General features: G+C 38.9%; 1 non-coding gene across 1 annotated transcript; it reads left to right on the top strand.

Annotated features, from left to right (window-relative positions):
- Nucleotides 1-71,146: 71,146 nt before the first annotated feature.
- On the top strand, nucleotides 71,147-71,254 carry LOC130964409 (small nucleolar RNA R71). The gene has a single exon (XR_009080505.1). It is a non-coding gene; the product is annotated as a small nucleolar RNA R71 (small nucleolar RNA).
- Nucleotides 71,255-72,089: the final 835 nt, after the last annotated feature.

Below are 72,089 nucleotides of genomic sequence, written 5' to 3'. Positions count from 1 at the left end.
CGCTTGGCGGAGTTTTTGAGGATAAGGCATTTTGGCTTTGTATTCCTCAACCTTAGTTGCTGCAGGTTTATTACCTACAGAAGTGGGTTGGGAAGCCTTTTTAGAAAGGTCAGCACTTGTATGTGACTGATCACCCACTGGCATTTGAATGCTAGGAGTGGAAGCTGGAGTGGCGTTAGACGCCATCTCCTTGTTTGTTACTGGCGTTTGAACGCCAGAACCATGTCCCTTTTGGGCGTTCAACGCCAGATCCATGCTTGTTTCTGGCGTTGAACGCCAGGAATGAGCATGGGCTGGGCGTTCAGCGCCAGCATTATTCCTCTCTGGGCTCTGATTGTCCTCAGAGGGATTTTTAGTATCCTCTTGTTCATTTCTTGGTTTCCTGCTGCTTTGAAGTGAGGTATTTAATGTTTTTCCATTTCTTAATTGAACTGCTTGGCATTCTTCTGTTATTTGTTTTGACAGTTGCTTTTCTGTCTGCTTTAATTGCACTTCCATGTTCCTGTTAGCCATTCTTGTTTCCTGTAATATTTTCTTGAATTCGGCTAGTTGCTGAGTTAGAAAATCTAATTGCTGATTGAATTCATTAGCCTGATCCACTGGACTGAGTTCTACAGTTACTTTTTTAGCTTCTTCTTTCATAGAGGATTCACTGCTTAGGTACAGATGCTGATTTCTGGCAACTGTATCAATAAGCTCTTGAGCTTCTTCAATTGTTTTTCTCATGTGTATAGATCCACCAGCTGAGTGGTCTAGAGAAATCTGAGCTTTTTCTGTAAGCCCATAGTAGAAGATGTCTAATTGCACCCATTCTGAAAACATTTCAGAGGGGCATTTTCTTAGCATCTCTCTGTATCTCTCCCAAGCATCATAAAGGGATTCATGATCTCCTTGTTTGAAGCCTTGGATGTTTAGCCTTAGCTATGTCATCCGTTTGGGAGGGAAATAGTGATTCAGGAATTTTTCTGACAGCTGTTTCCATGTTTTTATGCTGTTCTTAGGCTGGTTATTTAACCACCTCTTAGCTTGATCTTTTACAGCAAATGGAAACAGTAATAGTCTATAGACACCCTGATCTACTTCCTTATCATGTACTGTATCAGCAATTTGCAGAAATTGTGCCAGAAACTCTGTAGGTTCTTCATGTGGAAGACCGGAATACTGGCAGTTTTGCTGCACCATGATAATGAGCTGAGGATTCAGCTCAAAGCTACTAACTCCAATGGAGGGTATACAGATACTACTCCCATATGAAGCAGTAGTGGGGTTAGCATATGACCCCAGAGTCCTCTTGGATTGTTCATTCATAGGTGCTTCCATGTTGGATTGAACAATAGAGTTATTTGTTTATAAAGGATTGTGGAATAAATAAAATGGAATATATATATATAAAAAAAATATTTTGAAAATACTTTGTGAAAATTTTTCGAAAAAATTTGAAATTGAAATTTGGATTTTATATTAAAAATTTCGAAAAAGTAGTTTTTAAAATTGGTTAGAAAATAAATTTTTTTTTTGAATTTTGAATTTTATGATGAAAGAGAAAAACACACAAAAGACACAAGACTTAAAATTTTTAGATCCAATGTTCCTTATTTTCGAAAATTTTTGGAGGGAAAAACACCAAGGAACACCAAACTTAAAAATTTTAAGATCAAGACACAAGAAAAACTTCAAGAACACCTTGAAGATTCACAAGAACACCGAGAACAAAAGAAAGAACACCAAACTTAAAATTTTTAGAGAATCAAAATAAATTTTCGAAAATTAAAGAAAACTTAACAAGAAAACACCAAACTTAGAGTTTGGTACAAGATTCAATCCAAGAAAAATTATTTTTGAAAAAGGTTCCAAAGGGTATAACCAATTACCAAGAACAACTTGAAAATCAAGGAAGAACCAAGAAAACTCAACACGAGAATTTTTAGAGAAAATATAAAATATGCAATTAACACCAAACTTAGAACAAGACACTAAACTCACGAAAATTAGCAATCAATTAAAAGAAAAATAATAAATTTTAAAAAGAAAAATTTTGAAAAGAAACTATCCTATCAAGATTTAATGACTCTATAACAATAAAAATAAAAATAAATTATTCCTCATCTAAGAAATAAAATAAGCCTTCAATTGTCCAAACTCAATAATCCCCGGCAACGACGCCAAAAACTTGGTGGACGAAATTGTATCTCTTTATAGAATATGATAATAGAACCTGGTCCAAGATCAACTTCGTTCAACTAACCAGCAAGTGCACTGGGTCGTCCAAGTAATACCTTACGTGAGCAAGGGTCGATCCCACGGAGATTATTGGCTTGAAGCAATCAATGTTTATTTTATTAATCTTAGTCAGGAGGTCAATAGGATTAATTGGATTTTACTTGTAAAAAGCCAAACTACTTAAAATTGTAAGTTGGAATAATAAAGAGTATTAGCGTTACTTGTGTGCAGTAATGGAGAATGTGTTGGAGTTTTGGAGATGCTTTGTCCTTTGACTTCAACTTTTCCTTGAAATCCTCTTCTCACACGCAGATTCCTTCCATGGCAAGCTCTATGTAGGGTGTCACCGTTGTCAGTGGCTACTTCCCATCCTCTCAGTGAAAATGTTCCTATGCTCTGTCACAGCACGGCTAATCATCTGTCGGTTCTCAATCAGGTTGGAATAGAATCCATTGATTCTTTTGCGTCTGTCACTAACGCCCAACCCTCAGGAGTTTGAAGCACGTCACAGTCATTCAATCCCAGAATCCTACTCGGAATACCACAGACAAGGTTTAGACTTTCCGGATTCTCATGAATGCCGCCATCAATCCGGCTTATACCACGAAGATTCTGTTGGGGAATCTAAGAGATATTCATTCAATCTGATGTAGAACGGAGGTGGTTGTCAAGCACACGTTCATGGGTTGAGGAAGGTGATGAGTGTCACGGATCATCACCTTCTTCACAATTAAGCGCGAATAAACATCTTGGATAAGAACAAGTGTGTTTGAATGGAAAACAAAGGAATTGTATTAAATCATCGAGACGCTGCAGAGCTCCTCACCCCCAACAATGGAGTTTAGAGACTCATGCCGTCAAAAAGTATGTAATTCAGATCTGAAAATGTCATGAGGTACAAGAAATGTCTGTAAAAGTTGTTTAAATAGTAAACTAGTAACCTAGGTTTACAAAATATGAGTAAACTAAGATAATTGGTGCAGAAATCCACTTCTGGGGCCCACTTGGTGTGTGCTGGGGCTGAGACTAAAGCTATCCACGAGTGGAGGCCTTTCTTGGCGTTAAAATCCAGGTTATGACGTGTTTTGGGTGTTCAACTCCGGATCATGACGTTTTTCTGGCGTTTAACTCCAGACAGCAGCATGAACTTGGCGTTCAACGCCATGTTACGTTCCTTGCGCAAAGTATGGACTATTATATATTGCTGGAAAGCCCTGGATGTCTACTTTCCAACGCCGTTGAGAGCGCGCCAATTGGACTCCTGTAGCTCCAGAAAATCTATTTCGAGTGCAGGGAGGTCAGGATCCAACAGCATCAGCAGTCCTTTTTCAGCCTAAGTCAGATTTTTGCTCAGCTCCCTCAATTTCAGTCAGAAAATACCTGAAATCACAGAAAAATACACACACTCATAGTAAAGTCCAGAAATATGATTTTTGCCTAAAAACTAATATTATTTTACTAAAAACTAACTGAAACATGCTAAAATCTACATGAAATTACTCCCAAAAAGCGTACAAAATATCCGCTCATCAGGAATCAAATTGATTTATCCGCTTGACATACGTTCATAGTTAGAGGTTGACGAAGTGGGAGCAACGAACATTTCTTATCACAATTGATAAGGATAACTAGGATAGGACATCTAGTTCTCATACCTTGCCAAGAGCTTTTCTAGTTATTAGTCTACTTCTTTTACCATTTAAATTCCTTGTTCAACCCTTTCAAAAACCCAAAAATATACTTTTCTCATAACCAATAATAACCTTTTCAGTTCTTATATTACTTATCTCCTATTTGCTAGTGCTTATTAGTGTTTTTTTTGCATGATCCTATTTAGAAGAAATAGTTCTACTAAATTATCTTTAAAAATGTTATGCTTGTTTTGAAAAGAGGTCTCATGTATTATGAATTGAATAGTGTATAATTGATATTAAAGTTAAGAGTGTTGATTCTTGAGGTACAGGAATTTAGATAAGTATTATGGATTCTCTAAAATAAACAAGAAGTTAATCCTTGAAGCAAAACAAACAAACAAAAAAAGAAAAAGAAAATAATAAAAAGGCAAGGCCCAAGGCTCTGAGCATCAATGTTTAGGAAGGTCAAATATGATCAAAAGCTCAAAGAGTTATTTTCCTAGCCATATGCTTGTGGTGTGAATGTGTCAAGGAATTCTTGAGACAGAGCACTAAGAGTCGAGACCAAGTGCAATTATAGAGTATGCCAAAGTTTCTGAGCACCACTGACTAGGAGAAATTAAAAGAAAAATTAGAACTCAACGAGTTCTCCAGTTAAGTGCTTGTGGTATTTTTGTATCAAGTTAGGCTTGAGACAAAACATTTAGAGTCACAGCTAGGCTCAAGGTGAAAATCACCAAAGAAAAGATAAGAAAAAGTTGTGTTCAAGGATTAATCAAAGGTTAAAAAAGAAGAGAATTCATAATATTATCTAAGTTCTAGTTCTAAAGGACATTGATATTTTCTGAGCTTCAAAGGATCATGAGATGCCGAAACTATTTAGGATCACAGTCTCATCAATCCTACTCGGTGAATGAACAGGAGTTTAAATGAATAGTCAAGTCTTAAGAAATTTCTCTTCTCAGTCCTATATTGTTTTTAATTGCTTGAGGACAAGCAACAATTCAAGTTTAGTGTTGTGATGCGTGAACATCTTTTCCTTATTTTCTTATTATTTTAGATTTTAGTGTTTGAAGCCTATTTGGATGGTACTTTGATGCGCATTATGGTTTTATTAATTTTAGAAAAAATCTGGGCGAGTTTGGTAGAGTTCATGCAGAAGAAAAAGGAAGAAAGTAGATGCTGTCAACCCTGACCTCCTCGCACTCCAATGTTCATAACTTGAGCTAAAGAGGTCCAATTGATGCAGTTTTAGCAGCATTAAAAATCCAACTTCCAGAGCTTTCCAACGATGTATAATAGTCTATACTTTTCTTCTGGCGTCACTGCCTTGTGGGGCGCTAAATGCTGAGCCTGACGTTTAGCGCCGGGAAGACAACAACGAATGAAGGCTTTTTGCCTTCAGCAGTGCTAAATGCCAGTTCTGGCATTTAAAGCCAGTAGCACGGATCCAAATTTAAGGGAAGGGCTTCATTAGTTAGATTTGGGCCATATTTATTATATTTTATTTTGTTTTGCGTATTTTTATTTACAAACACAATCTTTTAGGTTTAAAATTTATTATTTTATTTTAGTTTCAAATCAAATTAAGGTAGATATAAAAGAGAAAAGATTCAGCCTTTAGGGGGGAGCTCTTCTCTCATCATCTTCTCGCTTTGACACTTTCACATTTTCTAAACCCTAGTTTTCTCTCTGAAGCATGAGCCAGTAAACCTCTCAGTTAAGGTTAGGAGCTTTGTTTATTTCTATGGATTAAGACTATTGTTTTTTTATTTAATTAATGTATTGATTCAGTTTCAAGGATTAATTTTATTCTTCATCTTATGAATCTGAGTAGATTGGAAGAATAATCCTTATTCTATATGCGTTCTTGTGATTCTTGGAAGACTTATCTCACTTGAACAATTGCTTGAAAGTAAATTCCGCCTAAAGTTTTTAATTATTTGGGGTTAACGGGATACATGACATATAATCCTTTTATATCTGCGTAATTAGGGTTTTTGTGGCTATAAACTAAAATTGAACTTAACCCTCTAAACGAAATTAAGTGACCAAGACATTGGCGGTTAACTAGGTTAGAGGAGAATAAACCCAGTAAGACATTAGAGTTTAGTCACAGACAGTTTGCCATGAAATGAATCTTGCATGATTAAAATAGTTGGTAAGAAAACTTAATCTGGAAGAATAAACATCTCCGATACCTTAACTGCCTTCTCCCATATATTTCACACCAATCATACTGTTTGCTTTCTTACTCTCTGAATAACTGTTCAATGCTTTTGAACCCCAAAACATCACATTTTACTTGCATGACTAAGAAATCATTCGACTATTATTGCTCAGTCCATCACTCCTCGTGGGATCGACCCTCGCTCACCTGAGGTATTACTTGGTACGACCCAGTGCACTTGCCAGTTAGTTTGTGGATTTAGAAATTCCGCACCAAGTTTTTTGATTCAGTTTCAAGGATTACTTTCGTTCTTCATTCTATGAATCTGAGTAGATCGGAAGAATAACCCTCATTCTATATATGTTCATATGGTTCTTGGAAGGGTTATCTCACTTGGACAACATCTTGAAAGTAAATTCCTCCTAAATTGCTGATTACTTGGACTTAATGGGATACGTGACATGTAATCCTTTTATATCTGGGTAATTAGGGTTTTTATGGCTATAAACTAGAATTGAACTTAACCCTCTAATCAAAATTAAGTGACCAAGACATTGGCGGTTAACTAGGTTAGAGGAGACTAAATCAATAAGACATTAGGGTTTAGTCACTAACAGTTTGCCACGAAATGAATCTTGCATGATTAAATTAGTTGGTAAGAAAACTTAATCTGGAAGAATAAACATCTCTGATACCTTAACTATTTTCTCATATATATTTCACATCAATTCTACTGTTGCGTTCTCTACTCACTGACTTACTATTTAATGCAATTTACAACCCCCAAAACATCACTTTCTGCCTGCCTGACTAAGAAATCATTTGACTATTGTTGCTCAGTCCATCAATCCTCGTGGGATCGACTCTCACTCACCTCAGGTATTACTTGGTACGACCCGGTGCACTTGTAAGTTTAGTTGTGGATTGTGAAATCCGCTACCAAATTTTTGGCGCTGTTGCCGGAGATTGACTGTGATTGACAACTACTGGTTGTTTGACTTCTTAGATTAGGCACTTTTTGCTTTAATTTCATTTTATTTCTTTCTTTAATTTTCGAAACTTTGGTTCTATCTTATTTAAAATTCTTCCTTAATTTCTGAAATTAAGTTTGGTGTCCCTTTAGTTGTTTTATTTTTCCTAATTATTTTACTTTTTGAGTTCAAATTTTATACTCCTTTTTGCTTATTAGTTATTTTATTTTCTTAATTATTCAGTTTATTTTCTTTATTTTATCTTTCTTTTATTTTTGTTTTCCTTTATATTTTATTTTATTTTCGTTTTTTATTATTTTTCTTTTTTTATTTTATTTTTTTTGAAAAAAATATGTATAGATCTTTTAAAAAAATAATAAAAATAAAACTCATCCTATTCTTTCTTCTTTGCCTTTCTGTTTACCACATGGTGTGGTTAATTTTGTTTGATGTTTTGTGCTAAGAAAAAATAATGGAGAGAGTTATGCGCGAAATTAGAACTCGCACAACTGAACCGACAAGTGCACCGGGTCGTCCAAGTAATACCTCAGGTGAGTGAGGGTCGATCCCGCGAGGATTGTCAGATTGAGCAAGATGTAGTTATCATGCAAATATTAGTCAGGTGAATAGGAAATTGATTGTTATTGTTGTAGGCGCATAAACAGAACAAAAACGGAAGCAATAAAGAAAATTGACGTAAAAACAATAGTAAGAAATCAGTTAAGGCATCGGAGATGCTGGTTCTTCTGGATTAATACTTCTTACTGACTACTTTAACAATGAGTAATTCATCCAATGGCAAGGTTGTAAGTAATTAAGCCAGGGGTAGTGGTCATTAATCTCCTTTGATCCAAACCAAACACCAGTCATGGTAGTTCAATCTGGAAGAGGGTGAAGCTCATGCAATTCAATCTCTAGTGATCCTACTCAAAATGTCACAAATAAGGCCGGATCTTCTAGATCAGAGAATGATGCTCAGTATTCTAGCCTTAATGCCACAGGGACCTCAATTACCCATGACTAACAAGATTTTATGTCACGTATCCCAATTAGCCCAAATAACTTGTTGGAACCTGCGATGTACTCTCAAGCTGTAGCTCAATACTATCCGGGTCAGGACTCGTAAGGAACTCATGTAGAATAAGGGGTCATACTCTCATTCCACCGCAGATTCATAATGATGAAGAACGACAATAATCATAGAATGGAATCAAACATATATGAGAGTAGAAAAGTAATAATATTAATCCATAGGAATGAGTAGAGCTCATATCCTTAACCTAGGAGGTTTAGCCGCTCATACTGTACAAAAATAATATGTGATAAGTTTTTGGAGGCTGAAGATCGTAAACATGGGTAATCTTCTCCTATATATACTAATCTAATAATTAAAAATTACAAAAATGAGATAAACTAAGCAGAAAGTTGCGAAAATCTACTTCTGGGCCCACTTGGTGAGTATTTGGGCTGAGTTGGTGTCTAACTTGGATGAGTAGACATTGTGTAACAGCCCAGACCACCCGCTAGCATAATATTGTCAGCTTTGAGACACAATGCCTCACGGTTTTGGCTTTGACGATAGGGATGAAGGCCGAAGATCCCCACACTCACTCATCAAAACGCGTCATGCTAGGGAGAGGTATCCACACCCTTATAAAGCATGCTTCCTTTCCCTCTCCAACCGATGTGAGACCTTACAATCCACCCCCCTAAGGGAGCCCAGCGCCCTCGCTGGCACATCGATCCGGGCTCCGACTTTGATACCATCTGTAACAAGCCAAACCACCCGCTAGCACGATATTGTCTGCTTTGACACACAAGGCCTCACGGTTTTGCCTTTGACGATAGGGATGATAGCCGAAGCCCCCCACACTCACTCGTCAAAACGCGTCATGTTAGAGAGAGGTATCTACAACCTTATAAGGCATGCTTTGTTTCCCTCCCCAACTGATGTGGGACCTTACAATGCACTTCCTTAAGGCAGTCCAGCGCCCTCGCTGGCACATCGATCCGGGCTCCGGCTCTGATACCATCTGTAATAGCTCAGACCACTTGCTAGCATGATATTGTCCGCTTTGGCACACAAGGCCTCACGATTTTGCCTTTAACGATAGGGATGATAGCCGAAGCCCTCCATACTCATCAAAATGCATCATGCTAGGGAGAGGTATCCACAGCCTTATAAGGCATGCTTCGTTCCACTCCTTAACCAATGTGGGACCTTACAAACAACCCCCCTAAGGGAGCCTAGTGCCCTCGCTGCCACATCGATCTAGGCTCTGGTTCTGATACCATCTGTAACAGTCCAGACCAACCGCTAGTACGATATTGTCCGCTTTGGCACACAAGGCCTCATGGTTTTGCCTTTGACGAGAGGGATGAAAGCCAAAGCCCCCCACACTCACACATCAAAATGCGTCATGCCAGGAAGAGGTATCCACACCCTTATAAGGCATGCTTCGTCTCCCTCACCAACCGATGTGGGACCTTACAATCCACCCCTTAAGGGAGCCCAGTGCCCTCGCTGGCACATCGATCCGGGCTCCGGCTCTGATACTATCTATAACAGCCCATACCACCTGCTAGCACGATATTGTCCCCTTTGGCACACAAAGCCTCACAGTTTTTCCTTTGACGATTGGTGCACGAAATTGCAATCACACTTTTGCAATCCCACACAACTAACCAGCAAGTGCACTGGGTCGTCCAAGTAATACCTTGCGTGAGCAAGGGTCGATCCCACGGAGATTGTCGGCTTGAAGCAAGCTATGGTTATCTTGTAAATCTTAGTCAGGATATCAGAAATTATCAGGATTGATTGTAAAAAGCAAAAGAATATGAAATGGTTACTTGTATTGCAGTAATGGAGAATAGGTTGGGGTTTTGGAGATGCTCCATCTTCTGAATCTCTGCTTTCCTACTGTCTTCTTCATCAAACACGCAAGGCTCCTTCCATGGCAAGCTGTATGTAGGGTTTCACCGTTGTCAGTGGCTACCTCCCATCCTCTCAGTGAAAATGTTCCTATGCTCTGTCACAGCATGGCTAATCAGCTGTCGGTTCTCGGTCAGGCCGGAATAGAATCCATCGATTCTTTTGCGTCTGTCACTAATGCCCCGCCTGCTAGGAGTTTAAAGCACGTCACAGTCATTCAGTCATTGAATCCTACTCAGAATACCACAGACAAGGTTTAGACCTTCCGGATTCTCTTGAATGCCGCCATCAGTTCTAGCTTATACCACGAAGATCCCGATTAAAGAATCCAAGAGATATCTACTTAATCTAAGATAGAACGGAGGTGGTTGTCAGGCACACGTTCATAGTTGAGAATGATGATGAGTGTCACGGATCATCACATTCATCCGGGGTAAGAGCAAGTGATATCTTAGAATGGAAGCAAGCATGATTGAATAAGAAACAGTAGTAATTGCATTAATCCATCAAGACACAGCAGATCTCCTCACCCCCAACCATGGGGTTTAGAGACTCATGCCATGGAAGGTACACAAAGAAACGTGTAAAGTGTCATGAGGTACAGATACAATGTCAAAAGATCCTATTAATAGTGAACTAGTAATCCTAAGGTTTACAGAAACGAGTAAATGACGTAAAAATCCACTTCCGGGCCCACTTGGTGTGTGCTTGGGCTGAGCAATGAAGCATTTTCGTGTAGAGACCTTTTCTGGAGTTAAATGCTAGCTTTCATGCCAGTTTGGGCGTTTAACTCCAAGTTTTATGCCAGTTCCAGCGTTAAACGCTGGGATTTCTGAGGCTGATTTGCCACGCCGGTTTGGGCCATCAAATCTTGGGCAAAGTATGGACTATCATATATTGCTGGAAAGCCCAGGATGTCTACTTTCCAACGCCGTTTAGAGCGCGCCAATTGGGCTTCTGTATCTCCAGAAAATCCACTTCGAGTGCAGGGAGGTCAGAATCCAACAGCATCTGCAGTCCTTTTTGGTCTCTGGATCAGATTTTTGCTCAGGACCCTCAATTTCAGCCAGAAAATACCTGAAATCACAGAAAAACACACAAACTCATAGTAAAGTCCAGAAAAGTGAATTTTAGCTAGAAACTAATAAAAATATACTAAAAACTAACTAAATCATACTAAAAACATACTAAAAACAATGCCAAAAAGTGTATAAATTATCCGCTCATCACAACACCAAACTTAAATTGTTGCTTGTCCCCAAGCAACTGAAAATCAAAATAGGATAAAAAGAAGAGAATATACTATAGACTCCAAAATATCAAGGAAACATAGCTCCAATTAGATGAGCGGGACTAGTAGCTTTTTGCCTCCGAACAGTTTTGGCATCTCACTCTATCCCTTGAAGTTCAGAATGATTGGCATCTATAAGAACTCAGAACTCAGATAGTGTTATTGATTCTCCTAGTTAAGTATAATGATTCTTGAACATAGCTAGTGTATGAGTCTTGGCTGTGGCCCAAAGCACTCTGTCTTCCAGTATTACCACCGGATACATACATGCCACAGACACATAATTGGGTGAACCTTTTTAGATTGTGACTCAGCTTTGCTAGAGTCCCCAATTAGAGGTGTCCAGGGTTCTTAAGCACACTCTTTTGGCCTTGGTTCATAACTTTATTTTTTTCTTTTCTTCTTTTTTTTCGAATTTTTTTTTCACTGCTTTTTTTCTTGCTTCAAGAATCACTTTGATGATTTTTCAGATCCTCAATAACAGTTTTCCTTTTCCATCATTCTTTCAAGAGCCAACAATTTTAACATTCTTAAAACAACAAATTCAAAAGACATATGCACTGTTCAAGCATTCATTCAGAAAACAAAAAGTATTGTCACCACATCAAACTAATTCAACTAGTTTCAAGGATAATTTTCGAAATCCTGTACTTCTTGTTCTTTTGTGATTAAAGCATTTTTCATTTAAGAGAGGTGATGGATTCATAGGACATTCATAACTTTAAGGCATAAATTTTATTAATTATGAATTAAGAACAAGACTCAAATATAGATATAAGATGAGACTAAAAAAAATAAAAATAGGAATAGAGAAAAACGCAAAAATAGGCTCCTAATGATAGAGGTTTTCACAGAGTTAGGACTCAACAACCTTGATTTTGAGAAGTGAATGCTCCCTCAACTTGAGAGGAGAGCTTTTGGCGTTTCATCTCTTGGAGTTCACGCCCCTGCTTCTCTTGTTCCTTCAGCAGTTTGCAGAGCATGCAGTTCTGATTCTGCTGTTCTTCCTTCAGTTGCTCCATAGTTTCTTGCAACTTGGTGATAGATACTTCTAGGCTGGCCCAGTAGCCAATTTCAGGGAATTCAGGGAGGAACTCCTGCGCCCTCCTTTTGATAGAGTTGTCTTGCATTTGTCCTTCCATTGACTTCTTGGTGATTGGGTGTTCAATGGGTATGAACTCATCTACTCCCATCTTCACCCCAGCCTCTTTACAGAGCAAGGAGATCAAGCTTGGGTAAGCCAGTTTGGCTTCAGTGGAATTCTTATTTGCAATTGTGTAGATCTCACAAGCAATCACATGATGGACCTCCACTTCTTTTCCATGCATAATGCAATGAATCATCACTGCTCTCTTGATGGTGACTTCAGAACGGTTGCTAGTGGGCAATATGGAACGCCCAATAAAGTCTAGCCAACCTCTTGCAATTGGCTTGAGGTCTCCCCTCTTGAGTTGGTTTGGGACACCCTTTGAATTGGTTATCCACTTAATCCCAGGGAGGCATATGTCCTCTAGAACTTGATCCAACTCTTTATCTGCTCTCACCATCCTCCTATTGAAGGATTCAGGATCATCTTGCAGTTGAGGTAGTTTGAAGATTTCTCTTATTTTGTCTAGATGGAAGTACATAACTTTCCCTCTGACCATGGTTCTGTAGGTATGGTAAGCAGTTCCAGTCATTCTCTGCTTATCTGTTAGCCACAGATTTGAGTAGAATTCCTGAACCATGTTCCTTCCAACCTTTATTTCAGGATTGGTTAGAACTTCCCATCCTCTGTTTCGAATTTGCTCTTGGATCCCCGGATATTCATCTTCTTTCAGATCAAATTTCACTTCCGGGATCACTGACCTCAGACCCATTATCTTGTGATAATGATCTTCATGTTCTTTGGTTAAGAACTTCTCTTGGTTCCAAAGATTCTTTGGATTATTCTCTTTTCTTCCTCTTAAATTGGTTTGTTTTCCCTTAGGAGCCATGATCTTGATGAGTCTTGGCTTAATGATCACGGAAAAGCACACCAAACTTAGAGGTTTGTTTGTCCTCAAGCAAAAGAAAGAAGAGAAGAGAGAGAGAGAGAGAGGAAATTCGAATGGTGTGGTGGAATGAGGGGGAACAAACGTGTATTTATAAGGTGGGGAGGGGAGATTTCGAAAAGAAAAGAAAAATTTGAAAGGAGATTTGAGAAGATATGGAAAGAATTTGAGAGAAAGGTGAGTTTTTTGAACAATATTTGGAATTGATTTGAAATAGATTTGAAGAATGGTTTTGATTTTTGAAGATTTGAAAGTGAATGATGAATGGTTGAAGTGTGATTTTGTAGAAAAGTATGGGTGAGAAAAGGAAAGTTTGAAAAAATTTGAGTTGAAAACAAAATTGTGGTCCCCCCACCTTTCTGGCGTTAAACGCCCAGAATGGCACCCATTCTGGCGTTTAACGCCCATTTGTTGCCCCTTTTGGGCGTTTAACGCTCAGCCAGGTGCCCTGGCTGGCGTTAAACGCCAGAATTCCTTTGTCACTGGGCGTTTTTCCAAAACGCCCAGGATGCTGCACACCTGGCGTTAAACGCCCAGAATGGTGCCCATTCTGGCGTTTAACGCCCAAAATGGCACCATTCCTGGCGTTAAACGCCCAGAATGGTACCCATTCTGGCGTTTAACGCCCAAAATGCCCCTTACTGGCGTTTTTTCGCCAGTAAGCTCATTTTCTCTGCTTTTTGAGCTGAATCCTTCTGTAACTCTGTGAATTCCTTCATTTTTGATACTTGCCTCTGTAATAACAAATCATATAACCCCCTAATGACTGGGTTGCCTCCCAGCAAGCGCTTCTTTACTGTCTTTAGCTGGACCTTCACTGAGAATCACTCAAGTATCAGTTTTGAGCATTCCTGCTCAAAATTGCCTTCAAGATAATGCTTGATTCTCTGTCCATTAACAATGAACTTTTTGTCAGAATCAATATCCTGAAGCTCAACATATCCATATGGTGAAACTCCTGTAATCACATACGGGCCCCTCCACCGGGATTTGAGTTTTCCTGGAAACAATTTGAGCCTAGAGTTGAAGAGCAGAACTTTTTGTCCTGGCTCAAAGACTCTGGTTGACAACTTCTTGTCATGCCATTTCTTTGCCTTTTCCTTATAAATTTTTGCATTTTCAAAGGCATTGAGTCTGAACTCCTCTAGCTCATTTAGCTGGAGCAGTCTCTTTTCACCAGCTAACTGTGCATCCATGTTTAGGAACCTGGTTGCCCAGTAGGCTTTATGTTCCAGTTCCACGGGCAGATGACAGGCCTTCCCATACACCAATTGGTATGGAGAGGTTCCTATAGGAGTCTTGAATGCTGTTCTGTATGCCCACAGAGCATCATCCAAGCTCTTTGCCCAATCCTTTCTTCGGGCTATTACAGTCCGTTCTAGGATTCTTTTTAGCTCTCTGTTAGAGACTTCAGCTTGCCCATTTGTCTGTGGATGATACGGAGTTGCCACTTTGTGGCTAATTCCATATCTAACCATAGCAGAGTATAGCTGTCTATTGCAGAAATGAGTGCCCCCATCACTGATTAGTACTCTGGGAACACCAAACCTGCTGAAGATGTATTTCTGGAGGAATTTTAGCACGGTCTTGGTATCATTAGTGGGTGTAGCAATTGCTTCTACCCACTTAGATACGTAGTCCACTGCCACCAGAATGTAAGTGTTTGAGTATGATGGTGGGAATGGACCCATGAAGTCAATTCCCCATACATCAAACAATTCTATCTCTAATATCCCTTGTTGAGGCATGGCATATCCATGAGGCAGGTTACCAGCTCTTTGGCAACTGTCACAGTTACGCACAAACTCTCGGGAATCTTTATAGAGAGTAGGCCAGTAGAAGCCACATTGGAGGACTTTAGTGGCTGTTCGCTCACTTCCAAAATGTCCTCCATACTGTGATCCATGGCAGTGCCATAGGATCCTTTGTGCTTCTTCTCTGGGTACACATCTTCGGATCACTCCGTCAGCACATCTCTTAAAGAGATATGGTTCATCCCAGAGGTAGTACTTGGCATCTGAAATTAATTTCTTTCTCTGCACGTAGCTGTACTCTTTGGGTATGAACCTCACGGCTTTATAATTTGCAATATCTGCAAACCATGGAGCTTCCTGAATGGCAAAGAGTTGCTCATCTGGGAAAGTCTCAGAAATTTCAGTAGAAGGGAGGGACGCCCCAGCTACTGGTTCTATTCGGGACAGATGATCAGCTACTTGGTTTTCTGTCCCTTTTCTGTCTCTTATTTCTATGTCAAACTCTTGCAGAAGCAACACCCATCTTATAAGCCTGGGTTTTGAATCCTGCTTTGTGAGTAAGTATTTAAGAGCAGCATGGTCAGTGTACACAACTACTTTGGATCCCACTAGATAGGATCTAAACTTGTCAATGGCATAGACTACTGCAAGTAACTCTTTTTCTGTGGTTGTGTAGTTCTTCTGTGCGTCATTTAGAACACGGATGGCATAGTAAATGACGTGCAGAAGCTTGTTATGCCTCTGTCCCAACACTGCACCAATGGCATGGTCACTGGCATCACACATTAGTTCAAATGGCAATGTCCAATCTGGTGCAGAGATAACTGGTGCTGTGACCAACTTAGCTTTCAGGGTCTCAAATGCCTGCAGACACTGTGTGTCAAACACAAATGGTGTGTCAGCAGCTAACAGGTTACTCAAAGGTTTTGCAATTTTCGAAAAATCCTTTATAAACCTTCTGTAGAATCCTGCATGCCCCAGAAAGCTTCTGATTGCCTTAACATTGGCAGGTGGTGGTAATTTTTCAATTACCTCTACCTTTGCCTTATCCACCTCTATTCCCTTGCTTGAAATTTTGTGCCCAAGGACAATTCCTTCAGTCACCATAAAGTGACATTTCTCCCAGTTTAAAACCAGGTTAGTCTCTTGGCATCTTTTCAGGACAAGTGCTAGGTGATTAAGACAGGAGCTGAATGAGTCTCCATATACTGAAAAGTCATCCATGAAGACTTCCAGAAATTTCTCTACCATATCTGAGAAGATAGAGAGCATACACCTTTGAAAGGTTGCTGGTGCATTGCACAGACCAAAAGGCATCCTCCTGTAGGCAAACACGCCAGAAGGGCAAGTGAATGCTGTTTTCTCTTGATCCTGAGGATCTACTGCAATTTGGTTGTAGCCTGAATAGCCATCCAAAAAGCAGTAATAATCATGGCCAGCTAGTCTTTCTAGCATTTGGTCTATGAATGGTAAAGGAAAATGATCCTTTCTGGTGGCTGTGTTGAGCCTTCTGTAATCAATACACATGCGCCACCCTGTGACTGTCCTTGTAGGAACCAGTTCATTTTTTTCATTATGAACCACTGTCATGCCTCCCTTTTTGGGGACAACTTGGACAGGGCTCACCCAGGGGCTATCAGAAATAGGATAAATAATCCCAGCCTCTAGTAATTTAGTGACCTCTTTCTGCACCACCTCCTTCATGGCTGGATTTAGCCTCCTCTGTGGTTGGACCACTGGTTTGGCATTATCTTCCAATAGGATCTTGTGCATGCATCTAGCTGGGCTAATGCCCTTAAGATCACTTATGGACCACCCAAGAGCTGTCTTGTGTGTCCTTAGCACTTGAATCAGTGCTTCCTCTTCTTGTGAATTTAAAGCAGAGCTTATAATCACTGGAAAAGTGTCACCCTCTCCCAGAAATGCATATTTCAGGGTTGGTGGTAGTGGTTTGAGTTCAGGCTTAGGAGGCTTATCCTCTTCCTGAGGAATTTTCGAAAATTCCTTTGCCTCCTCTAGTTCTTCTTGATCAGGTTGAGCATCCTTGAAGATGTCTTCAAGCTCTGATTCTATGCTGTCAGCCATATTGATCTCTTCTACCAGAGAGTCAATGATGTCAGTGCCCATGCAGTCATTTGGTGTGTCTGGATGCTGCATAGCTTTTACAGCATTTAACTTGAACTCATCCTCATTGACTCTCAAGGTTACTTCCCCTTTTTGTACATCAATGAGAGTTCGTCCAGTTGCTAGGAATGGTCTTCCTAGAATGAGAGTTGCACTCTTGTGCTCCTCCATTTCCAGTACCACAAAGTCAGTTGGAAAGGCAAATGGCCCAACCTTGACAATCATATCTTCTATTATGCCTGATGGATGTTTAATGGAGCCATCAGCAAGTTGGAGGCATATCCTGGTTGGTTTGACTTCTCCAGTCAACCCAAGCTTTCTGATAGTGGATGCAGGCATTAGATTGATGCTTGCTCCAAGATCACATAGAGCTGTCTTGGTACAAGTGCCTTCTAATGTGCATGGTATCAGAAAGCTTCCAGGATCTTGAAGCTTTTCTGGTAAGCTTTTCAGAATGACTGCACTGCATTCTTCAGTGAGGAACACTTTTTCAGTTTCTCTCCAATCCTTCTTATGCCTTAAGATTTCCTTCATGAATTTAGCATAAGAAGGTATTTGCTCAAGTGCCTCTGCAAACGGAATCTTTATTTCAAGAGTCCTTAAATAGTCTGCAAAGCGGGCAAATTGCTTATCCTGTTCCGCTTTGCGGAGTTTCTGAGGATAAGGCATCTTGGCTTGATATTCTTCAACCTTAGATGCTGCAGGTTTATTCCTTACAGAAGTGGTTGAAGAAGCCTTTTTAGAGGGATTACTGTCAGCACTCTCAGGTGTCTGATCTTCCCTTGGCGTTTGAACGCCAGGAATGGGTGAAGTTTGGGCGTTAAACGCCAACTTCTCTCCCTTTTCTGGCGTTTGAACGCCAGAACTGGGCAAGGAATGGGCGTTTAACGCCAACTTTCCTTCCCTTTCTGGCGTTTGAACGCCAATAACATTCCTCTCTGGGCTCTTACTGTCCTCAGAGGGATTTTGAATAGTGGTTTGGTTGTCCTCTGTCAATTGTTCCCTGTTTGGCTTTTTGTTTTTTTGAGCAGTGGTATTCAGTGTCTTCCCACTCCTTAGTTGAACTGCTTGACACTCCTCTGTTATCTGTTTAGATATTTGCTGTTTTGCCTGATTCAACTGTAGTTCTATGCTCTTGTTAGCAACTTTAGTTTCATAGAGCATCTCTTTAAATTCTGCTAACTGTTCTGTCATCAGGAGTAATTGTTGACTAAGCTCAATTATCTGTTCTTGAGGATTAGAGTCAGTGACTACTGTCATGACTTCCTCTTCTGGAGAGAACTCATTGCTAGAATACAAATATTGGTTTCTAGCAACAGTGTCTATAAGCTCTTGAGCTTCTTCAATTGTCTTCCTCATGTGTATAGATCCACCAGCTGAGTGGTCTAAAGACATCTGAGCTTTTTCTGTAAGCCCATAGTAGAAAATGTCTAATTGTACCCACTCTGAAAACATTTCAGAGGGACATTTCCTTAGCATACCTCTATACCTCTCCCAGGCATTGTAAAGGGATTCATTATCCTCTTGTTTAAAGCCTTGGATGTCCAGCCTTAGCTGTGTCATCCTCTTTGGAGGGTAAAAATGATTCAGGAATTTGTCTGATAACTGTTTTCATGTCTTTATGCTTGCTGTAGGTTGGTTATTCAACCACCTTTTAACTTGATCTTTTACAGCAAATGGAAACAGTAATAGTCTATAGACATCCTGATCCACCTCTTTATCATGCACTGTGTCAGCAATTTGTAAGAACTGTGCCAGAAACTCAGTAGGTTCTTCCTGTGGAAGACCGGAATATTGGCAATTTTGCTGCACTATGATAATGAGTTGAGGATTTAGCTCAAAGCTGCTTGCTTTGATGGGAGGTGTACAGATGCTGCTCCCATATGCAGCTGTAATGGGGTTAGCATATGACCCCAGAGTCCTTTTGGACTGATCAATCCCACTTAGGTCCATAATGGACAAAAGGGAAATGATAATGATTGCAAATAGATAAATTTTGTTTTTTTTTTTCTTTTTTTTTTTGAATTAACTGAAAATAAAATAAAATAAAATAAAACAAAAGAAAACTAAAATAAAAATTAGAAAATTAAAAATAAAATAAGATCAAAGCAAATTGAGAACTGAATCAATTAGTTAATTAAAAAGATTTTGAAAACAGCAATTAAAAAGATATGATTGAAAAATTTTTTTGAAAAAGATTTGATTTTTGAAAAGAGGAAAGAGAAAAACAACAAAAAGACACCAAACTTAAAATTTTTAGAAAATCAAACACTAATTTTCGAAAATTTTAAAAGAAAAACACAAAGAGGACACCAAACTTAGAATTTTTATGAATCAAAAAGGGACTAAGAACATGCAAAATTCGAAAATCAAAAGAAAAACAAAAGCATGCAATTGACACCAAACTTAAAATATGAAACTAGACTCAACTAAAAGACTCTAAACCAACAAAAATAAAACAGTCCTAATCTAAGCAACAAGATAAGCCGTCAGTTGTCCAAACTCGAACAATCCCCGGCAACGGCGCCAAAAACTTGGTGCACGAAATTGCAATCACACTTTTGCAATCCCACACAACTAACCAGCAAGTGCACTGGGTCGTCCAAGTAATACCTTGCGTGAGCAAGGGTCGATCCCACGGAGATTGTCGGCTTGAAGCAAGCTATGGTTATCTTGTAAATCTTAGTCAGGATATCAGAAATTATCAGGATTGATTGTAAAAAGCAAAAGAACATGAAATGGTTACTTGTATTGCAGTAATGGAGAATAGGTTGGGGTTTTGGAGATGCTCCATCTTCTGAATCTCTGCTTTCCTACTGTCTTCTTCATCAAACACGCAAGGCTCCTTCCATGGCAAGCTGTATGTAGGGTTTCACCGTTGTCAGTGGCTACCTCCCATCCTCTCAGTGAAAATGTTCCTATGCTCTGTCACAGCATGGCTAATCAGCTGTCGGTTCTGGGTCAGGCCGGAATAGAATCCATCGATTCTTTTGCGTCTGTCACTAATGCCCCGCCTGCTAGGAGTTTGAAGCACGTCATAGTCATTCAGTCATTGAATCCTACTCAGAATACCACAGACAAGGTTTAGACCTTCCGGATTCTCTTGAATGCCGCCATCAGTTCTAGCTTATACCACGAAGATCCCGATTAAAGAATCCAAGAGATATCTACTTAATCTAAGATAGAACGGAGGTGGTTGTCAGGCACACGTTCATAGTTGAGAATGATGATGAGTGTCACGGATCATCACATTCATCCGGGGTAAGAGCAAGTGATATCTTAGAATGGAAGCAAGCATGATTGAATAAGAAACAGTAGTAATTGCATTAATCCATCAAGACACAGCAGAGCTCCTCACCCCCAACCATGGGGTTTAGAGACTCATGCCGTGGAAGGTACACAAAGAAACGTGTAAAGTGTCATGAGGTACAGATACAATGTCAAAAGATCCTATTAATAGTGAACTAGTAATCCTAAGGTTTACAGAAACGAGTAAATGACGTAAAAATCCACTTCCGGGCCCACTTGGTGTGTGCTTGGGCTGAGCAATGAAGCATTTTCGTGTAGAGACCTTTTCTGGAGTTAAACGCCAGCTTTCATGCCAGTTTGGGCGTTTAACTCCAAGTTTTATGCCAGTTCCAGCGTTAAACGCTGGGATTTCTGAGGCTGATTTGCCACGCCGGTTTGGGCCATCAAATCTTGGGCAAAGTATGGACTATCATATATTGCTGGAAAGCCCAGGATGTCTACTTTCCAACGCTGTTGAGAGCGCGCCAATTGGGCTTCGGTAGCTCCAGAAAATCCACTTCGAGTGCAGGGAGGTCAGAATCCAACAGCATCTGCAGTCCTTTTTGGTCTCTGGATCAGATTTTTGCTCAGGACCCTCAATTTCAGCCAGAAAATACCTGAAATCACAGAAAAACACACAAACTCATAGTAAAGTCCAGAAAAGTGAATTTTAGCTAGAAACTAATAAAAATATACTAAAAACTAACTAAATCATACTAAAAACAATGCCAAAAAGTGTATAAATTATCCGCTCATCAACGATAGAGATGATAGTCGAAGCCTCCCACAATCACTCATCAAAACGCATCATGCTAAAGAGAGGTATCCACACCCTTAGCAGGCATGCTTCATTCCCCTCATAACCGATGTGGGACCCTACAATCCACCCCCCTGAGGGAGCCCAGCGCCTTCGCAGGCACATCGAACCGGGCTCCGACTCCGATACCATCTGTGACAGCCCAGACCACCCGCTAGCACGATATTATCCGCTTTAGCAGACAAAGCCTTACAGTTTAAGCTTTGACGATAGGGATGATAGCCGAAGCCCCCCACAATCACTTGTTGGTGCACGAAATTGCAATCACACTTTTGCAATTCCGCACAACTAACCAGCAAGTGCACTGGGTCGTCCAAGTAATACCTTACGTGAGTAAGGGTCGATTTCACGGAGATTATCGGCTAGAAGCAAGCTATGGTTATCTTATAACTCTTTGTCAGGATATCAATAATTATCAGGATTGATTGTAAAAAGTAAAAGAACATGAAATAAGTACTTGTTTTGCAGTAATGGAGAACAGGTTGAGGTTTTGGAGATGCTCCATCTTCTGAATCTCTACTTTCCTACTGTCTTCTTCTTCAAGTACGCAAGAATCCTTCCATGGCAAGCTGTTTGTAGGGTTTCACCGTTGTCAATGGCTACCTCCCATCCTCTCAGTGAAAATGTTCAACACGCTCTGTCACAGCACGGCTAATCATCTGTCGGTTCTCAATCAGGTTGGAATAGAATTCAGTGATTCTTTTGCGTCTGTCACTAACGCCCAGCCTTCAGGAGTTTGAAGCTCGTCACAGTCATTCAATCCCTGAATCCTACTCAGAATACCACAGACAATGTTTAGACCTTCCGGATTCTCTTGAATGCCGCCATCAATTCTAGCTTATACCACGAAGATTCTGATTAAGAAATCCAAAAGATATCTACTCAATCTAAGGTAGAACAAAGGTGGTTGTCAGGCACACGTTCATAGGTGAGAATGATGATGAGTGTCACAGATCATCACATTCGTCAGGTTTAGGAACAAGTGATATCTTAGAATAGAAGCAAGCGTGATTGAATGAAAACAGTAGTAATTGCATTAATCCATCAAGACACAGCAGAGCTCCTCACCCCCAACCATGGGGTTTAGAGACTCATGCTGTAGAAAATACAATGAGAAACGTGTAAAGTGTCATGAGGTACTGATACAATATCAAAAGGTCTTATTAATAGTGAACTAGTAACCTAGGGTATACAGAAATGAGTAAATGACGTAAAAATCCACTTCCGGGGTCCACTTGGTGTGTGCTTGGGCTGAGCATTGAAGCTTTCATGTGTAGAAACTTTTTCTGGAGTTAAACGCCAGCTTTTATGCCAGTTTGGGCGTTTAACTCCAATTTTTGTGCCAGTTCCGGCGTTAAACGCCGGGAATTTTGAAGCTGATTTGCAACGCCGGTTTGAGCCATCAAATGTCGAGCAAAGTATAGACTATTATACATTGATGGAAAGCCCAGGATGTCTACTTTCCAACGCAATTAAGAGCGTGCCAATTGGATATCTGTAGCTCCAGAAAATATACTTCGAGTGCAGGGAGGTCAGAATCCAACAGCATCTGCAGTCCTTTTCAGCCTTTGAATCAGATTTTTGCTCAAGTCCCTCAATTTCAGCCAGAAAATACCTGAAATCACAGAAAAACACACAAACTCATAGTAAAGCCCAGAAAAGTGAATTTTAACTATAAACTAATAAAAACATACTAAAAACTAACTAAAATATACTAAAAACAAACTAAAAACAATGCCAAAAAGCGTATAAATTATCCGCTCATCACAACACCAAACTTAAATTGTTGCTTGTCCCCAAGCAACTGAAAATCAAATAGGATAAAAAGAAGAGAACGTACTATAGACTCCAAAATATCAATGAAACTTAGCTCTAATTTGATGAGCGGGACTAGTAGCTTTTTGCCTCTGAACAGTTTTGGCATCTCACTTTATCCTTTGAAGTTTAGAATGATTGGCATCTATATAAACTCAGAATTCAGATAGTGTTATTGATTCTCCTAGTTAAGTATGATGATTCTTGAACATAGCTACTTTATGAGTCTTGGCTGTGGCCCAAAGCACTCTGTCTTCCAGTATTACCACTGGATACATACATGCCACAGACACATAACTAGGTGAACCTTTTTAGATTGTGACTCAGCTTTGCTAGAGTCCCCAATTAGAGGTGTCCAGGGTTCTTAAGCACACTCTTTTTGCCTTGGATCACTTTTTATATTTACTTTTTTTATTATTATATATATATATATATATATATATATATATATATATATATATTTTTGAATTCACTGCTTTTTCTTACTTCAAGAATCAATTTGATGATTTTTCAGATCCTCAATAACATTTCTCCTTTTCCATCATTCTTTCAAGAGCCAACAAGTTTAACATTCTTTAATCAACAAATTCAAAAGACATATGCACTGTTCAGGCATTCATTCAGAAAATAAAAAGTATTGTCACCACATCAAACTGATTCAGCTAGTTTCAGAGATAAATTCGAAATCCTGTACTTCTTGTTCTTTTGTAATAAAAACATTTTTCATTTAAGAAAGGTGATGGATTCATAGGACATTCACAGCTTTAAGGCATAGACACTAAGATACTAATGATCATGTAATAAGACAGAAACATGGATAAACATAAGCATAAAAATTTGAAAAACAGAAAATAACGAACAAGGAGATTAAAGAACGGGTCCACCTTAGTGATGGTGGCTTGTTCTTCCTCTTGAAGATCTTATGGAGTGCTTGAGCTCCTCAATGCCTCTTCCTTGCCTTTGTTGCTCCTCTCTCATGATTCTTTGATCTTCTTTAATTTCATGGAGGAGAATGGAATGTTCTTGGTGCTCCACCCTTTTCTTAGTGATGAGCTTTTGAGATGAATCTTTCTATCTCCCATGACTCGGAGGTGGAAGCTTTTGCCTTCCCTTTCCTCTTTCTAGAGGTTTCTCCGGCCATAGATGCCATAAATGGTTATAGAAATCCAAAAAGCAATGCTTTTACCACACCAAACTTATAAGGTTTGCTCGTCCTCGAGCAAAAGAAGAAAGAAAGGAGTAGAAGAAGAAGAAAATGGAGGAGATGGAGAAGTAGTGTGTATGATGTGTGAAAATGAGGGGGTGTGGTTTTATGAAGGATAGATGTGAGTGGTGAAGAGAATGGTGGGATTTGATAGGTGAGGGGTTTTTGGGGAAGAGGTATTGAGGTGATTGGTGAATGGGTGAAGAAGAGAGAGAGTGGTGGGGTAGGTGGGGATCCTGTGGGGTCCAGAGATCCTGAGGTGTCAAGGAAAATTCATCCCTGCACCAAGTGGCGAGCAAAAATGCTCTCTATGCCAATTTTGGCATTAAACGCCGGGCTGGTGCCCATTTCTGGCGTTTAATGCCAGCTTCTTGCCCTTTCCTGGCGTTTAACGCCAGTCTGGTGCCCCTTTCTGGCGTTAAACGCCCAGAATGGTGCCAGACTGGGCGTTAAATGCCCATTTACTGCCCTTACTGGCATTTAAACTCCAGCAAGGTTTTCCTCCAGGGTGTGCTATTTTTCTTTCTTATTTTCATTCTATTTCTGCTTTTTCAATTGATTTTGTGACTTTCCATGATCATCAACCTACAGAAAACATAAAATAACAAAGGAAAATAATAAATATAACATTGGGTTGCCTCCCAACAAGCGCTTCTTTAATGTCAGTAGCTTGACAGTGGGCTCTCATGGAGCCTCACAGATGTTCAGAGCAATGTTGGAACCTCCCAACACCAACTTAGAGTTTGAATGTGGGGGTTCAACACCAAACATAGAAGTTGGTTGTGGCCTCCCAACACCAAACTTAGAGTTTGACTGTGGGGGCTCTGTTTGACTCTGTTTTGAGAGAAGCTCTTCATGCTTCCTCTCCATGGTTACAGAAGGAGAACCTTGAGTCTTATAGTTTACACTGTCTGCAAGCCACGAAGCCTCCTGAATAGCAAACAATTGCTCATCCGGAAAGGTGTCAGAGATCTCAGTAGGAGGGAGGGATGCTCCTGCTACTGGTTCTATCCGGGACAGGTGATTAGCTACTTGATTCTCTGTCCCTTTTCTATCTCTTATTTCTATATCAAACTCTTGCAGAAGCAACACCCATCTTATGAGCCTGGGTTTTGAATCCTGCTTTGTGAGTAGATATTTAAGAGCAGCATGGTCAGTGTACACAATCACTTTTGATCCTACTAAATAAGATCTGAACTTGTCAATGGCATAAACCACTGCAAGTAACTCCTTTTCTGTGGTTGTGTAGTTCTTCTGTGCATCATTTAGACTACGGCTGCCATAATAAATGACGTGCAGAAGCTTACCATGCCTTTGTCCAAATACTGCACCAATGGCATGGTCACTGGCATCACACATTAGTTCAAATGGTAATGTCCAGTCTGGTGCAGAGATGACTGGTGCTGTGACCAGTTTAACTTTCAGAGTCTCAAACGCCTGCAGACACTCATTATCAAAAATAAATGGAGTGTCAGCAGCTAGCAGATTACTTAGAGGTTTGGCAATTTTTGAAAAATCCCTTATAAACCTTCTGTAGAATCCTGCATGCCCCAGAGAGCTTCTGATTGCCTTAGCATTTGTAGGTGGTGGTAATTTTTCAATTACTTCAACTTTAGCTTGATCCACCTCTATTCCCTTGTTTGAAATTTTATGCCCAAGGACAATTCCTTCAGTCACCATAAAGTGACATTTTTCCCAGTTTAAAACTAGGTTGGTCTCTTGGCATCTTTTCAGAACAAGTGCTAGATGGTTAAGGCAGGAGCTGAATGAGTCTCCAAATACTGAAAAGTCATCCATGAAGACTTCTAGAAATTTCTCTACCATATCTGAGAAGATAGAGAGCATGCACCTCTGAAAGGTTGCAGGTGCATTGCACAGACCAAAAGGCATCCCTCTGTAGGCAAATACTCCAGAAGGACATGTAAATGCTGTTTTCTCTTGGTCTTGAGGATCTACTGCAATTTGGTTGTAACCTGAGTAGCCATCCAAAAAGCAGTAGTATTTATGACCTGCTAGTCTCTCTAGCATCTGGTCTATGAATGGTAAAGGAAAATGATCCTTTCTGGTGACTGTATTGAGCCTTCTGTAGTCAATACACATGCGCCACCCTGTAACTGTTCTTGTAGGAACTAGTTCATTCTTTTCATTATGAACCACTGTCATGCCTCCCTTTTTGGGGACAACGTGGACAGGGCTCACCCAGGGGCTATCTGAAATAGGATAAATAATCCCAGCCTCTAGTAACTTAGTGACCTCTTTCTGCACCACCTCCTTCATGGTTGGATTTAGCCGCCTCTGTGGTTGAACCACTGGCTTAGCATCATCCTCCAATAGGATCTTGTGCATGCATCTTGCTGGGCTAATGCCCTTAAGATCACTTATGGACCACCCAAGAGCTGTCTTGTGTGTCCTTAACACTTGAATTAGTGCTTCCTCTTCCTGTGGATTTAAAGCAGAGCTTATGATCAGTGGAAAAGTATCACCTTCTCCCAGAAATGCATATTTCAGGGATGGTGGTAGTGGTTTGAGCTCGGGTTTAGGAGGTTTATCCTCTTCCTGAGGAATTTTCAGAGGTTCTTTTATTTCCTCTAGTTCCTCCAAATTAGGCTGAACATCTTTAAATATGTCCTCTAGTTCTGATTCGAGACTCTCAGTCATATTGATCTCTTCCACCAAGGAGTCAATAATATCAGCGCTCATGCAGTCATCTGGTGTGTCTGAATGCTGCATAGCTTTTACAGCATTCAACTTGAACTTATTCTCATTGACTCTCAGGGTTACTTCCCCTTTTTGTACATCAATAAGGGTTCGTTCAGTTGCTAGGAAAGGTCTTCCTAGAATGAGAGTTGCACTCTTGTGCTCCTCCATTTCCAGCACTACAAAGTCAGTTGGAAAGGCGAATGGCCCAACCTTTACAATCATGTCCTCAATTATGCCTGATGGATATTTAATGGAGCCATCAACAAGTTGGAGACATATCCGGGTTGGTTTGACTTCTTCAGTCAACCCAAGCTTTCTGATAGTGGATGCAGGTATTAGATTGATACTTGCTCCAAGGTCACATAGGGCTGTCTTGGTGCAAGTATCTTCTAATGTGCATGGTATCATAAAGCTTCCTGGATCTTGAAGCTTTTCTGGTAAGCTTTTCAGAATGACTGCACTGCATTCTTCAGTGAGAAATACTTTTTCAGTTTCTCTCCAATCCTTCTTATGACTTAAGATCTCTTTCATGAACTTAGCATAAGAAGGTATTTGCTCAAGTGCCTCTGCAAACGGAATCTTTATTTCAAGAGTCCTTAGATAGTCTACAAAGCGGGCAAATTGCTTATCTTGTTCCGCTTGGCAGAGTTTCTGAGGATAAGGCATCTTGGCTTTATATTCTTCAACCTTAGTTGCTGTAGGTTTATTCCTTACAGAGGTGGTTGGGGAAGCCTTTTTAGAGGGGTTACTACCAGCACTCTCAGGTGTCTGATTCCTCATTGGCGTTTGAACGCCAGGATTGGGTGAAGAATGGGCGTTTACCGCCAACTTTTCCCCCTTTTCTGGCGTTTGAACGCCAGAACTGGGCAAGGAATGGGCGTTTAACGCCAGCTTTTCCCCCCCTTTCTGGCGTTTGAACGCCAAGAGTATTCCTTTCTGGGCTCTTACTGTCCTCAGAGGGATTTTGGACAGTGGTTTGGTTATCCTCTGTCAATTGTTCCTTTATTGGCTTTTTGCTACTTTGAGAAGTGTTATTCAATGTCTTCCCACTCCTCAGTTGAACTGCTTGGCATTCTTCTGTTATCTGTTTAGATAAATGCTGTTTTGCCTGATTCAATTGTGATTCTATGTTCTTGTTAGCAATTTTAGTTTCTTGGAGCATCTCTTTAAATTCTGCTAACTATTTTGTCATCAGGTGTAATTGCTGATTAAGCTCAACCATCTGTTCTTGAGGATTAGGATCAGTGGCTACTGCCATAACTTCTTCTTTTGTAGAGGACTCATTGCTAGAGTACAAATGTTGATTTCTAGCAACAGTATCTATAAGCTCTTGAGCCTCTTCAATCATCTTCCTCATATTTATAGATCCACCAGCTGAGTGGTCTAGAGACATCTGAACTTTTTCTGTAAGCCCAAAGTAGAAGATGTCTAACTGTACCCACTCTAAAAACATTTCAGAGGGGCATTTTCTTAGCATACCTCTATACCTCTCCCAGGCATTGTAAAGGGATTCATTATCCTCTTGTTTAAAGCCTTGGATGTTCAGCCTTAGCTGTGTCATCCTTTTTGGAGGGTAAAATTGATTCAGGAATTTGTCTGATAACTGTCTCCATGTTTTTATGCTTGCTGTGGGTTGGTTATTCAACCACCTCTTAGCTTGATCTTTTACAGCAAATGGAAACAATAATAATCTGTAGACATCCTGATCTACCTCTTTATCACGTATTGTGTCAGCAATTTGTAAGAATTGTGCAGAAACTCAGTAGGTTCTTCCTGTGGAAGACCGGAATACTGGCAATTTTGCTGCACCATGATAATGAGTTGAGGATTTAGCTCAAAGCTGCTTACTTTAATGGGAGGTATACATATGCTCCTCCCATATGCAGCTGTAATGGGGTTAGCAGATGACCCCAGAGTCCTTCTGGACTGCTCAATTCCACTTAGGTCCATGATGGAGAAAGGGAATATGATATGGATTCACAAGTAAAAAAAAATTTTTTTTTATAGGTGACAGAAAAATTTTAAAATAAAATAAAATAAAATTTCGAAAACTAAAAAAAATAAGATCAAAACAAATTGAAAACTAAATCAATTAGTTAATTAAAAAAATGATTTTGGAATTAGCAATTGAAAAGATATGATTGAAAATTATTTTGAAAAAGATTCAATTTTTGAAATGAGGAAAGAGAAAAACAACAAAATGACACCAAACTTAAAATTTTTAGAAAATCAGACACAAATTTTCGAAAACTTAAAGGAAAACACAAAGAAGACACCAAACTTAGAATTTTTAAGGATCAAGAAAGGACTAAGGATATGCAAATTCGAAAAATAAAAGAAAACAAAAGCATGCAATGGACACCAAACTTAAAATATGAAACTAAACTCAAATAAAAGACTCTAAACCAACAAAAATAAAACAGTCCTAATCTAAGCAACAAGATAAACCGTCAATTGTCCAAACTCGAACAATCCCCGGCAACGACGCCAAAAACTTGGTGCACGAAATTGTAATCACACTTTTGCAATTCCGCACAACTAACCAGCAAGTGCACTGGGTCGTCCAAGTAATACCTTACGTGAGTAAGGATCGATCCCACGGAGATTGTTAGCTTGAAGCAAACTATGGTTATCTTATAACTCTTAGTCAGGATATCAATAATTATCAGGATTGATTGTAAAAAGTAAAAGAACATAAAATAAGTACTTGTTTTGCAGTAATGGAGAACAGGTTGATGTTTTGGAGATGCTCTATCTTCTGAATCTCTGCTTTCCTACTGTCTTCTTCTTCAAGTACGCAAGACTCCTTCCATGGCAAGCTGTATGTAGGGTTTCACCGTTGTCAATGGCTACCTCCTATCCTCTCAGTGAAAATATTCAACGCGCTCTGTCACAGAACGGCTAATCATCTGTCGGTTCTCAATCAGGTTGGAATAGAATCCAGTGATTCTTTTGCGTTTGTCACTAACGCCCAGCCTTCAGGAGTTTGAAGCTCGTCACAGTCATTCAATCCCTGAATCCTACTCAGAATACCACAAACAAGGTTTAGACCTTCCGGATTCTCTTGAATGCCGCCATCAATTCTAGCTTATACCACGAAGATTCTGATTAAGGAATCCAAGAGATATCTACTCAATCTAAGGTAGAACGGAGGTGGTTGTCAGGCACACGTTCATAGGTGAGAATGATGATAAGTGTCACAGATTATCACATTCGTCAGGTTTAGGAACAAGTGATATCTTAGAATAGAAGCAAGCGTGATTGAATGAAAATAGTAGTAATTGCATTAATCCATCAAGACACAGCAGAGCTCCTCACCCCCAACCATGGGGTTTAGAGACTCATGCTGTAGAAAATACAATGAGAAACGTGTAAAGTGTCATGAGGTACAGATACAATATCAAAAGGTCCTATTAATAGTGAACTAGTAACCTAGGGTAGACAGAAATGAGTAAATGACGTAAAAATCTACTTCCGGGGTCCACTTGGTGTGTGCTTGGGCTGAGCATTGAAGCTTTCATGTGTAGAGACTTTTTTTGGAGTTAAACGCCAGCTTTTATGCCAGTTTGGGCGTTTAACTCCAATTTTTGTGCCAGTTCCGGCGTTAAACGCCGGGAATTTTGAAGCTGATTTGCAACGCCAATTTGGGCCATCAAATCTCGGGCAAAGTATGGACTATTATACATTGCTGATGTGTACTCTCCAACGCAATTGAGAGCGTGCCAATTGGACTTCTGTAGCTCTAGAAAATCCACTTCGAGTGCAGGGAGGTCAGAATCCAACAGCATCTGCAGTCCTTTTCAGCCTCTGAATCAGATTTTTGCTCAGGTCCCTCAATTTCAGCCAGAAAATACCTGAAATCACAGAAAAACACACAAACTCATAGTAAAGCCCAGAAAAGTGAATTTTAACTAAAAACTAATAAAAACATACTAAAAACTAACTAAAATATACTAAAAACATACTAAAAACAATGCCAAAAAGCGAATAAATTATCCGCTCATCACTTGTCAAAACGCGTCATGCTAGGGAGAGGTATCCACACCCTTATAAGGCATTCTTCATTCTGCTTCCTGACTAATACATTAGTAAATCAGCCTATTTATAATAAACTAGCTCCTAGGGTTTACATGAGTAAGTAATTGATGCATAAATCCACTTCCGGGGCCCACTTGGTGTGTGCTTGGGCTGAGCTTGATTAATCCACGAGCTGAGGCTTCTCTTGGAGTTGAATTTCGAGTTATGATGTGCTTTGGGCGTTCAACTCCGGATAATGACGTTTTTCTGGCGTTTAACTCCAGAAAGGAGCGTGTACTTGGCGTTTAACGCCAAGTTACATCGTCATTCTTCGAATAAAGCATGGACTATTATATATTGCTGGAAAGCCCTGGATGTCTACTTTCCAACGCCGTTGAGAGCGCGCCATTTGGAGTTCTGTAGCTCCAGAAAATCCATTTCGAGTGCAGGGAGGTCAGAATCCAACAGCATCAGCAGTCCTTTTGTCAACCTTTTTCAGAGTTTTGCTCAAATCCCTCAATTTCAGTCAGAATTTACCTGAAATCACAGAAAAACACACAAACTCATAGTAAAGTCCAGAAATGTGAATTTAACATAAAAACTAATGAAAACATCCCTAAAAGTAGCTTAAACTTACTAAAAACTATATAAAAACAATGCCAAAAAGCATATAAATTATCCGCTCATCACAACACCAAACTTAAATTGTTGCTTGTCCCCAAGCAACTGAAAATCAAATAGGATAAAAAGAAGAGAATATACTATAAAGTCCAAAATATCAATGAATATTAATTTAATTACATGAGCGGGACTTGTAGCTTTTTGCTTCTGAACAGTTTTGGCATCTCACTTTTTCCTTTGAAGTTCAGAGTGATTGGCATCTTTAGGAACTTAGAATTTCAGATAGTGTTATTGACTTTCCTAGTTAAGCATGTTGATTCTTGAACACAGCTACTTTTGAGTCTTGGCCGTGGCCCTAAGCACTTTGTCTTCCAGTATTACCACCGGATACACAAATGCCACAGACACATAACTGGGTGAACCTTTTCAGATTGTGACTCAGCTTTGCTAGAGTCCCCAGTTAGTGGTGTCCAGAGCTCTTAAGCACACTCTTTTGCCTTGGATCACGACTTTAACCACTCAGTCTCAAGCTTTTCACTTGGACCTTCATGACACAAGCACATGGTTAGGGACAGCTTGATTTAGCCGCTTAGGCCCGGATTAAATTTCCTTGGGCCCTCCTACCCATTGATGCTCAAAGCCTTGGATCCTTGCTTTGGAATTTTCGCCTCTCTTTTTTTTTTTTTTTCACTGCTTTTTCTTGCTTCAAGAATCAATTTCATGATATTTTTCAGATCATCAATAACATTTCTCTTTGTTCCTCATTCTTTCAAGAACCAACAATTTTAACACTCATAAACAACAAGATCCAAAGACATATGCACTGTTCATTCATTCATTCAGAAAACAAAAGCATTGTCACCACATCAAAATAATTAAACTAAATTCAATAATAATTTCGAAAATTATGTACTTCTTGTTCTTTTGAATTAAAACATTTTTCTTTTAAGAGAGGTGAAGGACTAATGGAATTTATTTATAGCTTTAAGGCATGGTTACATACTAATGATCATGAAATAAAGACACAAAACATAGATAAACATAATAATTAAAAACCGAAAACAGAAAGAAATAAAGAACAAGGAATGAATCCACCTCTAGTGGCGTCTTCTTCTTGAAGGACCAATGATGTTCTTCAACTCTTCTATGTCCCTTCCTTGCCTTTGTTGCTCCTCCCTCATTGCTCTTTGATCTTCTCTTATTTCTTGAAGAGTGAGGGCGTGCTCATGGTGTTCCACCCTTAGTTGTTCCACATTATGGCTCAAATCTTCCAAGGAGGTGCTAAGTTGCTCCCAATAGTTGTTGGGAGGAAAGTGCATTTGAGGCATTTGTTGATGGTGAACCTCCTCTTGTTCTCCTTGAGGGCCGTGAGGAACTTCCCTTGTTTGCTCCATCCTTTTCTTGGTGATGGGCTTGTCTTCTTCTATGGAGGCATCTCCATCTATGATAACTCCGGCTGAATAACATAGATGGCATATGAGGTGAGGGAATGCTAGCCGTGCCATGTATGAAGGTTTGTCAGCTATTTTGTAGAGTTCATTGGCTATGACTTCATGAACCTCTACTTCTTCACCAATCATGATGCTATGAACCATGATGGCCCGATCCACAGTAACTTCAGATCGGTTGCTTGTGGGGATGATGGATCTTTGAATGAACTCCAACCATCCTCTAGCTACAGGCTTGAGGTCCAGTCTTCTTAGTTGGACTGGCTTGCCTTTGGAGTCAACTCTCCATTGGGCGCCTTCCACACAAATGTCCCTAAGGACTTGGTCCAACCTTTGATCAAAGTTAACCCTTCTAGTGTAGGGGTGTTCATCACCTTGCATCATAGGCAAATGAAACGCCAACCTCACATTCTCCGGACTAAAATCCAAGTATTTCCCCCTAACCATTGTGAGATAATTCTTTGGGCTTGGGTTCATACTTTGGTCATGGTTTCTAGTGATCCATGCATTGGCATAGAACTCTTGAACCATGAGAATTCCGACTTGTTGCATGGGGTTGGCTAAGACTTCCCAACCTCTTTTTTGAATTTCATGTCGGATTTCCGGATACTCATTCTTCTTGAGCTTGAAAGGGACCTCAGGGATCACTTTCTTCTTTGCCACAACATCATAGAAGTGGTCTTGATGGCTCTTGGAGATGAATCTCTCCCTCTCCCATGACTCGGAAGTGGAAGCTTTTGCCTTCCCTTTTCCTTTTCTTGAGGAAACTCCGGCCTTGGGTGCCATTGATGGTGAATGAAAAATAAAAAGCTTAGGCTTTTTACCACACCAAACTTAAAATTTGCTTGTCCCCAAGCAAAAAGAAAAGAAGAGTAGAAGAAGAAGAAGAAAATATGGAGAGAGGGAGAAGAGAGGGTTCGGTTATGTGGGAGAATGTGGGTTTGTGTTGTGTGAAAATGTAAAAGAAAAGAAGGGTATTTATAGGGAGGGGGGAGGGTTGGGTTTCGGCCATTTTGGGTGGGAACGGGTGGGAAATTGAATTTGAAAGTAGTGGGGGTAGGTGGGGTGTATGGGGAAGAGGAGGATGATGTGAGTGGTGAATGGGGTAATTGGGAAGAGGAATTGAGGTGATAGGTGAAGGTTTTTGGGAAGTGTGACATTGAGAATGAGATTTGGATTAGAAGAATGTGATTAGGATTAAAAGAAATGTGGTAGGTGGGGATCCTGTGGGGTCCACAGATCCTAAGGTGAGGATCCTGTGGGGTCCACAGATCCTGAGGTGAAAACAAATACCATTCCTTCACCATATAGGCATGTAACATGCCTTGATGCATCATTCTGGCGTTCAAACGCCCATTGATGCTAGTTCTGGGCGTTAAACGCCCATGTTATGCACGTTTCTGGCGTTGAACGCCAGTTTCATGCTTGTTTCTGGCGTTCAGCGCCAGATTGTCCTCTGTGTGCGCATCCTGGCGTTAAACGCCAGGTTGTTGCTTGTTTTGGGCGTTCAACGCCAGAAAGATGCTCTGTTCTGGCGTTGAACGCCAGAAAGATGCTCCTTCTGGGCGTTGAGCGCCGGCCCGTGCGTCCCCTGGGTGAAAATTTTTTTTCTTCTGTTTTTGACTCTGTTTTTAATTTTTTTGATTTTTTCGTGACTCCTCATGATCATGTACCTAATTAAACACAAAAATAACAAAGAAACAAAATAAAATAAAATTAGATAAATAAAATTGGGTTGCCTCCCAACAAGCGCTTCTTTAATGTCAATAGCTTGACAGTGGTTCTCATGGAACCACAAGGTGATCAGGTCAATTTAAGTGTGGTATTCCCAACACCAAACTTAGAGTTTGGATATGGGGTTTGAACACCAAACTTAGAGTTTGGTTGTGGCCTCACAACACCAAACTTAGAGTTTGACTGTGGAGGCTCTTCTTGAATCTGAACTGAGAGAAGCTCTTCATGCTTACTCTCTTTTGTCATAGAGGGATGGCCATGTGCTTGAAACACAAGGTAGTCCCCATTCAACTGAAGGACTAACTCACCTCTGTTGACATCTATCACAGCTCCTGCTGTGGCTAGGAAAGGTCTTCCTAGGATGATGCATTCATCATCTTCCTTCCTAGTATCTAGGATTATGAAATCAGTAGGGATGTAAAGGCCTTCAACCTTTACTAGCACGTCCTCTACTAATCCATATGCTTGCCTCACTGACTTATCTGCCAGTTGTAATGAGAACAAAGCAGGTTGTACCTCAATGATCCCTAGCTTCTCCATTACAGAGAGTGGCATAAGATTTATTCCTGACCCCAGATCACATAGAGCTTTTTCAAAGCTCATGGTGCCAATGGTACAAGGTATTAAGAACTTGCCAGGATCTTGTTTCTTTTGAGGTAGAGTTTTCTGAATCCAAGTGTCTAGTTCACTAATGAGTAAGGGAGGTTTACTTTCCCAAGTCTTATTACCAAACAGTTTGGCATTCAGCTTCATGATAGCTCCTAAATATAGAGCAGCTTGCTCTCCAATCACATCTTCATCCTCTTCAGAGGATGAATATTCTTCAGAGCTCATGAATGGCAGAAGGAGATTTAATGGGATCTCTATGGTCTCTAGATGAGCCTCAGATTCCTCTGGATCCTTAATAGGAAACTCCTTCATGCTTGAAGGACGTCCCAGGAGGTCTTTCTCCTTAGGATTTTCGTCCTCCTCCTCCCTAGTGCATTCGGTCACTTTGATTAAATCAATGGCCTTGCACTCTCCTTTTGGATTCTCTTCTGTATTGCTTGGGAGAATACTGGGAGGAGTTTCAATAACTTTCTTACTCAGCTGGCCCACTTGTGCTTCCAGATTTCTAATGGAAGATCTGGTTTCATTCATGAAACTGAAAGTGGCCTTTGACAGATCAGAGACTATGTTGGCTAAATTAGAATTGTTTTGTTCAGAGTTCTCTGTCTGTTGCTGAGAAGATGATGGATATGGCTTACTATTATTCAGCCTTGCACGTCCACCATTGTTAAAACCTTGATGGGGTTTTTGTTGATCCTTCCAGGAGAAATTCGGATGATTTCTCCATGATGAATTATAGGTGTTTCCATAGGGTTCACCTAAGTAATTAACTTCTGCCATGGCAGGGTTTTCAGGATCATAAGCTTCTTCAGAAGCTACCTCTCTAGTACTATTGGATGCATGTTGCAGTCCATTCAGATTCTGAGAGATCATGTTGACCTGTTGAGTCAACACTTTGTTCTGAGCCAATATGGCATTCAGAGCATCAATTTCAAGAACTCCTTTCTTCTGAGGTACCCCATTGTTCACGGAATTCCTCTCAGAGGTGTACATGAACTGGTTGTTTGCAACCATGTCAATGAATTCTTGAGCCTCTTCAGGCGTTTTCTTCAGGTGAATAGATCCACCTGCAGAGTGGTCCAATGACATTTTCGAAAATTCAGAGAGACCATAATAGAATATATCTAATATGGTCCATTCAGAAAACATGTCAGATGGACATCTCTTGGTCAGCTGCTTGTATCTTTCCCAAGCTTCATAGAGGGATTCACCATCTTTTTGTTTGAAGGTTTGAACATCCACTCTCAGCTTGCTCTGCTTTTGGGGAGGAAAGAACTTGTCTAAGAATGCAGTGACAAGCTTATCCCATGAGTCCAGGCTATCCTTGGGTTGTGAATCCAACCATACTCTAGCTCTGTCTCTTACAGCAAAAGGGAAAAGCAAGAGTCTGTAGACTTCAGGATTAACTCCATTTGTCTTTACAGTGTCACAGATCTGCAAGAACTCAGTTAAAAACTGATAAGGATCTTCAGATGGAAATCCATAAAACTTGCAGTTTTGTTGCATTAATGCAACTAGTTGAGGCTTAAGCTCAAAGTTATTGGCTCCTATGGCAGGAATGGAGATGCTTCTTCCATCAATCTTGGATGTTGGCTTTGTGAAGTCACCAAGCATTCTCCTTGCATTATTATCATTATTTTCGGCCATCTCTTCCTCTTGTTCGAAATTTTCTAAAAGGTTGCTTCTGGATTGTTGTAATTTAGCTTCTTTTAATTTTCTCTTCAGAGTCCTTTCAGGTTCTGGATCAACTTCAACAAGAGTGCCTTTGTCCCTGTTCCTGCTCATATGAAAGAAAAGGGAACACAAAAAAGAAAGAAGGAATCCTCTATGTCACAGTATAGAGATTCCTTTATGTTAGTAGAAAAAGAAAGGGGTAGAAGAAGAGGAATGGATTCGGATTTTTGATGAAGAGGGGTGAAGAGAAGTGTTAGTAATTAAATAATTAAATAGAAGAGGAAGAGAGAAGAGAAATTTCGAAAATAATTTTGAAAAGGAGTTAGTGATTTTCGAAAATTAGAGATAAAATGTAATTAAAATTAAAACATGAAACAATTAATTAATTAAAAAGAACTTTTTGAAAAAGAGAGAGATATTTTCGAAAATAGAAGAGGAAAAAGTAGTTAAGTGGTTTTGAAAAAGATAAGAAACAAACAAAAAGTTAGTTAGTTGATTGAAAAAGATTTGAAATCAAAATTTAAAAAGATAAGAAGATAGTAAGTTGGATAAGATATTTTAAAATCAAATTTTGAAAAAAATAAAATTTTTGAAAAAGATAACATAAAAGATAAAAAGATTTAATTTAAAAATTTAAAATTTTTTTTTTTTACTTCACTAACAAGAAACTACAAGATAAGATTCTAGAACTTAAAGATTGAACCTTTCTTAACAAGAAAGTAACAAACTTCAAATTTTTGAACCAATCACATTAATTATTAGTGAATTTTCGAAAATTACATATAAAGATAAGAAAAAGAATTTGAAAATATTTGAAAAATATTTTTGAAATTTTCGAAAATAAATAAAAAATTTTGAAAAAGATATGATTTTGAAAAAGATTTTGAAAAGATAAGATTTTTAAAATTGAAATTTTGACTTGACTTGTAAGAAACAACTAATTTTAAAAATCTTTTGACCAAGTCAACCCAAAATTTCGAAATTGTGGAGGGAAATAAGAAAAAGATATTTTTGATTTTTGAATTTTTAAGGAAAAACACAAAAATGACCCAAAACATGGAAATTTTGGATCAAGACACAAGATGCATGCAAGAATGCTATGAATGTCAAGATGAACACCAAGAACACTTTGAAGATCATGATGAACATCAAGAACATATTTTTGAAAAATTTTGATGCAAAGAAAACATGCAAGACACCAAACTTAGAAATTTTTAATGTATGAAAAATATGAATGCAAAAATGCACATGAAAAACAAGAAAAGACACAAAACAAGAAATCATCAAGATCAAACAAGAAGACTTGTCAAGAACAACTTGAAGATCATGAAGAACACTATGAATGCATGGGATTTTCGAAAAATGCAAGAAAAATTTTTAAAAGCAAGCAATTGACACCAAACTTAAAAATTGACTCAAGACTCAAACAAGAAACACAAAATATTTTTTGATTTTTATGATTTTCTAATTTTTTTGGATTTTTATTAATTATTTTCGAAAATAATGTGAAGAAAAACGAAAATTTAAAAGAAAAATTTTGAAAAAGATTTTTGAAAAGAAAATTACCTAATCTGAGCAACAAGATGAACCGTCAGTTGTCCATACTCGAACAATCCCCGGCAGCGGCGCCAAAAACTTGGTGGACGAAATTGTGATCACATGTTATTTGTTTATAAAGGATGTTTACTCTTAGGGCACTGTTTATTTTCTTCACAACTCCGTTCAACTAACCAGCAAGTGTACTGGGTCGTCCAAGTAATAACCTTACGTGAGTAAGGGTCGAATCCACAGAGATTGTTGGTATGAAGCAAGCTATGGTCACCTTGCAAATCTCAGTTAGGCGGATTGAACATTTGTAATAGTGATAATTGGATTGTTCTAATAAAAAGGAATAATAAAAGGGATAGAGATACTTATGCAAATTCATTGGTAGGAATTTCAGATAAGCGGAATGGAGATGCTGTAGAGCTCTCGGACGCCTGCTATCCCATTGCTTCTACTCAATCCTTCTTACTCCTCTCCATGGCAAGCTTTGTATAGGGGTTCACTATCAGCTGTGGCTACTTTCATTCCTCTCGGGGAAATAACCTGTACGGCTGTCACTCGCACAGCTAACCAGTCTGGAGGCATCACCCATGGTTGATAGCTACATCCCATCCTCGCAGTGAAAGCTAATGCACGCACTCTGTCACAGTACGGCCAATCACCGGTTGGTTCCCGCTCCTACTGGAATAGAATCCCTCTTTTGCGTTTGTCACTAACGCCCAGCAGGTTAAAGTTTGAAGCACGTCACAGTCATTCATGAACGGAATCCTACTCGGAATACCACAGACAAGGTGAGACTTTCCGGATTCCCAGGACCCTACTCGGAACACCACAGACAAGGTTGGACTTTCCGGATCCAGATGAATACCGCCATCTATCTAGCTTATACCACGAAGATTCTGTTGGGGAATCTCAGAGATACACATTCAAGCTTTGTTGCATGTAGAACGGAAGTGGTTGTCAATCACGCGCGTTCATCAGTGAGAATAATAATGAGGTTTATCTAACTCATCATCATTCATCATGTTCTTGAGTACGAATGAATATCTTGGAATAAGAATAAGATAGAGAATTGAATAAAAGAAAATAGAACTTCATTAATCTTTGAGGTACAGCAGAGCTCCACACCCTTAATCTATGGTGTGTAGAAACTCCACCGTTGAAAATACATAAGTAAAAGAAGGTTCAGGCATGGCCGAATGGCCAGCCCTCTCCATGATCAAGTGACCGAATGATAAAAGACTTAGAGTGGTCAAAAGATGACTAATACATTAGTAAATCAGCCTATTTATAATAAACTAGCTCCTAGGGTTTACATGAGTAAGTAATTGATGCATAAATCCACTTCCGGGGCCCACTTGGTGTGTGCTTGGGCTGAGCTTGATTAATCCACGAGCTGAGGCTTCTCTTGGAGTTGAATTTCAAGTTATGATGTGCTTTGGGCGTTCAACTCCGGATAATGACGTTTTTCTGGCGTTTAACTCCAGAAAGGAGCGTGTACTTGGCGTTTAACGCCAAGTTACGTCGTCATTCTTCGAATAAAGCATGGACTATTATATATTGCTGGAAAGCCCTGGATGTCTACTTTCCAACGCCGTTGAGAGCGCGCCATTTGGAGTTCTGTAGCTCCAGAAAATCCATTTCGAGTGCAGGGAGGTCAGAATCCAACAGCATCAGCAGTCCTTTTGTCAGCCTTTTTCAGAGTTTTGCTCAAATCCCTCAATTTCAGTCAGAATTTACCTGAAATCACAGAAAAACACACAAACTCATAGTAAAGTCCAGAAATGTGAATTTAACATAAAAACTAATGAAAACATCCCTAAAAGTAGCTTAAACTTACTAAAAACTATATAAAAACAATGCCAAAAAGCGTATAAATTATCTGCTCATCACTTCCCAACCGATGTGGAACCTTACACTCCACCCCCCTAAGGGAGCCCAGTGCCCTCGCTGCCACATCGATCCAGACTCTGGTTCTGATACCATCTGTAACAGTCCAGACCACCCGCTAGTACGATATTGTCCGCTTTGGCACACAAGGCCTCATGGTTTTGCCTTTGACAAGAGGGATGAAAGCCAAAGTCCCCCACACTCACACTTCAAAATGCGTCATGCCAGGGAGAGGTATCCACACCCTTATAAGGCATGCTTCGTCTCCCTCACCAACCGATGTGGGACCTTACAATCCACCCCTTAAAGGAGCCCAGCGCCCTCACTGGCACATCGATCCGGGCTTCGGCTCTGATATCATCTGTAACAGCCCATACCACCCGCTAGCACGATATTGTCCGCTTTGGCACACAAAGCCTCACGGTTTTGCCTTTGACAATAGAGATGATAGTCGAAGCCCCTCACAATCACTTATCAAAACGCATCATGCTAAAGAGAGGTATCCACACCCTTAGAAGGCATGTTTCGTTCCCCTCACAACCGATGTGGGACCTTACAATCCACCCCCCTGAGGGAGCCCAGCGCCTTCGCAGGCACATCGAACCGGGCTCCGACTCCGATACCATCTGTGACAGCCCAGTCCACCCGCTAGCACAATATTATCCGCTTTGGCACTCAAAGCCTTACAGTTTTAGCTTTGACGATAGGGATGATAGCCGAAGCCCCCCACAATCACTTGTCAAAACGCGTCATGCTAGGGAGAGGTATCCACACCCATATAAGGCATTCTTCGTTCCCCTTCCCAACCGATGTGGGACCTTACACTCCACCCTCATAAGTGAGCCCAGTGCCCTTGCAAGCACATCGAACTGGGCTCCGGCTCTGATACCATCTGTAACAGTCCAGACCACCCGCTAGCACGCTATTGTTCGCTTTGGCACACAAGGCCTTACAGTTTTACCTTTGATGATAGGGATGATAGCCGAAGCCCCCCATACTCACTCGTCAAAACCCGTCATTCCATATGGATATTTGTGGTTTTCAGATGCAAGTCAGGCGAAATCTCGCTAAGGCATGCTGGAAGCTTCTGATAGCAGAGATCCTTATCTTTGGGGCTTTATCTTATGTATATGTATATATGTAGATACTTTTATCTCCACTGCCTATGTATTTGATGTATTAACTTCCTCTTAGAGGTTATTTTGGAGATACAGGTTCTGTAACTTTGTATTTTGGGCTTATTTTGGATTCTCCTATATATATGTATTTTGTGCTCACACCGGTTTACTTTTGCGAGCTGAGTCTTGATAATAAACATTTTTTTGGATTAACCTAAAATTGATTACATTGATTCTGTTGCAATTGTATCTGTTCTGTTCTCAAAATAATTACTTGTGAATATTTGTTTCTAGCAAGTTCAAATTTTAGATAGATATATATATATATAATTCATCATTATCAATCTCTATATTAATCAATTAGCTGCATGTTTCTGTTAGTTTATTTTGATTGTTATGATGGCATCTATCTTCAGTTAATCTCGTATGGGTCTAATCTTTTTTTGATCAATCAAGCCTAGCTATTCAAATTAGTTAAGAAATGAATTTGCACATGCACCCTTTAAACTCTATTTCTACTCTGTTCTCTGCAAGCCTAGCTCACACATGTTTAACATTTTAGATGAGATTCAAAAAAAAAATAGTTTTACAATGCAGAACGAATAGCATAACGAATGTCAGAAAGATTGTGGATGCTAGATATTTCTGAAAGGGCTTGATATTTTTTGGTTTTTTAGAAGTTAATACTCTGAATGGTCCTAAATTTTTTAGACTTTAGAATGATGTATGCAATATTCAAGTGGGAATGGCTTTTCCAAGTTACAATTTTAATTGTTTATATAACTTCTCTTTGTGACTATAATGTAGTAATATGCTACCTTTAGTCATTGAGACTCTAAATATGCAACACTTAATGTTATGAAAAGTAGAAAAATAGATGATTTTACTTATGAACTGATTTAATAGGTTGATTGATTGCAACCTTGGGCAATATGGATTGCAGGTACTCATAGAACTTGCCATAATTTTATCGTTTTCTGACACTCTTTTTATGTTCTTACTTGAGAAGCTTAGATTGGTGATTGTATAGTATTGTCACTTTAGTGTATTTAGATTATAGATTATTTATATGCTATTTTCTTTGGTTCATTTGCAGGTGGAGCCTCTTGTGAAAATGGTACCCACTAGCATGGCCAACGAATTTCCTGGTGTAAATGCATGATGGAAATGATATGACATTTAGGATATCATCAAGAATAGCTGGCCTTTTTTTAACCACTCTGTCTGTGCATTTATGTAAAAATTTCAATGAAATTTTGATAATTAACTTGGTACTATTGTCTTTGTTCTTGATACATTGTAAAAATCAAACATCATGTTTGGTTCTATTGCTAATATCAAATACTTGTGATTTTGAAAAACTATAAACGTTTGAATAAAAGTTAGATGAAAATTAGATGAAAAATTGTATTTATTTTGTATGAAAACAGGTTTATTTTGTAATAAAAAAATCTAAAAAAATTTTGTTTTACCTTACTGACGGATTTACAGACGGATTTTCCATATATATTAAGAGTTTAGAAAGCTTTTCCAAGGCTCCAATTACTGATGGAAAATCTGTCGAAAAATGACACTACATACTGACAGAAAATTTGTCGAAAAATTAGACGGTTTAAGCGAAATGGAGGTGACGATTACCAAGGGAAGATCTGTTGGTAACAGAAAAAATCTGTCGGTAAATTACCGACAGAAAATCTGTTGAAAAATTAGACGGTTTTTTAGTGAAAGGGGAGACCATTACCGAGGGAAATTCTTTCGATAACGGAGAAAAATCTATCGGTAAATTACCGACAGAAAAAAATTCGTCAATAAGTAATTTCCAACGAGACTTTTACAGAGGGACAAAATCCGTCAGTAACCAAAAATCCATCTGTAATGAAGACCAAATCTGTCTGTAAATTTATCTGTAATAAATAATTTTTTGGTTGTGATGTTTAATTAAGAGTTTATCAGCATGAGCAGTTAAATCGTCTATGATAATATGCAAATCTTCTTTAGATGAGCCAAAGTAATCTAGCTCCTCAAGTTGGTCATGTCCAGCTATGAAACACATTTAAGCTTCATGTTTGGATTCATCTGCATCATCCAAATTGTTTTCGAGGTCTTCCGATAAAGCCATTAGCACCTTTTTCTTTTCTCTCTTTGTCTTATCCTCTTTCTTGAGTTTAGGACAATCGAATTTGTAGTGGCCAGCCTCCTTGTAACAATGACAAATGACTTTACTGAGTTCCTTCTTGTATTTCTTTGAGCTTGAGCTTCTACTCTTGCTTTTGCTCTTCTTCAAGTTTCCCATTCTCCTAGCCAAAAAACAAGTTTGTCGTCGGACAAACTATCATTAAAACTTCTGTCAATGATTCAATTTTGGATTTTAAAGGAACTCCTTTCTTTTTTTGGTTTACGAGTGTGGTTTTATAAGCTAGCAATTTTCCACTCAACTTATTATAGGTCATTTTGTTAAAATTATTGCTTTCGTCTATGATTGTACATTTTGTTTTCCATTCTTTTGTCATACTCCTTAGTATTTTCCTCACAAAACCAGTTCAGTATGAGTCATTTTCATAGTATCCAAGCTGTTTATCATAATTGAGAATCTCTCAAATATTTCATCGATGCGTTCTACTTCCTTCATAGAGAATATTTCATACTCCTTTCTAAGCATATATTCTTGTCTCCTTTACTTGTTTTATGCCTTCATAGGTGATTTGGAGTTTATCCCAAATCTCTTTTGCTATTTTGCATCTTAACACCTTTTGAAATTCCTCAAAGCTAATGGCACAGTGCATCATGTTGATAGCCTTGGCATTGAGCTCGACTTTTTTCTTATCTTCTTCATTCCACTCAATTTCTTCCTTTGGAACTACTTTATCTTCAGCATTGGTCTCTATTGGATCATCTAGACCATTCACGATTATTTTTCAGATATTGTAGTCCATGAACTGTACGTGTATGACCCCACATTTTTTAAAATTAAATAGTAAGTTATTTATAATTTATTATATTTGTTAATAATTTTATTTAAAGAGAATTATTTTTTCTAAAAGTAATTAAATTAATTTTTTATGATACTTTGAGTTTAAAATCCATTAGGATTTATAAAATTTTCTAAAATAATTAAGTATTTTCATATTAGGGATTTAAAGTTATAATAATTGAAAATAATGAGAATTTCATACAATTTAAATTGAATAATTAAAAGTTTTGATTAATTTAATGAATTAAAAGAAAATTTATTTATTTATCTCTAATTTTAAATTAAAGTACTTAATTAAAAATAATTTATAAGTTAAAAAAATAAATAGTATTCTTAAATTTAATTATATTGAAATAAATTTGATTTTTAATTAATACTCTATTCAAACCTTAATTTCCAAATCAAAACCTTAATTTTGACCTAACCCTAACTCACCATAGCCATCCCTTTCCCTTTACCCCACCCACACACACATGTGACACACACACTAACGGAGGGGAGAAAGAAGAGAGAAAGAAAGGGAAAGAGAGAAAGGGGATCGAGGCAGAAGAAGAGGAAGGAGGGGGAGCTGCTGCCATGCTGTCGCGTCCAGCTCGTCGTCGTACCGTCACCGTACCATGTCACCATCGAGAGCAAAACCGTGAGAGAGGGACGCGAGCCCATGGCCTGGAGAGGAGCCCATTGCTGTGATGCTGGAGATGCAAGTCAGGGCCGAGAAGGGGGAGACGTCACCGAGATGCCGTCGCTGTTCCTTCGTCGCAACCATTGATGGAGGATGCCACTGACGAGAGGAGCCCGACGCCGTTGCCAAAGCACTCTCATCATCGCCGAGCTGTAACCGCCATCGAAGAGCTCGCAAAGAAGGACAAATGCGGTGGTGGTGGACTATTTTTTCCACCCCTGCTACTGTCACTGTTGAGCCGCTACCGGAGCTGTCAAGAATCACCGCCACTGCCGTTGGGTCTAACTGGAAGAGAAGAGGTGATGGTGGTGGATGTTGGTGTTTTTGCGTGCGAGAAGGAAGGTCTGGTACACTGTTTCAAAGCCGCTACGTCACCCCAAGAGCTTCTTGCCGCCGTTCTGCTCACCAAATGTCATCATTGGAGCTGTAGCCACTCCGTTCGTTGGATTCTTCTTTAAATACAGTAGGTTGTCTTACTCCAAAATTCTTATAGTCGCTGTTCTGTTGTATATTCATGAGATTTTTGCGACATTAGTATCTCAAGATTGAGTTACTGTCGTTGTTTGGTGCTTCTATGGCTGCCGCTATTACAGGAAATGGTCAGATTTGATGCTGCTAATTTCGGAGCAAGAGAAAGGGTTTTTAGACGTGTTTGGCTTTGTGGGTTTCGACTAACTGAGGTAGGAATTTTTCTTAAAATTTATTTTTTATTACGAAATTGTTATAACTAGATTTGATATGAAAAATATATTTCTGTGATTATGTGAGTCTTATGAATATGATTGTTTGCTTGATGGAATTATTGGTTGTTTGAGTGGTGTATGGTTGTTAATAAAAATAAATTTGGAAATTTAATTCGATTGAGTATTAAGAAAAATGATTTTCTTGGTTTTGGAGTTGAATTGATATTGAAAAATAAATTTATACTAAAAATGGTTGAAATTAGAAGTGGTTTGGGATTAAATGATTTAATATTTAATATTTGAATTGGTTTGATTATGAATGATTTGACACTGAAAAAGGTTGAGAAAAGTTTGATAAATGGTTTGGTTGGGACCCTTGAAAGGTGGCAGTAGTCTGAGTTTTAGAAGGGATGCTATCAAAATTTTTATAAAAATTGGAGGCTTTGTTTGAAATGGTTATTTAGAAAGATTTTGATTTAAGGGTTATATGATTTGATTTTGAGTTATTGAGAAAATGATTACGTTTTGAGTTTGATTTATTTAGAAAAGAATGAATTATATTTTGAGTTTGGATTTTTGATGAGCGAAATGGGAGGTGTGATGAGGAAGAGTGTGATAATAAGGAATGATGATGATTGAATTTGAATGAAGGATTATGAGGATTGATTTTAAAGTATGATTTTTTAACGAATTGAATGATATTGAGAATTGATTTGAAAATAAAATTTGAATCTGATTGAGATATATCTAACCGGGTGATGCGTGAGCATCTTTTCTATCTTTTTCTAGTGAATTTGTATCTAATTTGTTGAGTTTAATCAAGAATTAATTATATTTTAGCCACTATGGATGTTATTTTGAGTTTTGTGCAATACTGTTTATTTTAGGTAGCATTCGACTAGATTTGATGGAGTTTCTGCACCTCAAGAATTAAAAGAGATAGCAGTGAAGAGCGATGTGTACGCGTGACTGACACGTACGTGTAATTTGGTGCTTTCCATGGCGACGCATGCGCGTGACTGACGCGTACGCATGATTTGAAGATTTGCACAGCGACGCGTGCGCGTGACCGACGCGTCCGCGTGACTTGCGAAAAAGACCATCGACGCGTACGCGTGACTGACGCGTACGCGTGAGTCATGCGTACGCGTGACATGCGCCACGTGCGAAAAACGCAGAAACCGCTAGGGGGTGATTTCTGGGCCCCATTTTAGCACCCAATTTAGGTGCGGATCCAGTGAAGCCAAGTGGTCCGCACGTTACAAGACGCAGAGTAGTTAATTAATTCTGATTTAAATTCAAATTTGAATTTGAAAATAGGAAAAGATATTATCTTAATTTTAGATATTAGATTTTAAATTAATTAGGATTAGTTATAAAAAGGGGAGACTTCTCTTCTATTGAGAGGAGGTTCCATCAGGGGGATTCCATTAGGGAATTCTATGCAAATTTACATTCCACATTCTATGAGCAACTAATCCTCCATTGTTAAGATTTGGAGCTCTATCTATTTGTATGGATTGATTTTATTACTTTTTCTATCTTAACTTATGTATGGATTTATAATTTAAGAATTATTTTTCGTTGTTTATTTTATGAATTTGGGTGGAACGGAAGTATGACCCTCTTTCTATTTGAGTTCCTGTAAAACTTGGAAAAGCTCTTTACTTGAACAACAACTTGAAAACATATTATCCGAAATTTTAATTATCTGGATTTAACGGGATACATGGCATATAATCCTTTTATTTTTGGGTAATTAGAGTTTTTGTGACATATAAACTGGAATTTGATCATGTAGCTTCTAATTGGAATTAATTGACCAAGGAATTGGCAGTTAATGAATTTTAGAAGAGACTAGAAAGGTCTAAGGAATTAGGGTCTAGTCACATATAGTTTTCCATAAATTAAATCCTACATGATTAAAATAGTTAGTAAGAAAAGTTAATCCGGAAAAATAGATAACTCTGAAACCTTAACTATCTTCTCCATATTTTATTCCCAATTTATTTACCTATTCACATGTCTCTTCAAACTCTTCTTTACTCTTTAATGCTTTTTGAACATCTAAACACTATTTTCTGCTTGCCTAACTAAGCCAATCAATCAATCATTGTTGCTTGATCCATCAATTCTCGTGGGATCGACCCTTACTCACGTAAGGTATTACTTGGTACGACCCGGTGCACTTGCCGGTAAGTTGTGGGTTATAAACACCGTACCAAGTTTTTGGCGCCGTTGCCGGGGATTGATAGTGATTAACAACTATTAGTTGTTTGATTGCTTAGATTAGGCATTTTAGTTTTAATTTTATTTAATTTTTGTTTTAGTATTATTTTCAAAAAATAAAAAAAATAAAAATATTTTTATTTGTTTTATTTAAAATTTTTTCCTCTTAATTTTTGAAATTAAGTTTGGTGTCCTTGTAGTAATTTTTGTTAAAAAAAAATTTTTTTAAAAACCCTAGTATCTTTCTTTGTTTAATTTTTGAATTTATAATTCACTTCTTTTCATTTATTTTTGAATTTTTATTTATTTTTATTATTCTTTATTTGATTCCTTTAGAAAAAAAAATTATGTTCTGTCTTCTTTGCTTTCCTGTTTACCACATGGTGCGTTTAATTATGTTTGGTGTTTTGTGCTAAGAAAAAATAATGGAGAGAGATCACATGGGTTACTACTCAACCCCGAGTAGTGATTCATATTATGGTGGATGGAGGAACTATCCAAATTTTAGTTGGCAAATTCAAAACCAAAGAAACTTCAATGCTCCATGTTCCAACTATCAAGAGCCACCACCTCCATATTCATATCAAGAACCACCATCTCAATATTCATATCAAGAACCATCATTTTTCTATCCATACCAAGAGCCACCATCTCCCTATTCATACAAAGAACCATCATCTCATTCTTATTCATATCAAGAGCCACCATCTCGTTATCCATCTCAAATACCATCAGATCTTGAGCTTCTCATGAAAGAATTCCTACATGATATAAAGACAAGTGTCAAAAATGTAGAGAAATATGTGCAGTCGCTAATCAAGAACCAGGAAGAGGAACAAGCAAATTCCTTCCCAAGAGATACAATGCAAGATCCTATGGAAGAAAGTATGGAAATCAATCAAATAAGTTTATACTCCAATGAATTAGAGAACTTTCCACCCTCACATATGGAAGAAGAAGAAGAAGATGCACAACCTCCCATGCCTTTGGTAAGTAATGAAGAAGAGATTGAATTAGAAGAAAGCTACCAAGAGGAAGAGGTTGAAATTAAGGAAGCTTGCAAAGAGGTAGAGGAATTCAAAGAAGAAGACAAGGGAGTGGAGCTTGCAAGACCTCTTCCAAAGCCATCACCATCGAATACAACATTCAAGTGGGTAAGATTCCTACCCTTAACCTTTACTTTCCCACTTGAATATGGGCTACTGGAGACAGATGGTCAACTTAGAGCTCTTTGTGGCATTAAGAGTAAAAGGACGATGGTTAGTGGCAAAAGTTGGCAAGCAAGGTTCAATATGGTTGCATGCTCCAAATTGAAGTGCAAGGATTGGTGTAGAGCTCAATTGAATGGATCTAGAAGGTTATTTAGATGTCTCTGTGAGAATTCAGATCGCTTGCCACCCGGTGGGAACAATGGTGATCCACAAGAAGACGGATGTAAAAGCAAGTTTTGGGACCCTGGAATTCATTCCCACAATCAACACTCTTGGGGCCTTGTCACTTGCTTCAACTTTCTCGAAGGCATTAAGCGCCTAGTTTGGGATCCCGGTAGCCATTGGAATTACAAACATTGGTGGACATTCCTGGATCAGTACAAGCACAAGCCACCATGACAAGGAGCTCACCACATGTCCAACTTAAGGACTTTAACTAAAAGTGCTTGGTGGGAGACAACCCACCGTGGTATGATTGTTCTTTTTCATTCTTAGTTTTTTTCGTAGTAGTAGTTTTCTTACTTATTTGATTTTTTTTGAGTTCTTACTAATTTTCTAATCATGCATCTATTTTAGAACAGGAACTGGAAAAAAAAAGAGAGGAGAAGAGGAACATATGACGCGTACGCGTCATATGCCTGTGCGTGAAAAATAAAATTTGACAGAGAGTTGCATGGGAGTGGCGCAGGAATGATGCCTTTCGCATAAATAAGCCCACGCGTACGTGTACTGATGATTGGATTTTAGCCGGTATAGAAATTATCAAGTAACCAATCGTAGTATAGTCTAAACCGACACAAAATCCATCATCAAACTAATCAAATCAATAACCGAGAGTATTAGTCCCGAGTCATTCTTCCCTAGGAATGCTACAAGGATGCATGTTATTGGTTAAGTGGTCTTTTGTGGTTTGAAGAGTGTGGCATAAAAGTGCCAACAAAGGTGAACAACAATCAATGGAATATTAAAGGCCTTGGCCAAGGTTGAACATTGGAAGTTCCATCACTATGGCTTCCTTCTATTGTGATAACAAAGGAGTATTGCTTCACTTAGTTAACCCTTAATCATAGAGGAAAGTCAAGTGAAAGTAACTAACTTGAGTCACAAGTCCTAGTCTTACCCTAGGGAAGTCTAGCTTTAGTGCACTCCAAGTCAATTAGCAATTCTCAATCCGCAATCGACAATTGACATCCATTATTCAAGTGTCTCCAATGACTCAACCACTAGGCCAAGTGAGGGAATGCTACTCCATATTTAAAGTTGGCATTTTCTCAAACATTTGGGGAGGAAGAATGAAAGACATAGTAGAATTGAGAAGAAACTTAGAATCAAAGTAATTCAATACAAGAGATTAACAACAATCAACAATGAACAACAATGAAAATGAGATCTCCAATGCATTAATAGAATCCAAAACAACAAAGTTAAATCTACGATCTATGAGGATTGAACAATTACAAGTACTAATTGAGATTAGAGAAAAAAATCTATAACATGAACAAAGTAAATTGAGAGTTGCAATGGATCTCACCAAGGAATGGTTGAAAATTGAGAAAATGAAGATGAACCCTAGAAAGAGGTTGGAGTCTCTCTCTCTACAAATGTAACTAACTAAAAATATCTAAGAAAGTGTAAAAAATGAGTGTATGAATATGAATTTCTCCCAATCCCCTTCAATCCTTGGTTCTTATATGCAGTTTGGCGCCAAAGTTGGTTGCAGAAGCCTTCCAAAATTGCCAGGCACGTGTTGCAGTAATAGAATCACGTGCAGACTGCGACGCGTGCACGCGCGATATGCGTACGCGTCCCTGGCCGATTTAGCGATGTGCGTGCGAGCGCCTTGTGTGCATGCGCGTCCTTGGCCGATATCAATTCTTTGGCTTTTTGTGCTTCTCTCCACTTGCATGCTTCCTTCCTTTCTCCCTTGATCCATGCTTAGCCTATTTTAACCTGAGATTACTAGCAAACACATCAAGACATCTTATGGAATCAAGGATGAATTAAAATTATCACATTAAAGGCTTAAAAAGCATGTTTTTATATTCAAGCACAAATACGGGAGAGATTACAAAATCATGCTAATTCATTGGTTAAACATGACAAAAGGTTGATAAAATGCTCTAAATCCAACACAAGATAAACCCTAAAAATGGGGTTTATCACGTACCCCACGCGTGCGCATCATTCATGATTTTGGCACTCCACGCATACGCATCAGCAACGCATACGCGTGACCTTAAAAATTGACGTAAATAAGGGTTTGGGCAGAGAGTTGTGCTGGTTTGGGGCTGGAAGTATGCTAGACACACAAAATTGACCACGCGTACGCGTCCCTGACGCGTGCGCGTCATTTGACCAAACGGCCATCCACCTGTGCGCGTGCATGACGTGCACGCGTCGTCTGAAAATATTAGCTCCCAAGCCACGCGAACAGCGAGTTGTGCGTGCGCGTAGCTACCTTCGTGCGAATCGCACAAAACCAAGGGCACGCGGACGCGTTCATGACGCTTACGCGTCATTAAGAAAATTTCGCGCCCCACGCATACGCGTGCTGCACGCATACGCGTCGCCTGTGCCGCACAACTCCACTAGTTTGCCGCCCAGTTTTTAATTTTTCTTTCCCCCTCTCCCAATCCTAATTCTCTCTTGTTCTTTTATCCTTTTCCTTTTTCTTTCATCATAATATTTGTCTCTTTCTATTTTCAGTTCTTCTTTGCTTGAGGACAAGCAAACCTTTAAGTTTGGTGTTGACGCTTCGCTTAAGGGTTTTTTGTTTATTCCTATGGCACCAAAAGGGAGGCGAATCATCTTCACAGAGGAGCACAACCTGAAGAATAAAGAAACCGCTAGGATAACTAAGGTGGTTGAGTTTCTTTCATTTTTTATTCCTCCCTTCTTTTTCTATGTTACGTTCCGGTTTTCTGCTATTTTGCTTTGTTTGATTGCATGATCCTTTATTAGTTAGAATCCTAGGACTAGTTTAGTTTTCTCTTAATTGCTTTAATTCTGAAAAGATGTCTCATGTATTACTCACTGAGCTTGAATTCAAATAAAAAGTACAAAAGTGATGTATTGTATGAGAAATTGAGTTAATTTTAAAAGTAGTCTTATTTACTTAAATGTGGTGGTATTTTCTGTAATTCTGAATGCATGACATGAACAGTGCATATTTTTGATAGTGAAGTTTATGAATGTTAAAATTGTTGGCTCTTGAAAGAATGATGAAAAAAGAGAAATGTTATTGATAATCTGAAAAATCATAAAATTGATTCTTGAAGCAAGAAAAAATAGTGAAGAACACAAAGCTTGCGAAAAAAATAAAATAAAATAAAAAATAAAAAATAAAAAATAAAGAGAAAGAAAGAAAAAAAGAAAAATCAAACAGAAAAAGCCAATAACCCTTTAAACAAAAAGGCAAAGGGTAAAAAGGATCCAAGGCTTTGAGCATTAATGGATGGGAGGGTCCAAATGAATAAAATCCTGGCCTAAGTAGCTAAATGAAGCTGTCTTTAACCTTGTGCTTGTGGCGTGAAGGTGTCAAGTGAAAAGCTTGAGACTGAGCGGTTAAAGTCGTGATCCAAAGCAAAAGAGTGTGCTTAAGAACTCTGGGCACCTCTAACTGGGGACTCTAGCAAAGCTGAGTCACAATCTGAAAAGGTTCACCCAGTTATGTGTCTGTGGCATTTATGTATCTGGTGGTAACATTGGAAAACAAAATGCTTAGGGTCACGGCCAAGACTCATAAAGTAGCTGTGTTCAAGAATCAACATACTGAAATAGGAGAATCAATAACACTATCTGAATTTTGAGTTCCTATGGATTCCAATCATTCTGAACTTCAAAGGATAAAGTGAAATGACAAAACTATTCAGGATTGCAGTTGTAAACCCCACTATAAGAAGAGACATGAGCTCAATCGAACTCTCATTCTCATGCAAATTCACATCCTAAGCTTATATTAGTTTTGGTTGCTTGAGGACAAGCAACAGTTTAAGTTTGGTGTTGTGATGCGTGAGCATCTTTTCTATCTTTTTCTATTGAATTTGCATCTAATTTGTTGAGTTTAATCAAGAATTAATTATATTTTAGCCACTATGGATGCTATTTTGAGTTTTGTGCAATACTGTTTATTTTAGGTAGCATTCGACTGGATTTGATGGAGTTTTTGCAACTCAAGAATTAAAGGAGATAGTAGCGAAGAGCGACGTGTATACGTGACTGACGCGTACGGGTGATTTGGAGCTTTCCATGGCGACACGTGTGCGTGACTAACGCGTACGCGTGATTTAAAGATTTGCACAGCGACGCGTGCGCGTGACCGACGCGTCCGCGTGACTTGCGAAAAAGACCATCGACGCGTACGCGTGACTAACGCGTACGCGTGACTGACGCGTATGCGTGACATGCGCCACATACAGAAATCGTAGAAACCGCTGGGGGTGATTTCTGGGCCCCATTTTAGCACCCAATTTAGGCACGGATCCAGTGAAGCCAAGTGGTTTCCACGTTACAAGATGCGGAGTAGTTAATTAATTCTGATTTAAATTCAATTTTGAATTTGAAAATAGGAAAAGATATTATCTTAATTTTAGATATTAGATTTTAAATTAATTATGATTAGTTATAAAAAGGGGAGACTTCTCTTCTATTGAGAGGAGGTTCCATCAGGGGAATTCCATTAGGGAATTCTATACAAATTTACATTCCACATTCCATGAGCAATTAATCCTCCATTGTTAAGGTTAGGAGCTCTGTCTATTTGTATGGATTGATTTTATTGCTTTTTCTATTTTAATTTATGTATGGATTTATAATTTAAGAATTATTTTTCGCTCTTTATTTTATGAATTTGGGTGGAACGGAAGTATAACCCTCTTTCTATTTGAGTTCCTGTAAAACTTAGAAAAGCTCTTTACTTGAATAACATCTTGAAAATATATTCCCCTAAATTTTAATTATCTGGATTTAACGGGATACGTGACATATAATCCTTTTATTTTTGGGTAATTAGAGTTTTTATGGCATATAAATTGGAATTTGATCATGTAGCTTCTAATTGGAATTAATTGACCAAGGAATTGGTAGTTAATGAATTTTAGAGAAGACTAGAAAGGTGTAAGGAATTAGGGTCTAGTCACATATAGTTTGCCATAAATTAAATCCTACATGATTAAAATAGTTAGTAAGAAAAGTTAATTTGGAAAAATAGATAACTATGAAACCTTAACTATCTTCCCCATATTTTATTCCCAATTTATTCACCTATTCACCTGTCTCTTCAAACTCTTCTTTACTCTTTAATGCTTTTTAAACATCTAAACACTATTTTCTGCTTCCCTAACTAAGCCAATCAGTTAATCATTATTGCTTGATCCATCAATCCTCGTGGGATCGACCCTTACTCACGTAAGGTATTACTTGGTACGACCCGGTGCACTTGCCGATAAGTTGTGGGTTATAAACACCGCACCACCGGGTAAGAGGTAGTGACATTGTCTACTTGCTGTGGATAAAAGTTCGAGACACTGGGTAAGAGGCAAGGGTTGAGTTTTGTCACCACTTACTCTGGATTGAAAATTCTAACACCGCCTAGGTAAGAGGCAATGGGTGAGGTGGTCCCCTAGCTTCGGGTACGCGGGTAAGATGGAAGAGTTGCGGTTTGGTCTCACTTGCTCCGTGTTTGGTGTTCCTGTCTAGGGTTCGCTACTAGACATGTTAGGTTTGGCTATATAACTGACAGATGAGACTCATCAGCCATAGGACAGACATGCATCATATGCATTTGAATGCTTTGTTTGGGTTTGAATTTGTTTTGGTTTGCCTAATTACTTAATTGTTATTAACTCCTATCTAAGCTATTTGCTGTAACTGCTATCTATACCTGTGCTTTTCTTGTCTATTTTGCCTGTGTTTGTTTCTGAGAGATCCCTTTGATGGGAGGAAGAAGCACTGAGAGTTATTTTTGGTGGTACTTTTGAGGTTGAGTATTGGTCATAAGTTGATGATAGTGTTGATTGATTATGTGATGGACTGGAAGTCGTGATTGGTTTCTAATTGAGGTTTAGTTAAGTATGAAAAATCAACCTGGTTTAGCATAGACTTAATTAACCTATGTTTGGAACAGGTTGGTCATTCATACAGTCTAGGAAACTTTTGAGATTTTTCTTATAAGAAAAGAAAGGTTTTAGATTTTGAAAAATTAACTGATTTCTTTTAAAAAGGTTTTGGATTTTTTTATGTTAAACCGTTTGTTTTTAAAAGATTCATAAGACGAGCGATGATCACTGTGCTTGAAAACGTTTTCTTTTCAAATATATACTTATGAAAATTTTAAATATTCGTGGTGAGACCATGTGGTTAGGTTCTCACCCCCTACAACTTTATCTTTACAGGAATCAAATTAAGAAGCTTATGAAGAGTTTAATTGCATTTTGCTTATACAGTATTTGTTATATTAGCTTAGTTATAATTTATTTATCCTTCGCCATTATTATTGTATCTTGTAAAGAGGGTTAGGAGATGTGATGGTTATATTTTTAAGTTATTTTATAAAGAACTTAGTTATTGTGTGTGTGTGTGTGAGAGAGAGAGAGAGAGTGTGTGTGTGTGTGTGTTTGAGTAGTTGTGATTAGTTTGTAAGTATGTATGTGCGTTTTCAAACAAAAAGTATTTTGGTTTTTAAAAGAATAGTTTATACGGTCTTGAGTTTTACAAAGGCTCTTATTTTATTATTAAGTATATGGGAGTCATCATAATACTGCTCACTATTAGAGTGGTGCAGCCGGAAGCGTGACATTCTGATAGTAATGGTGTTACAGTACAGATATTCTCATTCTCTCCCTTCAGTAGGTATAGTTTTTGCCATTGAAGAATGGTGGTCTGTTGTTGAACTACCCTTTGGTGAGAGTGTAAGCAACTATATTTGCTCCCATATTGGCCATTTAGATCTTTTCTCCAAATTGTTAGATTTGATGCCGAAGATCTTGGCTCTTGATACCAACTAAAAATTTTTAATGGCCTAAGAAAGGGTTGAATCTGTGGCTGCTTTCAACTTTTTAAATATTAAAATAGCAAAACAAATTCGAGCTATTGATTCTACAAATTTTGATTTAGTGATTATGCATGAGACAATTTACTTTTGTCTTATAACGTGTGAAATAAAAATAGAGCAGAGAAAAAAATCTTGTACCACTATATATCCTGGTTCAGTCACTTTGTGAAATGTGATCTACATCTAATCTCCACCACAACTATGATAAAATTTTCACTATCTTTTTCAAAGATTACAAACACCAATTCACTACCATGCTTGGAGATAATGCTTGGTCTGCTCTCCTTGTTGCTACTTTTTGTACATTTTCTTTTAGGCCATTTATCCTTTGTTGTACTACTTGAATCAGCACTTTTGATTTCATCTTTGGCTCCAAGTTTCATCCTTTTTTCTTTATCAGTTTGATGAGTAGAGACACCAAATGTCTCGAGGCTTTTACCTGAAAATGCTTGATCATGGTGCAGCAACTATAAGCCTTCATGAGTGTCTTTGTTAGATCAAAGTTAGTAACAATCCTTTATTTCATTGTCCAAAAATAGTGATTTGCTAAAAAATCTAGACCCATTTTGTCCATACCAAAAGTAATGTGGGACTGTACCAAAATACACTTCATCAAACAAATATTTGGGCTTTCAAACCCAACCAAAGACAATATGTTTGTCATCATCAATTTAAATAATATTGTTTGCTAGAAGTGCAGTGGAAAATATTATGCAAGGGATTATTTTTCTTTTATCTCATATTGTAGATCAACACAGAAAAAGGAAGGAAAAAGTGACACAACCATTTATCCTGATTCAGCCTTTAAGTACAATGAAACCTATATCTATTCTCAACCACAATCCTTGGTAAAATTTTCACTATAACTGATATAATTGATTCAATTATAGTCACCAATTCTAATTAATTAAAATCCTACCAATTCACCATCTTAGGCTCATAATCTTTGAAGAAAAGAAGACTGAACTGCAAGCAAGAGGACCATGAGTTAGATAGAATTGTAATTGTAGTGATTTGAATTGGATCTGAAGTGGAATTTTAGGACTTGAGAATAGTATATAACCCTAAGTGAACACTTCAGAAAGGAACTTTACTAGACTTTTTTTTGCATTCTTCTTTTGTACTTTTCACTTTTGATTCTTTTCTGTAAGCCATGAGTGGCTGATTCCCATTCATTGGGGTCAAGAGCTCTATTGTAATTTGATGGATCAATATCAATTTTATTTTCATCTTCAATTCTTCTTTTATTGCTTTTTTAGGAAGAATCTTCGTTCTTCATTGTAATGATTTAAATATCTTGAGAAAGAATTTGAATCTAATTGAATTCTTTTAGGATTTGAGAAAGGAATCATATAATTGATGCTTGAAGTTCTTCCTCCCAATTGATGTGAATTTGGGTTTGAGATTGATATGTGACATATAATCAATCCATCACTTGATTCATGAAATTATGTGGCTCTAAACTAGAGACCAACCTTCATCTCTTCTCTTGAGCAATTAGATCAAGAGATTGGCAATTGATCAAGTTAAGAGAAATCAAATCACCAAGAGATTGGCGTTTGATTACTTTTGATTTGCTAAGAGATCAATAATTGAATGATTGAAGTAGAGATGAAACCCAATTTAATCCAGAGAATTCAATATCTCTAAAACCCCAATGATTCCCCTTTCATTCTCTTAATTCTCGTTCTTTGATTTCATTTGCTTAATGCTCTTTTACATTGTTGTGTTTATCATCTTGCAATTTACTATTCCTACAATTTAGATTCCCAGCTTTTACATTCTGTCATTTTACTTTCTATCCTTTTATTTTCCAGAAATTTATCTTTCTACACATTTAATTTTCTACTCTTTACATTCAAAGTCATTTACAGCTTTTGATTACTTCTCCCTCAAGTAATTTATATTCCATGCTTGTTTCATTAATTGTTCATCATCAAACTATGAATTGTCTAACAAGATTACTCAATCGATTGTTGCTTGCTTAGTTCCTTAATCCTCGTGGGATCGACACTCGCTCACTATGAGTTTTACTACTTGATACGACCCGGTGCACTTTTCGGTAGTTATGCAAGATTGTAAAAGCCCGTATCACTTATCTACTATTTGTCCTACTTGCTGTAATTGCATCCTATCTGCATTTTCTTTTCTTGTCTTATATGTCTTTGCAACTGAGAGATCTCTCATGCTGGCGAAGGTAACGCTGAGGGTAGTTTAACTGGTAAACAAGAGGCTTCGTGAGATACACGGTGCAGAATTAGATTAGAATTAGAATTCGCTTACATAGATTACCAATATTACTGGTTTAAAATTAATTTTTTAATATTGAATATGAGTGTCAAAGTTCTAGGAATGCCTCTGCCTTTTCTAGAACCTTATATATTATCTACGTGGGTACCTTTACCACATTGAGAACCTCTGGTTCTCATTTCATACATGTTGTTTTTCAGATGTAGGTCGAGAGATACCTCGTTGAGTGTCTGAAGATTCCCTGTGCAAGTGAAGATTTAGTTTTGGGGTTGTTATATTTTGTATATAAGCTATGTATATACGTAGATATACTCTCTGCTTGTATATTTTATATTTTGTTCCTCTTATAGTTTGATTTAGGTGAAACAGGTGTTTTGTTTTATGTTTTGGGATACCTTTGGGTTATATATATATATATATATATATATATATATATATATATATACTCTGGCCAGCATTAGCATCGCAGGTCAAGTCTGGAGCTTGATATCTGTATTTTGAAACTCTAATATGTATATATATGTTTTTAGCCTTCTTTCAATCTTATTTATCCATCTTACGTTTATCCAGACGAGTATGACGCAATTGTTTGGTCTTGGTTTTGCTTATTGATGAGCGGATATTTTATACGCTTTTTGGGGGTAATTTCATGTAGTTTTTAGTATGTTTTAGTTGGTTTTTAGTATATTTTTATTAGTTTTTAGGAAAAATTTATATTTCTGGACTTTACTATGAGTTTGTGTGTTTTTCTTTGATTTCAGGTATTTTCTGGCTGAAATTGAGGGAGCTTAGCAAAAATCTGATTCATGCTGAAAAAGGACTGCTGATGCTGTTGGATTCTGACCTCCCTGCACTCGGAATGGATTTTTTTGAGATACAGGAGTCCAATTGGCGCGCTCTCAATTGGGTTAGCAAGTAGACATCCAGGGCTTTCCATCAATATATAATAGTCTATACTTTGCTCGCAGATAAACGACGTAAACTGGCGTTTAATGCCAGTTCCATGTTGTACTCTGGCGTTGAACGCCAGAAACAGGTTGCAAGTTAGAGTTAAACGCCAGAAATAGGTTACAACCTGACGTTTAACTCCAGAAACAGCCCAGGCACATGAGAAGCTTAAGTCTCAACCCCAGCACACACTAAGTGGGCCCCAGAAGTGGATTTCTGCACTATCTATCTTAGTTTACTCATTCTCTGTAAAACTAGGTTACTAGTTTGGTCTTTAAACAACTTTTAGAGATTTATTCTGTACCTCATGACATTTTAGATCTGAACTTTGTACTTTTTGACGGCATGAGTCTCTAAACTCCATTGTTGGGGGTGAAGAGCTCTGCAGCGTCTCGATGAATTAATGCAATTATTTCTGTTTTCTATTCAAACACGCTTGTTTCTCTCTAAGATGTTCATTCGTACTTAACCATGATTAAGGTGATGATCCGTGACACTCATCACTATTATCAATCTATGAACGCATGACTGACAACTACCTCCGTTCTACCTTCGATTGAATGAGTATCTCTTGGATTCCTTAATCAGAGTCTTCGTGGTATAAGCTAGAATCCATTGGCAGCATCCTTGAGAATCCGGAAAGTCTAAACCTTGTCTGTGGTATTCCGAGTAGGATTCAGGGATTGGATGACTGTGACGAGCTTCAAACTCGTGAGTGTTGGGCGTAGTGACAGACGCAAAAGGATCAATGGATCCTATTCCGACATGATCGAGAACCGACAGATGATTAGCCATGCGGTGACAGTGCATTTGGACCATTTTCACTGAGAGGACGGATGGTAGCCATTGACAACGGTGATCCACCAACACACAGCTTGCCATAGAAGGAACCTTGCGTGCGTGAAGAAGATGACAGTAGGAAAGCAGATATTCAGAAGACAACGCATCTCCAAAACTCCAACACACTCTCCATTACTGCGTAACAATTACTCATTTCATGCTCTTTCACTTTTTACAATTGAAGCTAAAGAACCCTATTGGTATCCTGACTAAGAATAATAAGATAACCATAGCTTGCTTCAAACCAACAATCTCCGTGGGATCGACCCTTACTCACGTAAGGTATTACTTGGACGACCCAGTGCACTTGCTAGTTAGTTGTGCGGAATTACGTAGTGTGAGTGTAATTTTTGACGGTGAATCTTGTTGCTTAGATTAGAAAAATTTTGTCTTCTGGGTCAGAGTCTTTTATTTTCTTTTCAAAAATTTTTCAAAAATATTATTTTTTAATTTTTAGTTTTTCTGTGAGTTTAGTGTCATGTTTTAAGTTTGGTGTCAATTGCATGCTTTTCTTTGTCTTTCAATTTTCGAATTGCATGTTCTTTGTTCTTCCTTGATCTTCAAATTGTTTTTGTCAATTTTTCTTGTTTGATCTTCAGTTTGTCTTGTTTTGTGTCTTTTCTTGTTTTTCTTGTGCATTTTCAAATTTTAGTTTTCAAATTTTTTTTTTTATTAAATACCTTATTAAAACACGTTAAATTTATAGCTCAGTTGGCTAGAGCGTGGGCCTGTGTTCTTGGCAATTGGGTATCTTCCTTTTAAAACTTTTTCAAAAATAATTTTTTTTATTAAATCTTGTGCCAAACTTTAAGTTTGGTGTTCTCTTGTTAATTTTCTTTAATTTTCAAAAATTTTATTTTGGTTTTCTAAAAATTTTAAGTTTGTTGTTCTTTCTTTTGTTCTTGTTGTTCTTGTGAGTCTTCAAGGTGTTCTTGAGTCTTCTTTGTGTTTTGATCTTAAAATTTTTAAGTTTGGTGTGCCTTGGTGTTTTCCCTCCAAAATTTTTGAAAACAAGGAGCATTGGATTTAAAAATTTTAAGTCTTATGTCTTTTGTGTGTTTCTCTCTTTCATCATAAAATTCAAAAATCAAAAAATATCTTTTCTAACTATTTTTAAGCAAATATTTCAAAATTTTTCATAAAAATTCAGATTTCAATTTCAAAATTTTTCAAAATCTTATCCTTTTAAGATTTTTAAAAAATCACATCTTTTTCAAAAATATCCTAACCACTTTCTCTCTCCTCACTTTTTCAAAAATATTCATAAAATATTTTCAAATTTTTTATTTTTTTATTTTAGTTTTTATTTTATTTTATTTTATTATTTCAAAAATTATTTTTCTTATATAATAAAATAAATAAAATAAATTCACATCATCTCTCTTTCTCCATCATGGACTTAAGTGGAAATGAATAGTCCAGAAGGACTCTGGGGTCATATGCTAACCCCACTACTACTTCATATGGGAGTACTATCTGTATACCCTCCATCGGAGTTAGTAGTTTTGAGTTGAATCCTCAGCTCATTATCATGGTGCAGCAAAGTTGTCAGTATTTCGGTCTTCCACAAGAAGAACCTACAGAGTTTCTGGCACAGTTTCTACAAATTGCTGACACAATACATGATAAGGAAGTAGATCAGGATGTCTACAGATTATTTCTATTTCCATTTGCTGTAAAAGATCAAGCTAAGAGGTGGTTAAATAACCAACCTAAGGCTAGCATAAGGACATGGAAACAACTGTTAGAAAAATTCCTGAATCAATATTTCTCTCCAAAACGGATGACACAGCTAAGGCTGAACATCCAAGGCTTTAAACAAGGAGATAATGAATCTCTTTATGATGCCTGGGAGAGATACAGAGAGATGTAAAGAAAATGACCCTCTAAAATATTTTCAGAGTGGGTGCAGTTAGACATCTTCTATTATGGGCTTACAGAGAAAGCTCAGATGTCTTTGGACCACTCAGCAGGTGGATCTATACACATGAGAAAGACAATTGAAGAAGCTCAAGAGCTCATTGATACAGTTGCTAGGAATCAGCATCTGTACCTAAGAGGTGAACCTTCCATGAAAGAAGAGGCTAAAACAGTAACTGCTGAACTCAGTCCTGCAGCACAAGTTACTGAATTCAATCAGCAATTAGATTTTCTAACAAAACAGCTAGCCAAATTCAAGGAGATACTATAAGACCCAAGAATGGCTAATATGAACATGGAAGTACAGTTGAAGCAAACAGAACAGTAGTTATCAAAACAAATAACAGAAGAGTGCCAAGCAGTTCAATTAAGAAGTGGGAAGACATTAAATACCTCACTTCAAGGCAGCAGGAAGCCAAGAAATGAACAAACTACTACCCAAAATCCCTCTGAGGACAGTAAGATCCCAGAAAAGAATAATTTTGGCATTCAATCGCCATAAAAGGCTGAAGAGCTGGCGTTGAACGCCCAACCCATGCTCAGTTCTGGCATTCAAACGCCACAAACAGGCAAGGAAGTGGCATTAAACACCTAAAGGAAGCTCAGTTTTGGCATTCAAATGCCAGAAACAGGTAAGAAATTGGCGTCCAATTCCAATCCAGCTTCCAACCCTGGCATTCAAACGCCAGTAGGGGATCAGACATATACAAGTGCTGATAGCAATCCCTCTAAGAAGGCTTTCCCAACCACCTCTATAGGAAATAAACCTGCAGCAACTAAGGTTGAGGGATACAAAGCCAAGATGCCTTATCCTCAGAAGCTCCGCCAAGCAGAACAGGATAAGTAATTTGCCCGCTTTGTAGACTATCTCAGGACTCTTGAAGTAAAGATTCCGTTTGCAGAGGCACTTGAGCAAATACCCTCTTATGCTAAGTTCATGAAAGAGATCTTAAGTCATAAGAAGGATTAGAGAGAAACTGAAAAAGTTTACCTCACTGAAGAATGCAGTACAATCATTCTGAAAAGCTTACCAGAAAAGCTTAAAGATCCCAGAAGCTTTATGATACCATGCACATTAGAGGGTACTTGTAGCAAGCAAGCTCTATGTGATCTTGGGGCAAGTATCAACCTAATACCTGCATCTACTATCAGAAAGCTTGGTTTGACTGAAAAAGTCAAACCAACCTAGATATGTCTCCAACTTGCTGATGGCTCCATTAAATACCCATCAGGCGTGATTGAAGACATGATTGTCAAGGTTGGGCCATTTGCCTTGCCCACTGACTTTGTGGTGCTGGAAATGGAGGAGCACAAGAGTGCAGCTCTCATTCTAGGAAGACCTTTCCTAGCAACTGGACGAACCCTTATTGACGTCCAAAAAGGAGAATTAACCCTGAGAGTCAATGAGGACGAGTTTAAGTTGAATGTTGTCAAAGATATGCAGCATCCAGACACCCCAAACGACTGCATGAGCATTGATATTATTGACTCTCTGGTGAAAGAGGTCAATATGACTTAGAGTCTCGAATCAGAGCTAGAGGATATCTTTAAAGATGCTCAGGCCGATCTGGAGGAATTAGAGAGAATAATAGAACCTCTAAAAATCCCTCAGGAAGAGGAGAAACCTCCTAAACCCGAGCTCAAACCATTACCACCATCCCTGAAATATGCATTTCTGGGAGAAGGTGACACTTTTCCTGTAATCATAAGCTCTACCTTAGAGCCACAGGAAGAGGAAGCACTAATTCAAGTGCTAAGGACACACAAGACAGCTCTTGGGTGGTCCATCAGTGATCTTGAGTGCATTAGCCCAGCCAGATGCATGCACAAGATCCTATTGGAGGATGATGCTAAACCAGTGGTTCAACCACAGAGGCGGCTGAATCCAGCCATGAAGGAGGTGTTGCAGAAGGAGGTCACTAAATTACTAGAGGCTGGGATTATTTATTTTATTTCTGATAGCCCCTGAGTAAGCCATGTCTAAGTCATCCCTAAGAAGGGTGGCATGACAGTGGTTCATAATGAAAAAAAAGAACTGGTTCCTACAATAACAGTTACAGGGTGGCGTATGTATATTGATAACAGAAGGCTAAATACAGCTACCAGAAAGGATCATTTTCCTTTACCATTCATAGACCAGATGCTAGAAAGACTAGCAGGTCATGAATATTACTGCTTCCTGGATTGATATTCAGGTTATAATCAAATTGCAGTAGATCCCCAGGATCAAGAGAAAACAGCATTCACATGTCCATCCGAAGTATTTGCATACAAAAGGATGCCATTTGGTCTGTGCATTGCACCTGCAACCTTTCAAAGGTGCATGCTCTCTATTTTCTCTGATATGGTGGAAAAGTTTCTAGAAGTCTTCATGGATGACTTTTCAGTATTTGGAGACTCATTCAGGTCCTGTCTTGACCATCTAGCACTTGTTCTAAAGAGGTGCCAAGAGACTAACCTGGTTTTAAACTGGGAGAAATGTCACTTTATGGTAACTGAAGGAATTGTCCTTGGGCACAAAATTTCAAACAAGGGAATAGAGGTGGATCAAGCTAAGGTAGAGGTAATTGAAAAATTACCACCACCTACCAATGTTAAGGCAATCAGAAGCTTTCTGGGGCATGCAGGATTCTATAGGAGATTTATAAAAGATTTTTCAAAAATCGCCAAACCTCTGAGTAATCTGCTAGCTGCTGACACGCCATTTATCTTTGATAAGGAGTGTTTGCAGGCGTTTGAGACTCTGAAAGATAAGCTGGTCACATCAACAGTCATCTCTGCACCAGACTGAACATTACCATTTGAACTAATGTATGATGCCAGTGACCATGCCATTGGTGCAGTGTTGGGACAAAGGCATGACATGCTTCTGCACGTCATTTGTTATGCCAGTCGTGTTTTAAATGACGCACAGAAGAACTACACAACCACAGAAAAAGAGTTACTTGCAGTGGTTTACACCATTGACAAGTTCAGATCCTATTTAGTAGGATCAAAAGTGATTGTGTACACTGACCATGCTGCTTGGTGCGCGAAATTGTGAACAATACTTTTCACAACTCTCATAATCCCTGGTCATGAACTCCAAAAACTTGGTGGTTCAATTCCATGGCATTACACAACTTCGCACAACTAACCAGCAAGTGCACTGGGTCGTCCAAGTAATACCTTACGTGAGTAAGGGTCGATCCCACGGAGATTGTTAGCATTGAAGCAAGCTATGGTCATCTTGTAAATCTTAGTCAGGCAGACTCAAATGGATATGGTGATGAACGAAAATAATATAAAAGATAAGGATAGTGATACTTATGTAATTCATTGGTAGGAACTTCAGATAAGCGCATGAAGATGCCTTCCCTTCCGTCTCTCTGCTTTCCTACTGCCTTCATCCAATCCTTCTTACTCCTTTCCATGGCAAGCTCGAGTAGGGTTTCACTGTTGTCAGCAGCTACCTCCCATCCTCTCAGTGAAAATACGTCCCTGATGCTCTGTCACAGCATAGGCTAATCATCTGTCGGTTCTCGTTCAGGCCGGAATAATATCCATTGATACTTTTGCGTCTGTCACTAACGCCCTAGCCTGCTAGGAGTTTGAAGCACGTCACAGTCATTCAATCATTGAATCCTACTCAGAATACCACAGACAAGGTTAGACCTTCCGGATTCTCTTGAATGACGCCATCAGTTCTTGCCTATACCACGAAGACTCTGATCTCACGGAATGGCTGGCTCGTTTGTCAGGCGAGCACTCGGTTGTCAGGCGATCAACCATGCATCGTGTTATCAGGAATCCAAGAGATATTAACTAAGCCTCAGATGCTTGTAGAACAAGAGTGGTTGTCAGTCACTTTGTTCATGGGTGAGAATGGTGATGGGCGTCAATCATCACCTTCATCAAGTTGAAGAACAAGTGATATCTTGGACAAAGAACAAGCGAAATTGAATAGAAGAACAATAGTAGTTGCATTAATACTCGAGGTACAGCAGAGCTCCACACCTTAATCTATGGTGTGTAGAAACTCCACCGTTGAAAATACATAAGAACAGGGTCTAGGCATGGCCGAATGACCAGCCTCCCAAAGTGATCAAAAGATCTCTAGAAAAGGGTTCCAAAGATCCGAAGATTCTTTATACAATAGTAAAAGGTCCTACTTATAGAAAACTAGTAGCCTAAGGTGTACAGAAATGAGTAAATGACATAAAAATCCACTTCCGGGCCCACTTGGTGTGTGCTTGGGCTGAGCAATGAAGCATTTTCGTGTAGAGACTCTTCTTGGAGTTAAACGCCAGCTTTGGTGCCAGTTTGGGCGTTTAACTCCCAATTAGGTGCCAGTTCCGGCGTTTAACGCTGGAATTTCTTGAGGTGACTTTGAACGCCGGTTTTGGCCATCAAATCTTGGGCAAAGTATGGACTATTATATATTGCTGGAAAGCCCAGGATGTCTACTTTCCAACGCCGTTGAGAGCGCGCCAATTGGGCTTCTGTAGCTCCAGAAAATCCACTTCGAGTGCAGGGAGGTCAGAATCCAACAGCATCTGCAGTCCTTTTGAGTCTCTGGATCAGATTTTTGCTCAGATCCCTCAATTTCAGCCAGAAAATACCTGAAATCACAGAAAAACACACAAACTCATAGTAAAGTCCAGAAAAGTGAATTTTAACTAAAAAATAATAAAAATATACTAAAAACTAACTAGATCATACTAAAAACATACTAAAAACAATCCTCAGTAACATGTCTCCTTTTTCATCATTCTTTCAAGAGCCAACATTCATGAACCACAAATTCAAAAGACATATGCACTGTTCAAGCATACATTCAGAGAACAAAAGTGTTGCCACCACATCAAATTAATTAAACTATTATAAAATTCAGAATTCATGCAATTCTTTCCTTTTCAATTAAGCACGTTTTTATTCAAGAAAGGTGATGGATTCATAGGACATTCATAACTTTAAGGCATAGACACTAAGACACTAATGATCACAAGACACAAACATGGATAAACATAAGCATAAAATTCGAAAAACAGAAGAACAGAGAACAAGGAAATCAAAGAACGGGTCCACCTTAGTGATGGCGGCTCTTTCTTCCTCTTGAAGATCCTATGGAGTGCTTGAGCTCCTCAATGTCTCTTCCTTGTCTTTGTTGCTCCTCCCTCATGATTCTTTGGTCTTCTCTAATTTCATGAAGGATGATGGAGTGTTCTTGATGCTCCACCCTTAGTTGTCCCATGTTGGAACTCAACTCTCCTAGGGAGGTGTTTAGTTGCTCCCAATAATTTTGTGGAGGAAAGTGCATCCCTTGAGGCATCTCAGGGATCTCTTGATGAGAGGGGTCTCTTGTGTACTCCATCCTTTTCTTGGTGATGGGCTTATCCTCATCAATGGGGGTATCTCCCTCTATGTCAACTCCAACTGAATAACAGAGGTGACAAATGAGGTGAGGAAAGGCTAACCTTGCTAAGGTAGAGGACTTATCCGCCACCTTGTAGAGTTCTTGGGCTATGACCTCATGAACTTCCACTTCTTCTCCAATCATGATGCTATGGATCATGATAGCCCGGTCTATGGTAACTTCGGACCGGTTGCTAGTGAGAATGATTGAGCGTTGTATGAACTCTAACCATCCTCTAGCCACGGGCTTGAGGTCATGCCTTCTTAATTGAACCGGCTTTCCTCTTGAATCTTGCTTCCATTGTGCGCCCTCTTCACATATGATTGTGAGGACTTGGTCCAACCTTTGATCAAAGTTGACCCTTCTTGTATAAGGATGCTCATCTCCTTGCATCATAGGCAAGTTGAACGCCACCCTCACACTCTCCGGACTAAAATCCAAGTATTTCCCCCGAACCATAGTGAGATAATTCTTTGGATTCGGGTTCACACTTTGGTCATGGTTCTTTGTGATCCATGCATTGGCATAGAACTCTTGAACCATCAAGATTCTGACTTATTGAATGGGGTTGGTGAGTACTTCCCAACCTCTTCTTCGGATCTCATGGCGGATCTCCGGATATTCACCCTTTTTGAGTGAAAAGGGGACCTCGGGGATCACCTTCTTCAAGGCCACAACTTCATAGAAGTGGTCTTGATGCACCCTTGAGAGGAATCTATCCATCTCCCATGACTCGGAGGTGGAAGCTTTTGCCTTCCCTTTCCTCTTTCTAGAGGTTTCTCCGGCCTTGGATGCCATAATGGTTATGGAAAAATGAAAAAGCAACGCTTTTACCACACCAAACTTAAAATGTTTGCTCGTCCTCGAGCAAAAGAAGAAAGAAGAGAGTAGAAGAAGAAGAAATGAGGAAGAGGGAGAAGGTGGTGTGTTCGGCCAAGAAGGGAAAGAAGGGGTGTTTAGGTTGTGGGAAAATGAAGGGTTGAAGAAGGGTATATATAGGAAAGAGGGGGAGTAATGGTTCGGCCATTATGGGTGGGTTTGGGAGGGAAAGTGGTTTGAATTTGAAGGGTGAGGTTGGTGGGGATTTAAGAAGGATGGATGTGAGTGGTGAAGAGAAAGATGGGATTTGATAGGTGAAGGGTTTTTGGGGAAGAGGTTTTGAGGTGATTGGTGAATGGGGGAAGAAGAGAGAGAGTGGTGGTGGGGTCCTGTGGGGTCCACAGATCCTGTGGTGTCAAGGAAAAGTCATCCCTGCACCAAATGGCATCAAAATTCACGTTTTGAGCCATTTCTGGCGTTAAACGCCGGGCTGGTGCCCATTCTTGGCGTTTAACGCCAGGTTGTTGCCCTTTACTGGCGTTTAACGCCAGTCTGGTGCCCCTTTCTGGCGTTAAACGCCCAGAATGGTGCTAGACTGGGCGTTAAACGCCCAACAGCTAGCATTACTGGCGTTTGAACGCCAGCTTCTTCTCCTCTAGGGTGTGCTGTTTTTCTTCCTGTTTTTCATTCTGTTTTTGCTTTTTTCATTGTTTTTGTGACTTCTTATGATCATCAACCTACAAAAAAGATAAAATAACAAAAGAAAATAGTTAACTATAAAACATTGGGTTGCCTCCCAACAAGCGCTTCTTTAATGTCATTAGCTTGACAGAGGACTCTCATGGAGCCTCAGAAATACTCAGAACCGTGTTGGAACCTTCCAACACCAAACTTAGAGTTTGAATGTGGGGGTTCAACACCAAACTTAGAGTTTGGTTGTGGCCTCCCAACACCAAACTTAGAGTTTGACTGTGGGGGCTCTGCTTGGCTCTGTTTTGAGAGAAGCTCTTCACGCTTCCTCTCCATGATGATAGAGGGATGTCCTTGGGCCTTAAACACCAAGGATTCTTCATTCACTTGAATGATCAACTCTCCTCTATCAACATCAATCACAGCCTTTGCTGTGGCTAGGAAGGGTCTGCCAAGGATGATGGATTCATCAATGCACTTCCCAGTCTCTAGGACTATGAAGTCAGTAGGGATGTAATGGTCTTCAATCTTCACCAAAACATTCTCTACAAGTCCATGAGCTTGTTTTCTTGAATTGTCTACCATCTCTAATGAGATTCTTGCAGCTTGCACCTCAAAGATCCCTAATTTCTCCATTACAGAGAGGGGCATGAGGTTTACACTTGACCCTAAGTCACACAAGGCCTTCTTGAAGGTCATGGTGCCTAGGGTACAAGGTATAGAAAACTTCCCAGGATCCTGCCTCTTTTGAGGCAGTTTCTGCCTAGACAAGTCATCCAGTTCTTTGGTGAGCAAAGGTGGTTCATCCTCCCAAGTCTCATTTCCAAATAACTTGTCATTTAGCTTCATGATTGCTCCAAGGTATTTAGCAACTTGCTCTTCAGTGACATACTCATCCTCTTCAGAGGAAGAATACTCATCAGAGCTCATGAATGGCAGAAGTAAGTCCAATGGAATCTCTATGGTCTCATTTTGAGCCTCAGATTCCCATTGTTCCTCATTGAGGAACTCAGAGGAGATTGGTGCACGCCCATTGGGGTCTTCCTCAGTGGCGTCCACCTCCTCTCTTTCCTCTCCATATTCGGCCATGGTTATGGCTTTGCACTCTCCTTTTGGATTTTCTTTTGTATTACTTGGGAGAGTACTAGGAGGGAGTTCAGTAATTTTCTTGCTCAGCTGTCCCACTTGTCCTTCCAAATTTCTGATGGAGGACCTTGTTTCATTCATGAAACTTTGAGTGGTTTTGATTAGATCAGAGACCATTGTTGCTAAGTCAGAGATATTCTGCTTAGAACTCTCTGTCTGTTGCTGAGAAGATGATGGAAAAGGCTTTTTATTGCCAAGCTTATTTCTTCCACCATTATTGTTATTGAAACCTTGTTGAGGTCTCTCTTGATTCTTCCATGAGAAATTTGGGTGATTTCTCCATGAAGAATTATAGGTGTTTCCATAGGGTTCTCCTAGGTAATTCACCTCTTCCATGGAAGGGTTCTCAGGATCATAAGCTTCTTCCTCAGATGAAGCTTCCTTAGTACTGCCAGGTGCATTTTGCATTCCAGACAGACTTTGAGAAATCAAATTGACTTGTTGAGTCAATATCTTGTTCTGAGCCAATATGGCATTCAGAGTATCAATCTCAAGAACTCCTTTCTTCTGATTAGTCCCATTGTTCACAGGATTCCTTTCAGAGGTGTACATGAATTGGTTATTTGCAACCATTTCAATTAGCTCTTGAGCCTCTGTAGGCGTCTTCTTCAGATGAAGAGATCCTCCAGCAGAGCTATCCAAAGACATCTTGGATAGTTCGGAGAGACCATCATAGAAGATACCTATGATGCTCCATTCAGAAAGCATGTCTGAGGGACATCTTCTGATTAATTGTTTGTATCTTTCCCAAGCTTCATAGAGGGATTCTCCATCCTTCTGTCTGAAGGTTTGGACTTCCACTCTAAGCTTACTCCATCTTTGAGGTGGAAAGAACTTTGCCAAGAAGGCGTTGACTAGCTTTTCCCAAGAGTCCAGGCTTTCTTTAGGTTGAGAATCCAACCATATTCTAGCTCTGTCTCTTACAGCAAAAGGGAATAGCATCAGTCTGTAGACCTCAGGGTTAACCCCATTAGTCTTGACTGTGTCACAGATTTGCAAGAATTCAGCTAAGAACTGATGAGGATCTTCCATTGGAAGTCCATGGAACTTGCAATTCTGTTGCATTAGAGAAACTAATTGAGGCTTAAGCTCAAAGTTGTTTGCTCCAATGGTAGGGATAGAGATGCTTCTCCCATAGAAATCAGGAGTAGGTGCAGTGAAGTCACCCAGCACCTTCCTTGCATTGTTGGCATTGTTGTTGTTTTCGGCTGCCATGGGTTCTTCTTCCTTGAAGAATTTGGTTAGGTCCTCAACAGAGAGTTGTGCTTTAGCTTCTCTTAGCTGTCTCTTCAAGGTCCTTTCAGGTTCAGGATCAGCTTCAACAAGAATGCCTTTGTCTCTGCTCCTGCTCATATGAAAGAGAAGAGAACAAGAGAAATGTGGAATCCTCTATGTCACAGTATAGAGATTCCTTGAGGTGTCAGAGGAAAAGAGAAATAGAGAGAAGAAGGAGAAGAAGAATTCGAACTTTAATTAGATAAGGTTCGAATTGTGCATTAAGAAGGAGTGGTACTTCATAAATAGAAGGATGTGAGAAGGAGGGAAGAGGATTTTCGAAAATTCAATTAAAAGATTTTGAAAACATTTTGAAAATTTGATTGATAATTTTCGAAAATTCAAAGTGAAAAAGAAATCAAGTGATTTT

The sequence above is a fragment of the Arachis stenosperma genome, chromosome 2 (genome assembly GCF_014773155.1).
Source record: "Arachis stenosperma cultivar V10309 chromosome 2, arast.V10309.gnm1.PFL2, whole genome shotgun sequence".
NCBI lineage: Eukaryota > Viridiplantae > Streptophyta > Magnoliopsida > Fabales > Fabaceae > Arachis > Arachis stenosperma.
This window is presented reverse-complemented; position numbering and strand designations above follow the sequence as displayed.